Source organism: Pleurodeles waltl, chromosome 12 (genome assembly GCF_031143425.1).
Source record: "Pleurodeles waltl isolate 20211129_DDA chromosome 12, aPleWal1.hap1.20221129, whole genome shotgun sequence".
Lineage (NCBI taxonomy): Eukaryota > Metazoa > Chordata > Amphibia > Caudata > Salamandridae > Pleurodeles > Pleurodeles waltl.
In genome coordinates, this window is record NC_090451.1 from 418,015,728 (window position 1) to 418,087,816 (window position 72,089).

Below are 72,089 nucleotides of genomic sequence, written 5' to 3' on the forward strand. Positions count from 1 at the left end.
CGGGGTACACTACTCAGTACTACTGACTAGGACAACAGGCCAAGAGACGTCAAACGCGCACATGGGAGATGCTGGACCTTCAATGGCTGTACTTGTCACCCTACCGAGGTGGGGGCCGGGGGCACAGGGCCATGCCTAAGGGAGAGGACTACACTACAGAAAGCGCCCTGGCCTAATGTCACCCACAGCCCTCCTCCCCCACCCAGACGCCTCCACTGCGCAGAAAGATAGGAGAATGTGCTGATACTCACCCCCTTGTGTCTGCTGTGATGTCTTAAAGCGCCCATCCAATTCTGGGTAAGCCACCGCCAGGATCCGGGACATCAGGGGGGTCATGGTGCGACTGGCACCCCTCCTAGGTTGGGAGGCCATCCCCAGCAGTGTTTCTGCAGTCTTCCTTGTTCCGCGGCGGATGTCCTCCCACCTCTTGCGGCAGTGGGTGCCCCGTCTGTTGTGGACCCCCAAGTTCCGGACTTCCTTGGCGATGGCACGCCAAATCTCGAACTTCTGATGGGCGCTGACCTATTTGACATGTACAGGGTGGAAAGGAGGAATTCATCAATGACCTGCATGTTAGATGTGATTGGCCCCCCCCACCAACTTTGCCATATGGCACATGCTCTCATGTGTCGGGCGTTGCACTCCTCATTCGCCCCCCACCCCACCAACTTACATCCACCCCAATCCACACAGGCATAGCCCATCCCATGTGCACCCGGTGTACTCACTTGTTGGTCTGGAGGACCGTAGAGTACCGCATACTGGGGGAGGACCCCATCCACGAGCTTCTCCAACTCTTCAGACGTGAAGGCAGGGGCCCTTTCCCCAGTCGCAGCAGCCATTGTATCTTCCAGACCGAGGTCACAGCAGCACTTGCAGTATAGGTCCTCTCCTGTGGATGATCAGGTCTCGAGTGATTAAGCAGATAGAAAATGGCGGTCACGCCCGCGGCGGTGCGTACCGCGGCGGTGCGTACCGCGACCGCCGGCGCACTTCGTCATTGGCTCCTGAAACCCATAGGCTTCAATGTTAACCAATGCGGCTTTGCGCCGCGGTCTTCGACCGCCTACCGCCACGGTGTGCCCCGCCAGCGCATTGACCTCACATCCCATTGTCCCACTTCACAGGTCAGGCAGCCGCCATTTCAAGGGCCTACATGGCTTAATTTTGAATGCGACACACAGGCCTAGGCCTTGCATTGCCACACATACACGCCTTTCAACCCATTGCCATTCTTTAACTGTGCAAGCTGTCTGTACGTACCTGTGGTTTGGCTGACTCTGTGCTCCATGTTGTCCTTCCTAGGCACCGTCCGCTGGGACTTGCGATGAGAAGGAGGAATCCTCGCGTGTACCGACCGCTGGTGGACCTGTCGACAATGGAAGAACGCCACATCATACTACGATACCGACTTGACCGAGCCACTATCCATGAACTGTGTGCCCAGCTGGAGCCAGCCCTGATGTCCCCCATCCGCCAACCCACAGGGATTCCCCCTCTGGTGCAGGTTTTGTCAGTCCTCCATTTTTTGGCAAGTGGGTCATTCCAGACCACAGTGGCCATGTCATCTGGAATGTCTCAGCCTATGTTTTCAAAGATTTTGAGTAGAGTGTTGTCTGCCCTGATGAAACTCATGCGGAGCTACATCATTTTCCCAGAGGAGGGTGACTTGCCTACAGTGAAGGGTGATTTCTATGCCCTTGGACATATCCCCAACATCATTGGTGCCATTGATGGGACCCATGTGGCTTTGGTACCCCCAAAAGACGATGAGCAGGTGTACCGAAACAGAAAAAGTTATCATTCGATGAATGTCCAGGTGGTCTGTTTGGCTGACCAGTACATCTCCCATGTAAATGCCAAGTTCCCAGGGTCAGTGCATGACGCGTATGTGATGCGAAATAGCAGCATCCCCTATGTGATGGAGCAGCTACAGAGACAACGTGTGTGGCTAATAGGTGACTCTGGTTACCCCAACCTGCCTTGGCTACTGACCCCAGTAAGGAATCCCCGGACCAGGGCAGAGGAACGGTACAATGAGGCCCATGGGCGAACTAGGAGGATCATCGAAAGGACCTTTGGCCTCCTGAAGGCCAGGTTTAGGTGCCTGCATATGACTGGGGGATCCCTGATGTACTCACCAAAGAAGGTGTGCCACATCATCGTGGCCTGCTGTATGCTTCACAATCTGGCATTGCGACATCAGGTCCCTTTCCTGCAGAAGGATGGTGCAGATGGTGGTGTTGAAGTAGCTGTGGAGCCTGCGGAGAGTGAAGAGGAGGAAGACTCAGAGGACGACACAGACAACAGGGACAGAGTAATAGCACAGTATTTCCAGTAGCACACAGGTAATGATCACCCATGCCATTTTACATTTCCTGAAAGCCTCCTGCATCTCAACTTTGTCGGTTTCCCCCCAGACCTATGGACATGATGTTTGAATTTCCCTTCCCTTTTCTGTGCTGTATGAGCCACTGCGTGACCTCGGCTTGGTTGGCCCATGGACTAATGCTAAGTTACCTCGGTATGTGTAATTCACAATGTTCACAATACGTAATTGATATGTAATGTGTCATACATTTGTAAATAAGACAGCCAGAGTCCTGATTGATTTCAGTGCAATGTGTGATTTATTATTAGTGCATAGATATTGGTACATGATGGTGAAACAGTGATGGGTGGGGGTGGAGTAATGTCCATGGCGGAGTCCAGTTCTCAGTCTCACAGGTGCATTGTCCATACGCCTGTGGCAGGATGGAGCAGGGGCAGTTCAAGGTTTGACAGGGTGGCCATGTGGGACAGTGGGAGGACTTGACATCCTACTCTGTCGTTTTTTTTTATCTCAGGCTCCTTTTGCGGGGCGGTTGTTGTTCAGCAGGAGGTGGGGTTCTGGGGGGCTGTCGTTGTGGTGGGGCCTCCTGTCCACTAGCGCCGGCGGAGCTGGTAGGCTGTTCCTGTTCCTGGGTAGTGACAGGGGCCCGGTGTGATGCCACATGGTCCCGAAACGTGTCCTCTGTGCGGTTCAGGGCCTGGACTATGCTCCCCATAGCGGTTGAGATGTTGGTTAGTTGGTCGCTGAACCCCATGTAGCGTTGCTCCTGCTGTGCCTGGATCTCCTGGAACCTGGCCAGTACCGTCGCCATCGTCTCTTGTGAGTGGTGGTAGGCAGCCATGATGGTGGTGAGGGCCTCTTGGAGAGTGGGTTCCCTGGGCCTCTCCTTCCCCCCCCTGTCGCACAGCAGCCCTCCCAGTTGCCCTGTTTCCCTGGGCCTCTGTCCCCTGGACGGTGTGCCCACTCCCACTGCCCCCAGGTCCCTGTTGTTGTTGGGTTGGTGGGTTACCCTGGGGGCCCTTTAGTGGTAGACACACCGCTGCTTGACCTGTCCTAGAGACAGAGGCATGGGCCCGCTGGGTGGGAGCTGTGCAGTTGTTCCCAGAGGGGGTTGGGTCTGCAGTGGCCTGTGTCTGGGTGAGGGGAACCGACTGCCCAGAGGTCCCCGATGGTCCGGGCTGGTCGTCAGGTTCCAGGTCGACAGAGCTGCTGTCATCACTAGTGGCCTGTTCCGGGGGTGGGATGGACATTTCTGGTCCCTCCTGACCGGTGTGTTGTCGTTCGGGTCCTGCATGGGGTAAGAGGGTATGGTTATTGTTTCTGTGTGTGCATTAGCTTGCGTTTTATAGGTGCCCTTGTCCCCCAGTGCTGGCATTCCCTTGGGGGAGGTGTTGTGAGGGTGTTTTGTGGGGGGGGGTGATGGGTATGTGCAGTGGTCATGCTTAGGTGATGGGTGTCCATAGTTTGGGGGTGGCATGCAGGGGTTGGTGTTGGGTGGGTTGTGCTGGAGAGACATTCTCAGGGAGGATGTGTGCTGGGGGGTTGGGGGTGAGGGTGGGGGTTAGCATGCTGGGGGTGGGGTGAAGTGGTTGGCCTTGTACTTACCAGAGTCCATTCCTCCGTGTACTCCAGCGAGGCCATCAGGATGCAGGATGTTGAGTACCTCCTGCTCCCATGTTGTGAATTCGGGTGGAGTGGGTGGGGGTCCCCCGCCAGTCTTCTGCACTGCGATGTTGTGTTGCGAGTCCATCGAGCGCACCTTCCCCCGTAGGTCGTTCCATCGTTTGCGGATGTCCTCTCTATTTCTGGGATGCTGTCCCACCGCGTTGACCCTGTCCATGATCCGCTGCCAGAGCTCTGCCTTCCTCGCTATGGTGGTGTGCTGGACCTGTGAGCCGAAGAGCTGGGGTTCCACTCTTATGATCTCCTCCACCATGACCCGGAGTTCTTGGTCCGAAAAGCGTGGGTGCCTTTGTGGTGCCATGGGGTGGGGTGTATGAGGTGTGGGGTGGTGTATGTGATGATGTGTGTGTTGGTGTGTGGTGCTTTGTGCTTCTATGTGGTGTGTGTGATGTTGCGGTGTGCCTCTGTGTGTCTGGCTATCTATTCTCTGATGTGTGTCTCTCTCTCCTTCGTCTCTGGTTTTTGTTGGTAGGGGTTTGTGGGTGATGTGGGTGTGTGTTTTATATGGTATTGGATGTGTGGGAGTGGTGTGTGTATGGGTTTCAGGTGTGTGCCTTTCAAATTGTCCAATGTGGTAGGGGTTTGTAAAGGTGTGTGTATTTTGACCGCGGCGGGGTCTACCGCCAATGGAATACCGCGGTTGAATGACCGCTGCGTGGATTTGCGGGTCATAATGGGATGGGCGTATTTCTGTTGGCGTGGCGGTGGAGGTTTGGTCTTCTCCAGTTTACCGCTGGCCGCTGATGTGGCGGACTGCAGTGGAGGGCGGATTTTCGGAGGTTTTGCAGTTGTGGGTCAGAATGTCCGTGGCGGCTGACCGCGGCCGCGGCGGTATTGTGGCGGCCTTCTGACCGGCGGTAAGCGGCTTTTACCGCCGAGGTCAGAATGACCCCCAATGTCTTTATTAAATTCCTGCTTAAGGCTGTCATGTAGCTATCCCTGCAGGTGGGCGGGCATATCGCATAACCCTTCCAGCAGTGGCAAAAATCTGCCAGTCTGAGTTAGTTTAGGACAGCTGATGTAAAAATATATGTCATTTAGGGGGTGATTATAACCTTGGCGGACGGCGGAGGCCGTCCGCCAAGGTACCGCCGCCAAATGACCGCACCGCGGTCAAAAGACCGCGGCGGCCATTCAAACATTTCCTCTGGGCCGGCGAGCGCTCTCCAAAAGAGCGCCCGCCTGCCCAGAGGAAATGCCCCTGCAACGAGGATGCCGGCTCAGAATTGAGCCGGCGTAGTTGCAGGGGTGCGACGGGTGCGACGGGTGCAGTTTGCACCCGTCGCGTATTTTTGTGTCTGCATTGCAGACACTGAAATACACAGTGGGGCCCTCTTACGGGGGCCCCTGCAGTGCCCATGCCATTGGCATGGGCACTGCAGGGGCACCCAGGGGCCCCGCGGCACCCCCTACCGCCATCCTGTTCCTGGCGGGAGACCCGCCAGGAACAGGATGGCGGTAGGGGGTGTCAGAATGGAGGATTCCCCCGAGCAGCGGGAAGTCGGCGGGAGACCGCCGACTTTCCGCTTCTGACCGCGGCTGAACCGCCGCAGTCAGAATGCTTGTGGGAGCACCGCCAGCCTGTTGGCGGTGCTCCCGTGGTCGGTGGTGGCCGCCAGGGTCAGAATGACCCCCTTAATCTCTTTGCTTTTTCTTATACCATTTTTCAGGAAAATTGCCCTTATATAGACTCGCCTCTGAAGGAGCAATGCTGGGCAGCAACATATAATGTGCACTTCCAATTCCAAGGAGTATTTGCACAACCTGCACTGCCTGTAACCTGGGGAGATGTTCTTCTATTGGGACCTGTATTCCCGTATGGGCAGTGTTAGGAGCCTGGTCAGCAAAATGTTCTTTAGAGGTTGTCTTCCCAAGGCTGCTTTCAGATATGGCTGGCAAGAGGTGACTTCATGTGATATGTTGAGCTCAATTGCTCCCGGGATGCTTCTGATTTAATTAATGTTCTCTTCCCTTGATATGTACTTGCTCTGCACTTTTAGGGTACTCTTTAAGTGCTCTGTTCTTACGAGTGGGTCAGTTAAACACTCTGAGGTTGAGTTCAGTGAGTCTCTAGTGCTGCCAAGATAATATATTTGTTTATTTGCATGATTAATTAAAATCTTAGCAAAAAAAAAGAACTGTAATATAGTAAGAAAATTTTAAAAAATACCATTTAAAAACATTAATAAAGCAATTAATAAAATAACTAAAGTAAAAAAACTCTTCGATCTTGTCAATAAAATATTCGTCCCAGATAGCAAATTTACCCTTCTAGGGCCATATTTCTACTTTTTGACGCACAACTGCGCCAACGCAGTTGTGCGTCAAAAATGTTACCGCCGGCTAACGCCATGCCAACGCGCCATGCGGGCGCCTTATTTATGGAATGACGTTAGCCGGTGCCGCGGACTGGTATGCGTAAAAAAAAATGACTCACACCAGGCAGCGCCGGCGTATGGGAAAATGGGGGTTGTGCGTCAAAAAATGGTGCAAGTCAGGTCTGAGGCAAAAATCAGGCCTCACACCGGATTTGAGCCATTTTTTTAACGCAAAATCTCCATTGACATGACTCCTGTCATAGCAAAGGCAGGAGTCATGCCCCCTTGCCCAATGGCCATGCCCAGGGTACTTATGTCCCCTGGGCATGGTCATTGGGCATAGTGGAATGTATCAGGCCCCCCTATGCCACTTAAAAAATATATATATATTTACCAGAACTGACCTTTTCTTCCCTGGGATGAGTCCCTCCATCCTTGGGTGTCCTCCTGGGGTGGGCAAGGGTGGCAGGGGGTGTCCCTGGGGGCAGGGGAGGACACTTCTGGGCTCCTTCCGAGCCCACAGGTCCCTTAACGCCTGCCCTGACCCAGGCGTTAAAAACAGCACCCATCAGGCTGTGTGCCGTTTTTTAAGGCCCACCCCCTCCTGTGCGTCAAAATGACACCAGAGTATAAATAAGGCGCACAGGCCTTAAAGTAATTTTTTGGAAGGGAACGCCTACCTTGCATATAATTAACGCAAGGCAGGTTCCCCCTTCAAAATTTTTGACGCACATTCAGCGCAAGCAGAGTATAAATATGCCCCGTAGTATGCGCAGTCAAAAATTTGACGAGCCTGCAGATTGTCTAGGGATTGGTTGAGTCAAACATTTACATCACTGCTGGCCAACAAGAACGAATCCCATTCCTCTTAAAAACTGTTTTTATCAGTTGTTGAGAAGCTTCTTTTAAGGCCGGGCAAATACAGATCAGGTGGACCATATCCTCCTTGGCACCATCGCATAATCTACAAGACGTCTCACCTCCATTCTTTCACAACGGTTGATCTGCTCTAGATGATAAAGCACCTAAACGAGGCGCTAGCAGGCGATGTTTGATGTGAACTGCAAAAGTTAAGGTCAGGTATTAAGATGGTGCCAGGGTAGTATAAGTGTGCATAAGAAACCAGGCGTGCAAGCTTTGTGCAAATTTAGATTTATCATCTAAAAAGGATTGCAGCCCTATTTATTTTTCTAACACACGGCACAAGAGGGGATATGAGATAATAGAGTCCCATAGGTGCATCATTTGTGTCTCTTATAGGAACTTTTGCAGATACCCATTATATACTGACTTTGGGTTATTACTCACTGAATTCCATAATGCCATAATTAGAGGGCTAGCCGTGTTTCTGCTTATTTTATACCAGGCCTTTATTGTATGAGCTTACCTGTCCAGCTGCTGTTGTTTGAGGCCAAATTCTAACCTGACCTGTGCAGGGGAAGCAGTACGAGGAAGATTAAAGACTTGCTTGTAAGTTTTTATTTGTTGCTGATCCAGAAGCAAGGCGTCTTTCCCGTATAGGGCTGCGCTTCCATTTGTAATAGCTGGAAGGAATTTGGCCAACATAACAGACAGTAATGGTTTGTATGAAGGCCCTTTTTGTCTTTTGGCTAGAGCGCAAAAGGCGAACGCCAGGGCTTTACACTTCTGTGCAATGTATTGCTTTTGCGGCATGAGGTTGGCCTTGTTGTCTATAGTAAAACCCAAGTATCTGTAGCAGCGAGTCATTTGAAGAGTAATGCCGCTCAACTTTATTTTATTTGCAAGATTAAAAGGGCATCCTATAGATATAGTTTTAGTCTTTGTGGTGTTGATTTCTAGTTTATTTGTCTTTGCAAAGTCGCCCAGGGTACTGACCAGTCGCTGCAGCCCTATGTTCATGTGGCTCAATAAAACAATATCATCAGCATACGAAAGATGCAATATAGACAAACTTCCCATCCTTGGAGAGTGTGAGTTGGTCTTGTCCAGCTTTGGGGAGAGATCCGCCATGAAGAGGTTGAAGAGGCGCGGGGCCAGAACGCGGCCTTGTTTTAAACCTATATTTGTTGGTATCCTCCTTGAAATTTTCAAGCCATCTGCCACCTTGACCTGCACCCAAGCTTTGTCATATAGCATTTCGACACTCCTAAGGATCCGTTCTTGCAAGCCCCAACTTCGCAATTAGCTCCAAAGAATTGCTCTGTCCGCCCGATCTAATGCACTTTTGAAGTCCACGAAGCATAGATGGAGCTTTTTCTTTAAGCATTTTGCTTGGTTGGCGATGTCACATAACATGAGGATATTAATCACTGTGCCATAACCCTTCTGGAATCCTTTTTGATTCAGTGGAACAAGGTTATTTGAGTTAGACCAATTGAGCAGGTCGTCCAGAATTAAGGTGGCAAAATATTTGGCCTCACTGTCGATTAGCACTATCAGTCTATAGTTGGCTGGGTTTGTTCTATTACCCTCTTTCTATATTGGATTGATGATGGATCCTCTCCAACTGTCTGGGATGGTTCTATTACACTCGACTTCAGTGCATAAAGTTGACAGTGTGGTTGACCAGTACTCAGAATCGGCCTTGAATATAGCTTGTGGAAGACCATTGGGGCTAGGGGGTCCATCCCTGCAGCTCCTCCTGAAAGCTAGGGAGGCTACCTTGGCACTGAATCCAGCATCACTCTGACAGACGACTTTATGTTTTACAGAGTCCTTCAGATGCAGATTTACTTCAGATGAAGGCGGTTTGAAAAAGATATCGGCCAGGTAGTCAACCCATTTGTCCTCAGAAATTGATGAACAGTTTATTGTTCTTGCCTGCCAGCCGATACCATTGACTATTGCCCAAAAGGCCCTTGGATTGGCCTTACCTGAGCTGTGAAGTAATTTAAGCCAGAAGTTATCCTCCTTTTTGGTGTGTTCTTTCCATAGCTGATTTTTATAATTTTTTCGAAGAGCCTTTATTTGGGCACATGAAGAACCTGTGACAGGTCTATCTTTTATTAATCTAAGCTTCTGCCTCAGTTCCTTTCTAAATGTTAAGATTTTTACTGATAGGCTTGATGACTTCATCCGATTATGATTTGGAGATTGATGCCTGGCGGAGTCAAGTGAGGATAATGAAAGTAGAAAGACTGCCCATACTTCCACAGCTGACAGGTCCTGGCAAAATGCCGATCGAAGCAGAGTTTTTATATTTTCACACAACCGTGGTAGTGAGGACTCCAACCAAAACAGGCAGTTTAAGTTAATGGATGTAGTTGTTCCTAGTTCAATGGCAGCTGGGAGAAGCCATGGGGCATTCAAGTACAGTTCTATATGTTGATATGAGTGGTCACTGTGGAGAGTGGGTTTAATTTTGAACTTGCTTACATGAGCTAACAAGGAAAGGGACACGGCCGTATAATCTATTATGGTCGCAGACTTGCGCTGTGATGAGTGAAACTTGGCAGCACGTCATCTTTGGTCCTGCGATTTAGAAGACTCATACTCAAATGCTGTAGTGCCTCTACCAGTTGTTTACCCATTATATCCAGTCTCTTCCGAACTAGTGGAAGTTGCGGCAGCACTGACCATATAGCATTTTCAGCTGCCAGTTGCTCATCCGGTTCTGGAGTGTGTATTAAGTTGCCATTAAAATCACCCATCACTAATATGTCCCATGTTGGGTGAGCGCATCTTATCTCTTCTACCTTGTTCAATAGTTTCTCAAAAAGGAGGGTTTTCCGATGTTTCTGCGGGTGAGCATAAAAATTAAAAATTACTAACTAACTGATTATTGCTAAAATTGATTTTAATGGCCTGCAAGTCACTTTTTGAGAATGCCAGCTGCTCCGTTGTGGCATAAATTGCCGTGGAGATATACATGGCTAGACCACCGCTTGGCCTGCCCGATTTGTTCAATTTTTCGGCACTAATGTGATGTAATGAGTAGCCTCTAAATTGGATCGGGTCTACTAGCCATGTTTCTTGCAGTATGATTATAGAATAATTGCAACTGGTCATTGCTGAGAACCCATCTGTAATGATAGTTTTTGCTCCGGCGATGTTCCAAGACATGATGGTGACTGCCAACCTGTCATCTGCATTTTCTGCATTGCAAATGCTAGGTCAATTACTCCTTCTCATATTTGAAGTTTGAGCCATCCACCTCCGTTCTTCCTGAACTCCTTTCCGTGCAGTTGGAAAGTCGATGGAAGTTTTTGAATTAGGTTCCCCCCGATTAAATTGCCACTGTTAAAATTCCCGGGAATTCGGGCCCTATACGAATTCATGGGACTTTGGCTCCAATTTGTGATATAATTTTTCTCTAGGGCTTGACAGCAGGGGGAAAGGATAACGTAATCTGGGTGGTTCTGACAACTGTAGGCCCCAAATTTCAAATTGCTTTTTTACTGCCATAATTGATGTAGCGATTTCCCTTGTTCTCCAAGTTGTTGATGTTTCCTCTAGTCCATTTTGAGAGCTACTGGAGAGGAATTTCACTGACATTAGGTCCGCGGATGCGATCTTCTGAGTTGATGTTAACTCAGCCAGGAGCCTCAGGATGTTGCCCCTATTCAAGCTATCTTGTTGACCCGTGATATATATTGTGGGGTAAAAAGGATCTGCCTTGATTCCCAGTCGTTCTCGGTAGGATGAGTGTATTGTGATTGATGGGGGTAATCAGTAATCCTGTATAAGGTTGGCCTACTCGGCTGATCGCCCTCCCACTGGCTACTATTCGGGACCATTTCTGACGTGGGCGTTTATTTAATTGAAGAAGTCTTATTTTGGAAGTTGGTTGCAAAAGTTTGTGCATTTTGAAACTTAACTTTTGTCGTTGTTAACCCTTGATCGTTAGTGATTGTGACCACCCTAGAAGGATGGTTATAGCTTGGGTTTATTACCGAGGTCATTTCCCTGCTAGTAATATTAATGCCAGACTGTGTGGCATATGCTGAGGGGGGTAGTTTATGACACTGGCTAATAGGCTGTGCTTGAACCTCATCACTATTGTTCCGTGACTGTAATTTAAGGCTCAACGAGTTGCCCGATGTGGTGTCTGGGCAAGTTGCTGTAAATTTCAAGGTGCCAACTTGGGTGGATGATCTTTGGAGCACCAATTACTTCTTATTCCTACCGGACAAATTGGTACCCAATGCCACTACCTGTGGAATATCTTTTGGTCTTAGTGTTCCTACTACTGCCGTCCCTGGAGGGACCTTCACAGGTGATTGAGCACCTGATTGGATCGCAGATTTTTATCTGCCAAGACACTTTGACCAGCTGCAATTTTTATCCTGTAATATCACACACAAGGCACCTCTCATTGAGTATCGATTTGCTCTGGCCACGTGATGATGATCGCTGATTATGTCCTTTTTGCATTTGATATCCATTTTCATTAGGCCTAACTCTAGGTGGATCAACAAAAGGATAACCTTCAAGCTCCTCACCCACGCACACAAGGCGCTCCACAACACCGGCACAGCGTACCTCAACAGACGACTCAACTTCTACACCCCGTCCCGCCAACTCCGCTCAGCCGACCTCGCCCTTGCCACCGTCCCCCGCATCCGAAGAGCGACTACCGGAGGCAGATCATTCTCCCACCTCGCCGCCAAGACCTGGAACAACCTTCCCCTGCCCCTATGACAGACCGAAAACCTGCTGACTTTCAGAAAGCGGCTCAAGACCTGGCTATTGAGCAGTAGCATCACCCCCCCCCCCAAGTGCCTTGGGACCCTCGCAGGTGGTAGCACGCTTTACAAATACACTGATTGATTGATTGATATATGTACACCGGATTGTTTTGGGGATGTTGAATATCTTTCTGTATACATCTGTATGACAGGGTTCTAAAAGCTTGGTAAGCACAGAGGGGAGAGCAAAGTTTTCACAGCTTAAGGTGGGTAATAATTTCGCATTCATTACTCTTTGGATCTACTCCGCCAAATGGCTTTGTAGATAGTGATGTAATTTAGTTAATGCACATGTGGTTTTGGCTGCTTTCTATAACAGTGCCTTGGCATGCAAGAAGGATTTGCCAGTATCTAACAACCAAATGCCGAGTTAGTTATATTTGCAGGTCATGCCTATCTTAAAGGGGCCCAACTGCCATTCCAGATGCTGTTCCTTGGTTCTTTGGCCGAAGACCATGACTTGGGTTTTTGCAGCATTTGCACGTAGACTGTTCTTTGTATTGTACTTGTGAAGAATGCCCAGGACCCCTCCTTTATCCTGATTCGTGTTTAATCCAATAGGAGCAGGTCGTTTACATACTGTATGATTGGTAGTTTGATGTGGCCTAACTTAGGTGGGAAGATATTTAATTTCAGCAGCTCTGCACCTAAGTCAGCTGTGTATAAATTGAACGACATGGGAACAATGACGCATCTCTGCTTCAGACCTTTGTTTGCATATGTTTTTGCCGTAGAATGGATTTGAGTTATCTTAGTCTGGACCCAGGTGTTGGTGTATTAGTCTGTTATTGCTGCCAGTTGTTGCCTTGGTTTTCCCCACTCTGCAGGTTTGGTCCAGAGGATGTTCTGATCGATTCCATCAAACGCAGCACTGTAGTCAACAAAACAGGCATAAAGCAGGGGAGGAGTTGTTTCAGTGGCCTTGGCCTCCCAGGTACAGAGGACATTCACATTGCCCATAGTAGAGGAATTCAGCCTTAACCTCATCTCATAGTGTTGAATAATGTTGTCCTCATTGATCCAGACTTCCAGCTCATGTAGAAACACCTTTGCAAAGGACTTGACATCTACATGTAGTAGGGCTATTAGCCTGTAGTTTTCAGATGAGTTGTTGGCTCCTTTTTTATGTATTGGATGCAAGATGGAGCCTTTCACTGATACCAGAATGGCAGAAAGTAGGATGCATTAGTTAAGCAATCTGTGCATGTAAAGTGCTCCCCAGTAAACCGTTTGGGCCAGGAGCTCCATCTTTGCAGATGCTCTGCAAGATGCTTAATGTCTCCTTTTCGGAGAATACCATTGTGCTCTCCTCCAAGCCCTATAGGGCATTAGCAAGTGAGTTCTTGATGGCGGCCCTTTTTTTAGAAATATCTTTTTAAAACACATCATAGAGGGAAACAGTGCAAATACAGAACATATATGTGATTAATAATAATAATAATAATTATAAAAAATATATATTGTGACCAACAAAACAGTATGTTATCAATACCGTTCTTACTCTTTGGAATCTTTTGAATGGGGCTGTACTGGACTATATATGTCCCTTTTTGCCCAATTGTAGATTTGGACAGTTAGCAAACGTTTGGCCTTCATACCTTAGCAAGCAGTTCAACTATGGAGTTATTTAAAAATGTTATATCTTCATAAATATATGCTCCAACAAAACCACAACCAAGGAATGTTGTTGAGAAAGAAATTGAAACCACAAAATGGGGATGTATGCAAATATTTTTATATCAGGTGAAAAAAAGACATGAACGAAGTTGTTCTCGATGTGAGAGATTTTTCCCAACATTTCTGCAACATTAAATTAAGCATATTGATCGTTTTCTTTCATAGCAGTGATGTCAACTGACTGGCGTGTAACATAGTGCAGTTTTTTCAATGCTCTAAGAACTGGAATGAGCAGGTGAAATGAATCCCCTATTGTATCCCATTCAACATATTGGCAAAATCTCTCTTCCAAGTCAAAACATGTGAATTAAATGTGAACTAAATATCAATATGGATTGCACAATCAAGAGCTCTATGTAAATTTAACACCTTCAATATGGCAATATTTAATTTATCTGTGTCACTATAATCACATCAAATCAACAAAGCAGACAAATTAAGGAGTATATACAGCTATAACAGAACACAGGTAGAAGTGACAAGAACACCTAGTTCATGCACTGGGAATTGAGGCAGACATTTCACACGAAAAAACATAGGCTTGGTTACCTCCTTATCCGTCCTCATCCCAGACCTTACATGGTGAGGTTTGCCTTGTTACAGAGTGAGGATTTACATAACTACCAAAGCCCTAAATAAACCTCATAAACATACTTATGCCCAGTCCCTCACGCGGAAGTCATAAAGAGAGACTCCACCTGTCATATCCATTGAAACACTACGCCTCTCAAGGATCCCATGATTAAAACTAAGTGGGCAGGAAGAGTAAATATATTGTGTTGTGAAGAGGAAGAGTGGGACGTGGAGCAATTAAGATTATCAGTGAAGTTTGAGAAGAAAGAGGATTGACTTTGGAGCGGGGTGAAGTATGTTTCAAAATGGAATTTGTGGTTGGCCCTTTCAAAAGAGAACTTATAGATGTGGTAAGGGTTTACATGAAATCTCAAGTTATAATTACACGTGCCTGATATTTTGCGTTGCCTTAATAATCCACGTGTGAAGGATGCAGAAAGTCTAGGAACTGAAATAGCATATGCCTATTCTATGATTTGGTTTGGTAGTGTTTAAATGCCATTACGCAAAATCTCTCTAAAGAAAGGTATTACTATAATCTTAAAGCCCGCTCAGCGGGCCATGTTAGCAGTAGCGGCTCGAGGGCCGAGGAAGGGGTTGGGCGGGGAGGTGCGGGAGGAGGGAGGGAGGGAATAAACATTTAATTTAATGAAACAAAAATCACTTACCTCCTCCGCCGATCCTCTGTCCCTCGACGCTCCTCGCTGCAGGCACAGGCTCCCATCCTGCCCTGATCCAAACCTGACGCTGCTCAGAGCAGTGTCAGGATTGGCTGGGTGTGCCCAGCCAGGGTGCTCCCAGACAGACTGGGAGCCTGTGCAGGCTCTCTCAAAGTTGCTGGGCTGGAGAGAGCCTACAGCGCATGTGTGTTTGGCCGGCCCGAGACGGCTGGCCAAACACACATTCGCTGTGAAGGGGGAGTGCTGAGCATTCCCCCTCAACGCATGTCACCCCGTGGCCCTGCTCCTTTCAAAGAAAATGATAATAAACATGGTTTATTAACATTTTCTTTAATAGGTTTTTCAGCTGCCACTGCTGGCGGGGGACAACACTCCTCAGCCTAAACAGATGAACCTCCACTGCATATTAGCCATAATAGGCCCACTCCAGTGTTAAAGGCCTGAGGGGAAGACACCGAAGCATTTGTTTCACAGCTCTTGATGTGAGTGGTCAACAGTTAGCAGTCAAGGGCCACACCTGATAACTGTTGAGCATACACAGCAACAGCATTGCAAGAAGCTGAAGTCAGCCCCTGGTTCTCCCTGCACGCAGCTAAACTTATTTCCATGTTGAACCGAGTCAGGGAGACACAGGAGCTAAGGAGAGTCCCTCCTTCTAAGACTCCAGTGACACTGTGAGCTACGGTAGGAGGGAAGGGAAAGGCTGCTGTGTGCCCTGTTGCACAGGGTCTGTCTTTCTCCTTCCTCTGTAGGGGGAAGAGAGAGGGAGAGGCTGTGAATTAGATATTGTAATTTTGAGAGCAGGTGGCCTATACCAGCATGTAGAAGCTGCTGCTGCTCAATTGTCTACAATGGAGTTTTCAACATTCCAATGTTCTAATATAGCCATAGAACCCGCCGTAGTGGGCTCTACCGGCTATGAAAGGCCCGCTCGCGAGGGCCTTTAACAGCTGGTAGAGCCCTCTGCGGCGGGTTCTAAGGCTATTAGAACATTCTGCCATTAGAGGGCCGAATGTTCTCCTAAATAAAACAAAGGCTTCACGGAACCGGAGGGGATTACAATCCCCTCAGGCTCCTTGAGGCTTTGTTCACAGCTGCTGCTGTGAACAAAGAAGATTGGAATGTTGGCGCTGCTAGCATTTACCGGCCAGTAAAAGACCGGAGCACTCCATTGTTTTCATTTGAATGTTGGGAGCTCCACTGGGACAATGGAGTGCTCTGGGCTTTTACTGGGTGGTAAAAGCCCAAAGTGCCAACATTCTGTGAACAGCTGTGAACAAATGCCTCACTGAGCCCAAGGGGATTAAAGTCCTGAGGACTTTGTTTTATTTATTAGAACATTCTGCACTGTAGTGGCAGAATGTTCCAATAGCCTTATAGCCCTTTGTAGCAGGGTTATACCTGCAATTAAAGTCCCGCTCCCTTGTTAAATGGCTGTTGCAGGCCTTTAATGGGCGGTATAGCTGCTACAGCGGGCTCCAAGGCTATATTAGAATTGGGATCCTTCCAATGTACTCACGTATTGTAGGAGGGTTTACATTGCATAGAGTGAATGGTAAAGCATCCATCTGGTGAAGTGGAAACCTTTGGCCCCCTCCCTGTATGTGCAAAGGGCTACTTTGCCATCTTGTAATGATAGCTAGGCTTTGCTTAACACACTTACTAAACCTTACTAAAGGTGTGGTTATTCATGGCTGAAAAGTCATGGCGTGTGACATTTACTGACTCTATTGATTATTGATTGGACTAATGATTATTGATTACTGTGTATTGATTATTGATTCTGTTCTGAAACTATGGTAAAAACATCCTGAACGAGTCAAAAGGTTCATCGACCTATACACGTCCCCTTGTAAGTTTACTTATTAAGGACCGACACGCTAATACCCCCCCATCCTCATAATAATAATGAACATACCAAACACCAACAACTGTCTTTCTGACTCTGTGATTAATAGGCTGTATTTTTCTTCTGAATATTTCTAAAAGGGTGACAGAACACTCTGCTGTTCCCCTCTTAAAGCGCTTCCTAATTAGCAGTAGGTACCTGTTTGTGCATCAGTTCCCTTCTTCAGAGTACTGATGCTGCCCAACACAACGGAACCAAATCTCAAAGGAAAAACCCAATTAAGAGACAAGAGTGTGTTTTCACAAAAATCAATTAGTCTCATGTGTGTGATATTCATACTGACCCTCTCAGGAAAAGAGATGAAAGGAACCCTTGTCTACCTTAGCGCTAACTGTTTTCTTAATCTGCAAGGGATCAACAATCAAGGAAAAATTAGAGAGAAGGCTTTTATCCACAGTCATCTCACACCCTTACTTAACGCATACATTAGATAGTGCACAGGTAAACTACTTCTGAATTACTTTTCAAGGTACTCATTAAAGGCAGACACCAAGCTCTCCTGTGAGCAACACTGCCTAAAGCATACTTGGCCTTTAAGTAGGCAGTCAGACTACAAACGTGTTGAGGCTCACCAAAACCCCAAAAATATATAGTTTGATGCTGCTGAACTGGGTGTAGAGAAACATACATCAGGAAGTACAAAGGAATCCGGACTTACTAGAACAAGTGGCAGTTCCCCAAGCCGCCAACTAGAAATACATTCAATCCCACCTTGCTGCAGAAGCACCCTCTTCTGATATGCACTTCTGACCTGGAAGGGGATAGGCTCACATGAGCATAGCACAACTTTCCCCAGCCTCTTTCATCCAGTGAACTCTAAATGGTGCGCTAGCGTCAGCCCCGTGAATGTGTTGCTGGAGCTCATTTATGTTTTCCAGGTAGACAGATTTAGCTTGTTCTGCTCTTTCAAAACCATTGCCTTACTATTAAAACACACTTGTTTTATACCGTGGGACGCATATGTTTTCTTTCATGCTGTATTCTTGTACAATATTTTTGATACGGACTCTCTAGCTTGGGGACCTCATCATATATAAGTTTTTGTTTCTGAGAGGCCGAACAAAAAAAGCTGTGGGGTGGGATGTTCATTGGAAGAAGTTGTCTGTTGTACTTCACACAATGATGCATTTGACATAGTTTGTGACAGTGCGGTTTTTAGATGCAGCTGGACCAACTACAGAGGTTCTCTTGGTTCCCATCTTCTCTTACCTTCTCTACCGACACTCTAGCTGTCTCTTTCTATCCTCCCTCCTGGTCAGGGTGCTTGTCACCCATTTCCCAGATCGACTGCCTGTGTGCTTTGTTCTCGGAGAGATCACCTACCTCAGTACCACATATAAGTGACACATTAAACTGAGTACTTATGTAGTACCACCCCTGGTGTTCAAGCATGCAGTTGTGCAGAGGGATTCTGCTTAGCACTTTCCTTTACTGCTGCACCATACCACCTATTTGAGTCTCCTATGACAGCACTGTAGCAGAAGAGGACATGTGCAGGAAAGCAATAGAGCTCTTTGTTCCCTATTTCATATGCTCTTACTCAACCATTCCAGATGGACTCTTCTGCTGCTGATGTGTTGGAATTATGCACCACTGAATATTTCTTATTCAGGTAACACCCTCTAAGCTCTCTGTCTTCTTTTTTATGTGCATTTCTCTACTATGAACATTCTACTTTTCGTTGCCCCCATACCAGTGTCTGGGGATCATTTAATCCTGGCCAGAACCTTCCATTATGCCCCACGAAGGAACATTTACATGTTTTTCTTTGCTCGTGGAGGCACCAACCTTGGCACATCAGTCACCAATGTTTCACCAATGTTTGGGGGGCATGCAGAAGGTGTAGCAGCCCCCCCAAAATGTTTTACATAGAGTAACACTGAGACTCTAAGGATGTTAAAACCATGACCCCATGAGAGGTTCCCACTAATATCAAGACTTGTATGTTGTTTGGAATACAGATGTTGTATTGACAATATGGATGTGAACACAGAGTGTTTGTATTAGAAATTGAGTTTCTGGTTGGCTAGGGTATGCACCTAAGTCAGGCAGAACCCACCCACTCTAGTCAGAGAAAGGGAGTTACACGTCCAATATAACCCCTGCTCATCCCCTTGGTAGCTTAGCACAAGCAGTCAGGCCTAACCCAGAGGCGATGTGTAAAGCGTTTGCACAACACACACAACACATGTGATGCACTATCCCCACCACAAATGAAACACAACACCAAGCTATATGAAAATATACTGTATTGTACAAACACAATTATTAGACCAAACACTACATGTCAGTAATATCCTGCTACCCAAGCAGTTGTCAGAACGTTACACATTAGTTACTCTGCAGAACCAGAAGTAGTCACATATAACACACAGGTTACTTACTATTCTTCAACATAAGTAGTTAGGAATCACATTATTACACTGATGCACTTGTTATAGAAATATCATAAATGCCCATATCAGGAACATTAGAAAACATACGTCAAACATATTAGCATGTTATGCCCATAAAAGGAACATTAGCAAACATATATGAAACACCTCATAAAAATAGGCAGGCTAACATATAGACCATGAATGTCCATATAAGGAACATATGAAATATGTATGTTCTTTAAAAGTACCTGTGGTTATGATGAAAGGCACTCCCAGTGCCAAGAAGACAAAATGGAACCCCGGCGCTCCGTGCACTCACTTTGGGGGCCACTCTGATGATTGGGAGAGGAGGGGGGTGACACGCACCCCCTCTGGGTTTATAACGGTCCCTCCTGGGGCCCGTGATCTCTGTGGGCCCCTCGGGCCTCCACTGGCCCTCCAACCAGGAAGGGGACACAACAATGCCCCAATCGAACAAGGGCTGACGGAGGGGCACCCGCCTCTCGCAGGGGCCCACAACGAAACTGGAGGACTGTGCCAGGTGGGGAGCCTCCGATGACGCTTCTACCCCACCTGCATCCTCTTTAAACTCTTTGGAGGCTCCAGTGGGGCAGGAAAGGCTCCAATCAGGTTTCCTTCCCCCTGCCTGTCGTCAGGGCTTCAGCGAGGGATTCTGGTGGGACGTGGAGCCTCCGATGAAGCTTTTCTTCCCCACTCAGAACTACATATCTCATGGGTGATGATCAGGGCCATAATCAAGATATTTATGGATGCACTTGAGCTATAGAGAAACAGTCATTGATAGTGAGATCCCAGAGAACTCACACTCATCCACTCAGATACTTAGGTTGGTAAATTCACCCTCCATACATGTCCCACACAATGTGGTAGTGAATCACTCAAGTTAAGGGAGGCTGGGCAAACCATTAATGCAAAATAAGACAGTAGGCATTTGTCCCTAAATTATATAGATTAAAATGATTTTACCTTTACTATTTATCACATTGAAACATGAACCAGTGTCATAAAGACTGGGTAGAGAGAAATGTAGCCTTGTTCTAAACATTTTTCCTCCTCTGATAAGCTGAGTGAAAAATGATGGAACCTTTTGGGAACCTAGATTTGCTAACTTATTGTCATTAAAACGTTATGTAAGTTAATGTGGAATATTATTTTTCAGAGATAAGATAAATCCTGTTTCAAAATATTCTGTGCTTAAGGACAAAATCCAGTGATTGTTTTTGTTCAAACATCACAGCCAAATGGCATACATCAGTCAAGAGTAGGCACAACTGTATTCAAGATAACATCTGTAGTTCCATATATTCAAACACTACAGCATTGTGAGCAGTGGAGAACAAAGCAAAAAATTATAAAGAAAAAATATTCTATTTTGCAGCAATGAAATCAAGAAACAGACTCATTCAGGACTTTGTGCCCCACCCATCTGAAGAGGAGCTAATAATGTATCCAAATATAACCATTAATAAACCTATAGAAACCTCTGGTTGAAATACATTAGGGCAGCATGTATCGGGAGAAAAACCATTGTAGGATCACTGTTATTTGTATGTTATGGTCATCCAGGTGTGCAGGGAGAGGAGGGAGAGAGAGGAGAGTGGTGGGTGGACTGTGCAATAATGTGTAAGGGTGATAGTACCTCAGTGCAACTCTACCACGATCCCTCTGTGTCCACTATCTGCTCAACCACTTACACTACCCCGTCCAGTGGAGAGGTCTACAAGGTAGGTGGGTATAATTTGTTGAATAATTTAAGCTCATAAGTGTCCCAAAGTGTGGCAGTTCCATTGCCTCCATGCTGCTGCTGGTCAGATGCCATGGCATCCGCCTCAGCTAGGGCCCATTTATGCATTGCTTGAAGCAAACCATTAATTGTGGGTGGTTGTGTGGCCTTCCATATCACAGCTATCAGGTGTTTGAACAAGGCCAATGCGAGCTCTACCATTTTTACGTAGGACTTGGAGCACTTATTGTATTTTGTTATTCCCAGGAGACACAAAAGTGGATCTGGAGACAGGCGGATGTCGACCACTGCAGGTATATGGGACACCACCTGGGTCCAGACATGTGCCAATGTTGAGCACTCCCAAACCATGTGGAGGAATGTGGCATCCCCATGCCCACATCTAGGGCATTCAAGCAAAACCATCACCAGGAGCCTATGTGGTGTGATGTATATCTGATGGACATAATTAAACTGAGTGAACCCCAGGTGAGCAATCCACAACTTGCACTCCACATGCTCTACTGCTATTCCTCATTGTTTGGCAGTGAGTACAGTACCTAGACAATCATCCCAGCACAGCTTACTAAAAAGTGTTGATTCTGCAACTCCCCCCAGCAGCGCCACATAGAGAATCAATATCACCCTGCTCCCCAGTCGATGTGTAAGTAAGCATTGCAATCCCTGATGCACCCTCAGCTCATCTCTACTCATTGCCCATGTGTACCTGAGGGCCAGCGTAAGAGAGTGGTAGATAAGGAAGGAGCCTGCTCCTAGCCCATAAAGGTCATGAAGGTCTTGAAATGAATGCAGTGCATCATCACTGTATAAGTCACACATATGGGTAATCTCCGCATCCCGCCAGGGTGCCCGATAATGGTTTTCTAACAGTGCTCTTTGTGGCGGGTGCCACCCATATTGGACGTTGTGCTGCGTACAGGACCTAGGTCTGCTGGGATTGTATATATCTATTCCAGACTTGTTCGGCAACCCGTATGAGTTTCCCCAGGTCTTTTGATGGGCTTCCAGGTGTAAACAGCCATTCCAGTGAGCCTATGTCATACAGTTATGTGAGCACCAATCTAACCTCCCTCGTTTTGTCTCCCACTACCCACCTCATGGGCTCCTGTAGTTGTGCTGCTGCAAAATATAATGTGAGGTCCGGTACCCCCAGGCTGCCCTCTATCATCAGACGTTGGAGCAACTAAACCGAGACCCGTTTTCGGTCTGGTCCCCACATCAAGTCAGACATCAGCCTTCTCAATGCCTTGAAGAAGGATCTGGCGGGTCTGAAAGGTAGAGCCACAAATAAGTATAATAGTCAAGGTAGTACTTGCATTTTGGCAATTGGTGTGCACCCCATGAGCAATAAGGGCAGGCGCGTCCAGAAGGTCGAGGACTGTCATTTGGAAGTCAGGGCTTGTCCGTGACTGCCATCAAGGAGGTCTTTGTCTTTGTGATAAACCTTCACCCCAAGTAGCGGAAGGTCTTAAAGCTCCAAGGGAGTCTCCCAGGGTCCAGAGTGTCTCAGTCACCATAATTCAGCTACCACTGGGGTAACATACAAAATTTGCCCAAATTCACTCTGTGGCCAAAGAAGTCATCCAATAGGGCATTAAGGGCATGGAGTGCATGTGCATGATATTGCAGATATACCAGTACATCATTGTTATACAGTAAGACAGTGTGCCAGTCTGTACCAACTCAAATGCCCCAAGTAGGGCCCCTGGCATGCAGCAGTGCAGCCATGGTTTCCATGCCCAGCACAAAGATTATAAGTGAAAGGGAGGAGTCCTGGCAGGTACCCCTCCCTATGGCAAACTGGTGCGAGATCTGTCACCCGTGAGAACCCTGGCTCACAGTTCTGTGTACAGAAGTTAATCCAATTAAGGAATAGGGGGCCCATCCCATGGCCTCCAGCACTTACGCAAGTACAACCACCCAAGAGTATCAAAGGCTTTTTCTCAAAGTCTAAAGAGACTGCCACTGGGAGATCAGCCATCTCCTCCATAGTAGTGTCCATGTTGTGACATAGGTGCCTCTTATTATAATATCTTACCCATTGTAGAATACATCTGTACTGATCGGAGTGGACCAAGGAATGAAGCATCAGGAGCAATCAATTGGCTAGTACCTTGCTTAATATTTTGTAATCGATATTGAGCATTGACAACTGGCTATAAGAGCCCACAATAGGGGATCTTAACCAAGTTTTGGTAGCACCACGATGAGGGCCTCACTAAAGGAGTCAGGAGGAATGCTGCTGTGGTGGGACTCTTGGTAAACCTCTAGCATCTTACTAGCAAGGGTGGTTTGAAAGATTGCATAATATTCCATGGGGAACCCATCCGTACCCAAGGACTTACCCCATGCCATCTGGTGAATCACCAGTTGAATGTCATCCACTACAAGGAGTGTTCCAGTTCTGATGGTTGCAGTGGAGACATGGGAGGGAGTGTTGCTTCATGTAGTAAAACCCTGATATAATTTGGAGGTTTCTGGAGGAGGAGAGTTCAGGTCCTCATAAAACCAAACAATCACCTTGTTAATGTCAGCATGTGTATTGACTATGTGCCCTGCCGTGCCGCATATCGTGCCAATCAATGTTCTGGGGATCTCTGAGCACAGCAACCAAGCCAGTGTGCACCTGGTTTCTGCCCATCCACGTGCTGCCTGGTTAGACAGGTCTTATACTCAAAGTTTCCCAATCACTTTACATCCTAGCTGCAGTGACATCGGAAGTCCGCCAAGCGCAGTCTTCTGTTGGGTGCAGTCACTGTTTCAATTTCCACACCCGTATGCATGATTCTAGGCCCACCACAGAGTGGAAAAGCAAAGACCTCTTCCCCACGACGTGTGTATACAATGTCCCCTCATAACCACCTTTTTGGTGTCCCATTCCAGTTCCCGCGAGCCTACTGAACTTACAAGCTTGGTAAAGTATTGTGTAAGGTGTGTGTCAATGGCATCTCTGTATGCCACATCACGCAGTGCCTCTGTCTGCAGCCTCCATCGCAGTATGGCAGTCCAAGCTCTACCTCATTTAAATGAAAAACCCAAGGGGGCAGTGATCGGATAAGGTTCTGCCTAAATGAGAGGCCAAAAATCTGTTACAAGAGATATAGTCGAGCCTGGTGTGGACCTGGTGGCCCAGTGCGTGGTAGAAGCGTTCAACTTTCCCATGGTGCCCCATGCACCAGATATCATAGATGTGTAGAGCTTGGATCCAATTTTGAAAATATTTAGTGACCGTGGGTACATGTGAGTGGAGGAATAGATCGATCAAGGCCTGTGTCTTGTGCACAATTTGAATCTCCACCTCACACCCTAGAGCCTGGGGATTCAGTAATACTGTTGACGACAGTGTGTGAAAAGACTCACCTTGGTGAATGTTAGTTGCATATAAAGATACCAATGAAATGGGTCACCCGCCTAAGGATCCTTCTAGGATCATGTATCATTCTTCTGTGTCAATTACCTCTCTTTGTTTCACAAAATGCACTTTGGGAGCAACCCATATCAACATGCTTTGGGCATGTGTAGAATACCCTGTGCCATTTATCTGCCCACTGCAACACCTGCAGGTATTCTCTCATTCTCTCTTAGTGAGATGTGTCTCTTGGAGACAGGCGAAGTGTACTTTCCTGCATCTTAGGTATGCACAAATTATAAGTCGTCTCACAGGAGTTGCCATGCCTCGGATGTCCCAAGTACATATAGTAAAGGAGGAAGCCATGTTCATTGAAGAGTGTCCAAACGCTCTAATTACCTCGGCCCCCTCCACTCAACTAATTTGCATACCCATCTCCCTCCTGCCACCCTCCTCTCCATTCAGCACAAAAACGTACAACTGAAACTTAAGAAAAGCTCCCCTATCCCAGGATTGGACGGAAGCAGGCATCATGCCAAAACGTCCCACACAGGAAAAACTCAATATGTAAGGTGTGCCTTTAGCAATGATAGGTCTGTGTGGAAGTCTCTGATGGGGGCAGGCCAGGTTCAGTGAACAACAAGACTATGGGCCTGATTTACACTTGGCAGTGTTACTGCCAAGCCACATCAACGGCAGACCAAAGAAGACTGTCAAGTAGGTGGTGTTCCACCCGCTGTATCTAGCTCTGTTACAGCTCTGCAAGCGAAGGACTGGCGACGGATTGCTGATGGAGGATATGGCAGTGGGACCCAATGGACCTCGGACAACAGCAGGGATATGTTCTAGAGGTAACTAACATACACACTGTCCCTTTGCAAATGTGTCCCCCTGTACTACACACTACACAACACTCCACACAAACACCATCATCCATTGCAATTTCAACACAACACAACCCGTAAATGCTGAAACACACATTTACATACACACCATTGACATTGCACACACAACACAACGACAACAACCAACATAACTGCACACATCTGCCACAACAACACTCACCTGAATGTGTCACATGGCAGCACAACACACACAACAACATCAGTCTCACATGCAAGTGACACACATACAGACACAACCACATTACCCACTCTAGCTCCCTCCGCCTCAACCGGCCAATCCACACACACACATTTAACACGTATTGATTCGCATACCCAACAGATAGCACAAACCTATCAATACAAGTCCACTTGCAAAGCACACACATGGACACCATTGTCCAGTATGGGTGTACCATCATTGTGGTGCCAGTATTCATTTTGCAGTAAATGATGATACCACAATGACAGTTGTGTATGTGTGCGATATGCGTGTGCGATAAGCTTGTTGTGCCAGTGTGTCCCCAGTCATGTGTGACACCATTGTGTACCCCACATGTGCATGTCACAAAATTTTAAAAACTATGGTCCTGATTTCCTGTGCAGTGCCCACCCAACATACACTGGGAATGCAGCATCCCTACCTTCGAGTCCGGCGATGGGAGGGTTGTGTTTTCTCCATGGGTCAGTTGCAGCAGTGATGGCAGGTGTTGTCTAGTCATGTCCAGACAAAGATGGGGGTGGGATGGGGAAAAATTGTGTGTTTATACCCCTTTTCCTCCAACCTAGCACTCAAACATGAGGTAAGACTGCCACTTTTATCTTGTTGGTAAGGCACATTCAAATCTGCACTACGGAAAGTGTGGCTGGGGTCCCACCGGCATATACTTTGTTGGCTTGACCCAGGTGAACTTGGAGCCTCAGCGTCAAGCATCCATTTATGGCACTATCACACCCCCAGTAAAATTCACTAATGTATGAAATGTTTGTTTCTCAATATGCGATTCATAAAGGGTTACTGATTGACCTACCTCATGAATATTAGGTGGGTTGCACTTTAGGACCCATTAGGAATCACATTCATCACAGGGATGTTGGCCTGCTGAGGGCAGCAGACCACCATGTCTGTGATTGCTTTTTAATAAAGCAATCTTCTTTTTTAATGCAGCCCGTTTTCCTTAAAGGGGAACAGATGAGTTTAAAGAGAAAAAAAAATAAGTGTAGAAGTTTCATTTTTTAAGAGTAAGCAGTGGTCTGTGGGACCATTGGCTGCTCTTAACCCCTTGTGTGCTGAGGATGGCTTAAAGCCACCCCCATGGGGTAACACTGGGGCTCCCCTTTTGGTTGCCCCTCTAAAAGTTGCCTCCAGGGATTGCAGTGGAAGTGCTTCCACTGCCACCCCGAAACCCCATTGGTGATCTAATGTGCGCACTGATGTCATCAAAAGCAGCTGACGATGCAGTGGAAGCCATTTGCTTCCAGCGTGTCAGGAGAGAGGACCTCCCGCAGGTGATTCCTTCTCTGGCAAGGAGTTTGTTTTTTGAAAACAGACACTGGGGAAAGGAAAGAGTATTCCTTTCTCCCCCATGCCTGTTTGGAGTGGATTCCTGCTTCACGATCATGGTGAGGCCTGTGATCGTGGAGCAGGAATCCTCCCACTAGACCACCGGGGATTTCTTTTGTGTTGGGGGAGCGACCCCTTGGGCAAAGTCACTTCTCCTGGGTCAAAGCACTTATCCATTTATCCATGTGTTAGCCCCCCTGGTAGCTAGCTCAGACATTTTTTTCAGATGATTTCTCTCCAGTGGGCTGAAACCCACTAGTTTACCAGTGATTTTATTTTTTGGCATTGATTACGGGGAGCGACCCCTTGGGCACCTAACAGGCATGGGGGAGAATATTATTTTGGAATTCAACTGCCCCCTAGAGTGCAGATTTGCCATTTTTAGTCTGATCTGCCCCCTGGGGGGGGGGGAGGTTGGAAGCCCATTAGACCACCAAGGCTTGTTTTGTTTTTGGGGGAGCGACCCCACAGGCAAGGGTTGCTCCCCTTGGGGGGGCATTTTTTTGTATTCTGTCCCCTAATAAGAGTAGACCAGCTGTTTTTTAGGCTGGACTGCCCTCTGTGGGGCGGCACTAGACATCAGGGATTATATGCAATTAGCGCAACTCAGGGAGCGACCCCGCAGGCAGGTGTTGCTCCCCTTTATTTTGGACACATATTTTGGCAATTTCCGCCCCCATCAGCAGTATTTTTAGGCCCTGGCAGAAAACCACTAGACATCAGGGAAAGTTTTGTGTGTGTGTGAACTGAAGTTCAACTGACTGTCTGCGTATACTAGCATTTCACTGGCTGTATGCGTACTGGCATTTGGCTGGCAGTGTGTGTGGACTTGAGATTGGTGAGGGGTGTGTGTGGACTAGTGCTTGACTGGCAGTGTGTGTAGACTGGCACTTGCCTGGTGGTATGTGTAGACTGGCGCTTGCCTTGTGGTATGCGCGGAATGGCAATTAGATGGCAGTTTGTGTGGACTGGCGTTTGGCTGGCAGTGTGTTTGAACTGGGGATTTTGCTGGCGGAATTGTCTCAACTGGCTTCTAGTGTGTGTTGACTGTCTTCTGCCTGGCGATGTGTGTGGCTGGCATTTGGATGCTGATGGGCAGACTTCATAGTATTTTATAACGTTAACTGTTTTATTTCTTGTCATCATGTGCACTTATGAATGTAATGTTCTGTTTCTCCTTTTTATTCCAGTGCAAAGCTTTTGACTTCCTTTGCTGTGACTCCTGCTTGCAGTTTTGCCACTGGTAGATCTGCAGTTTGTATAGTTGCATGCGTTTGATAAGCAAAACATTTGCTTACTGTTTACTTCAAACTAGTACGATTGTCCTGCAAGAGTGTGTTTTTTGTAAACGGTGTAACAATGGCAGGATATTTACCTTCTGTTTTATTGTGTGTGAAATTCTCCTTGGATTTGTGAAGGAAGTATATTGTGTGTAATTTGCTTTTGTTTTCCCTTTTTAGTGGGATATTGTTGGTGCTTACTATGTCTGTGCAGACTAGATGCAGGTGATCATGAGTCTGTCTCTGGCAAGTACCATTTTTTGAATATGTAGGTCTTTGTTTGCTTTGTTTTGATTGACTTTTCCTTCCAGATTAGCAAATAGTGTTGCTTTCTGTTTGATAAAGCCACCCTTCCTTTATTACTTATTTAGCACAGTGTTGATTATTGACGACTTATTTGTTGTGTTAATTTTATTAGAAAATATTATGGTGAGCCTAAGGATTAGCACTCAGCAGGTTGTTAGTTTGCTTATGCAATATTCCTGTGACCATCGTTCTGTGACTGACTCTGCATCCGAGGCAGAGGAAGAAGTCCAAGATTCTGGCAGTGAATTGTCTGTCCGAGAGGAATCATCTAATGATGAAGCCACTCTCAGTGCGGAGGAAGTGCCTTTTTTAAAGGAGGATACCAGTATGCTGATAGTGCAGCAAGAGACATCTGGATTGCAGCCTGGGGCTTAAAGGCTTCCCATTGGAAGAGCTTAAATCTAGGTTTCCTCAAATATGGTGCAGCCTGTGTTGCCTGCTGTTACAGGTGTTGGAGGGCATATAGTAAATACTGACATCTTTTTCACTATATGTTTCTTTCAGTAGTATATGGATAATGTATTTTTTAATGAGATTGTTGACTAGACTAATTTATATACTGGACAATATTTGAGGGAAATAAGTGCCAGACTTCAGCTCCACTCCACAGCTAACTGGTGACTCCCGCAAATATGGATTAATTGAAGAAGAACCTGGGTTTAACTTTTTTGATGGCTTGTGTAAGGAAATGCCTCCTTGGCATGGTTAACTACTGACTTTTTGCCTTTGCTGATGCCAAGTTATGTTTTGAAAGTGTGCTGAGGCCTGCTAACCAGGCCCCAGCACCAGTGTTCTTTCACTAAAACTGTACCTTTGTCTCCACAATTGGCACACCCTGGCATCCAGGTAAGTCCCTTGTAACTGGTACCCCTGGTACCAAGGGCCCTGATGCCAGGGAAGGTCTCTAAGGGCTGCAGCATGTCTTATGCCACCCTGGGGACCCCTCACTCAGCACAGACACACTGCTTGCCAGCTTGTGTGTGCTGGTGGGAAGAAAATGACTAAGTTGACATGGCACTCCCCTCAGGGTGCCATGCCAACCTCACACTGCCCATGGCATAGGTAAATCACCCCTCTAGCAGGCCTTACAGCCCTAAGGCAGGGTGCACTATACCATAGGTGAGGGCATAGGTGCATGAGCACTATGCCCCTACAGTGTCTAAGCAAAACCTTAGACATTGTAAGTGCAGGGTAGCCATAAGAGTATATGGTCTGGGAGTCTGTCATACAAGAACTCCACAGCAACATAATGGCTACACTGAAAACTGGGAAGTTTGGTATCAAACTTCTCAGCACAATAAATGCACACTGATGCCAGTGTACATTTTATTGTGAAATACACCCAGAGGGCATCCCCCTGAAAACATACCCAACCTCCAGTGTGGGCTGACTAGTTTTACCAGCCTGCCACACACCAGACATGTTGCTGGCCACATGGGGAGAGTGTCTTTGTCACTCTGTGGCTAGGAACAAAGCCTGTACTGGGTGGAGGTGCTTCTCACCTCCCCCTGCAGGAGCTGTAACACCTGGCGGTGAGCTTCAAAGGCTTGCCCCTTTGTTACAGCGCCACAGGGCATCCCAGCTAGTGGAGATGCCTGGCCCCTACGGCCACGGCCCCACTTTTGGCGGCAAGGCCGGAGGAGATAATGAGAAAAACAAAGAGGAGTCACTGGCCAGTCAGGACAACCCATCAGGTTGCAGATGGAAGATTCCCCCAATAGGATTAGGGATGTGCCCCCCTCCCCTTAGGGAGGAGGCACAAAGAGCCATTGGCTACTAACCCCCCAGACCTAAACACAACCCTAAATTGAGTATTTAGGGGCCCCCAGAACCTAGGAAAATACATTCCTGCAACCTGATGATGAAGAAGGACTGCTGACCTGAAAGACCTGCAGCGAAGACACCAACCGCTTTGGCCCCAGCCCTACCGGCCTGTCTCCCCACTTCGAGAAAAACTGCAACAGCGACACGTCCCCCAGGGTCCAGCGACCTTTGAAGCCTCAGAGGACTACCCTACATCTAAAAGGACCAAGAGCTCCCGAGGACAGTGGCCCTGTTCCACAAAGACTGCAACTTTGCATCAAAGAAACAACTTTTAAAGGACTGCACGTTTCCCGCCGGAAGCGTGAGACTTTCCACTCTGCACCCGACGCACCCGGCTCAACCTGCGGAGAAACAACACTACAGGGAGGACTCCCCGGTGACTGCGAGCCCGTGAGTAGCCAGAGTTGACCCCCCTGAGCCCCCACAGCGACGCCTGCAGAGGGAATCCAGAGGCTCCCCCTGACCGCGACTGCCTGCTTCAAAGAACCCGACGCCTGGTAAAGACACTGCACCCGCAGCCCCCAGGACCTGAAGGATCCGACCTCCAGTGCAGAAGCGACCCCCAGGTGGCCCTGTCCCTTGCCCAGGTGATGGCTACCCCGAAGAGCCCCCCCTTACCCGCCTGCTTCGCTGAAGAGACCCCTGGGTCTCCCATTGAAACCAATTGCAAACCTGACGCCTGTTTGCACTCTGCTCCCGGCAGCCCCTGTGCCACTGAGGGTGTACTTTTTGTGCTGACTTGTGTCCCCCCCGGTGCCCTACAAAACCCCCCTGGTCTGTCCTCCGAAGTCGCGGGTACTTACCTGCTGGCAGACTGGAACTGGGGCACCCCCTTCTCCATTGAAGCCTATGCGTTTTGGGCACCACTTTGACCTCTGCACCTGACCGGCCCTGAGCTGCTATTGTGGTAACTTTGGGGTTGCCCTGAACCCTCAACGGTGGGCTACCATGGACCCAACTTTGAACCCTGTAGGTGGTTTACTTACCTGCAAAACTAACCAATACTTACCTCCCAGAGGAGCTGTTGAAAATTACACTGTCTAGTTTTAAAATAGCTTATTGCCATTTTTGTCAAAACTGTACATGATATTGTGTTGATTCAAAGTTCCTAAGATACCTGAGTGAAATACCTTTCATTTGAAGTATTACTTGTAAATCTTGAACCTGTGGTTCTTAAAATAAACGAAGAAAAGATATGTGTCTATATAAAAACCTATTGGCCTGGAATTGTCTTTGAGTGTGGGTGTTCCTCATTTATTCCCTGTGTGTGTACAACAAATGCTTAACACTACCCTCTGATAAGCCTACTGCTCGACCACACTACCACAAAATAGAGCATTAGAATTATCTCTTTTTGCCACTATCTTACCTCTAAGGGGAACCCTTGGACTCTGTGCATGCTATTTCTTACTTTGAAATAGTACATACAGAGCCAACTTCCTACAGCTTGATAAGGAAGATGTTGCTGTCTTCATATTGGTCTACTAGTCCCTTGATGGCAATGGCTATATTTACCAAAACCATGAGTCATGATTGATATCCGCTTCTGCTTTAGGTGCTGCATTTTGTTGATAATGCATCAGCATTGCCATGAGATCACCCTAATTGTGACGGTCTCTACAAGATTTGGCCTTTTCTTGATCATCTTATAGATTGATTTTCAGGGATCTACGCTCCAGGGAAAGAAATAATGTGGGTGAGTCTTTGGTCTTGTTCATTGGTCATTTGGTTTTTAGGCAGTGCATTTCTAGCAACAGGGCACATTCTGGAATTAAGCTCTATATGCTGTCTGAGAGTAGGAATGGATATGTCTATAATTCCAGGGTGTATACTGGTAGGGATTGTTCTTTTGGTCCCCTCCTTGCCCCTTCGCTTTTGGAGTCAATGAGTAAATTGTGTGGGAACTTGGTAGACATCGATAAATTCTACACTGGCATGGAATTGTTCAAAGTGGACACTGTTGCTCGTGGCATAACCAGCTCTAACTGTAAAGATTATCCTAAAGTGCTTGTATGTAAAAAGCTTCAGAGGGGAGAGTGCAGTGCCTTGCATAGTGATGAACCTTCTAGCTGTGAAGTTTTTAGACAGGAGAGATGTTCACATGCTGACAACCAATCATGATGAAAGTACTTCACCTGTGACTGTTTAGGGTCAATTTGCTGAATTGTGCAAACCTGTGTGCATTTTAGACTACAATAAGCACATGGGTGGTGTAGATAGAGTAGATCAGAGGTTGGAGCCTTACACTGCTGTTTGTAAGGCTTACATTTGGTATAAGAAGTTGGCTATCCATTTGTTTCATTTAGCAACCTTCAATGCTTTTGTTGTATTCAAGGATTGTTCTCCAGATTCAAAGATGACTTTTGCTTAGTTTCAGCAGTAAGTGATAGACACCCTTGTTGTAGTAGAGCAGGAGAGTCTTCATAGAGGTTGAGTGGTGGACGATGTGGCTAGATTGAAAGATTACCACTTCCCTCATTACATTCCTTCCATGCCCCAAAAAAACTTTCTGTGTAGGACTCTGTGTCCAAAACAGTGTGCAGAAGCAGAGTCATATGTACTTCCCCTAATGTCCTTCTAATCCTAGCCTATGTGTGCCCGCATGTTTTAAATTATTCCACATGCAACAGAATTATTTTTTGTTTGGTTGCACACTTGGCAGTAGTTTGATGTATTTAGTTAGACCTGTTGTGTTTGTAATCATAGTTGCTTTTTCTTCTTGTTCAAATTTGTTTGTGTCTTTTTTTATTTATTATAATTGATGTGTGCATGGGCTAGCTCTTGGATGGCAGTGTGCGTGCACTGGTGCTTGGCTGGCAGTGGGGGATGGCAGTGTGCGTGCACTGGCGCATGGCTGGTGGTGTGCATGGAAGTCACTTGGCTGGTGGTGTGCGTGGATAGCCCTTGGCTGGAGATATGCATGGACTAGTGCTTGGCTGGCAGCGTGCGCAGACTGGTGCTTGGTTGGTGTGTGTTTGAGCTGGCATTTGGCTGGTTGTGTGTATATTGACTTGCTGCTGGTCACTACACACGTTGCCAGCCTAATGACAGTCCACACACTCCATCAGCCAGCATGATTACTATGTCAGTCATGTGGATAAAAGTGATAGGTCCTTGAATGGCGCTGTCTGTTGATGTGAGTTTTGTAATATGCTGGGCCTGCAGCTGCGGTGTGGATGGTTTTGTGTGTGTCATGAATTGAAGGTGTGCGAGTAGCCTGTAAAGTGGTTTGTGCCTTATCGTGGCTTTACAGCAGACAAGCTGAGAGTCATTGGTTCTTTTTTCTGAAATCTCAGTTATTAACAGAGTATTTCATTTTTCTGAAATTTTTCTGAAAGTTTTTTGAAACTTTCACTCACCCTCCAAATCCAACCAGAATGTGTGTGTATTGAGAATGGTTGCAATATTCGTCTTTTCTGTATTTCTCTGCCATGGCTTACATTGTCTTTGGAGAAAATCTACAAACTCCAGACATTTTTGTAAACTAGACACCCAGAGGAGCACAGGGTGGTGTGTCTCTCATGGATGCTATCAAGTTTACCTAACCACAGTGCACTGTAATCCTCAAAATATGACTTAAGTCACACATTTATTTAGCATTTCTTTGCCATATTCTTCCAGAATCAGACAGAAGCCACAAAATTCCTACCACACAGCATTTCCCCATATTATGCCTGGCACCCTTAGGAAGGTCTTACCCCAGACGTTTTGCCTTTCACCTCCTGTTTTGTTGCTGTGTCTTTCTGTTGACCTTAGGACACTGAGCATGTTACCACTGCTAACCAGTGCTAAAGTGCATGTGTTCTCTCCTAAACATGGTAACATTAGTGTCTCCACAATTGGCATATTTAATTTACTTGTAGGTCCCTTGTAAAGTGGTATACTATATACTCAGGGCCTATAAATTAAATGCTTCTCTTGGGCCTGAAGCACTCCTTGCGCTACCCACTTCAGTAGCCCTTAAACAAACATGTTTCAGGCCTGCCATTGCAGAGCCTGTGTGTGCAGTTTCCCTACCATTTCGCCATGGCATTTGAAACCTCTTGCCAAGCTTCAAACTCCCCCTTTCTTACATATAAATCATGTTTGCTCTAGGCTGGATGACAGCTATATTTGTGCATTCCCCACAGATACCCACAACACAGAACACTCAACAGTATCTGCAGTCAACTGCATACTGAGGAGTCTTCTTGGGCTGGAAGGATGGATGGAAGCTCACACCTCATACTCCAAGAGGGAAGTTTCTGCCACCAAATAAAGGACTGATTAACCCCTACTGATAGTCTGGAGCCAAGGCAGGGTTGAACGAGGAACCTGTGCACTTCAGAGAGATCTTATGAAGTCATCCCCCCAGGCACTTTTGGGTATAAGTACTGGGGATTGACCCCCTGATTCAATACTCTTCTGGACTTGAAAGAAACTCTGCTGGAGTAAAGGCTGCTGTACTGAAAGGATTGCCACCTTGCTGTGCCTGACTGTTCCCAGGAGCTGCTGCCCTGCTTTGCTGAGCTGCCCTGATGCCTGCTGACCTCTGCCCTGTCAAAAGGAACTAAGGACTAAATCAAGAGTGGACTCCAAGAGCTTGCTGTCTTGCCCCTGTTTTTCAGCAAGGTGTCAGGGACATCAAAGACCTCATGAGCTGGTCAAGTCTAGTTTGCCACACCATTAGTCAAGCACCAGCACCACACTTTGTGGGAGAATTCCTGAATGTTGGCTAGAACCTGAGTGCAGCGCTTATTTGCAACTACTGCCCCACTTTGTGAGAAGTGGACTGTCCCTTTGGGGTCTCCCTGGCGAGTGCGGCGCTCGGATTCAGTCCATGCCACTCTACCAAAAGAAAGCCTTCCTTTCTGATTCCCCAGTTTTTGTGACAGTGCTGGGTATGCCTTCACCAAGCTTTTCGGGTGCCGCTGACGGAGGTGCCCCGCCTGGTTGCTGAGACAACTGCGATACGCTGAATACTCCTGCATCAGCCTCTACGAAACCATGCTGCGGAGCACCCCGCCTACCCTCTGAGACACACTGGAGCACAACTCCTCTCTTTGCAGCAATATCTTCAACCGATCAGGTACTTTGTTGCCCAGCCCCGTGGCTTTGGTAGTGTATTTAAAAGCCTTATCTGGGTCTGATCGGTCCAGCCATTGTTGTACAGCGCTCCTCACTGTTAGGAAATGCACACCTTGTAAATACCTACAACACAGACCCCCTAGAACCCTATTTGCCTATGACAGTCTCATAGGCTTCCAGGACAGCAAAGTTTAATGCTGTAGGAAAAAGGATATCCCTACTTTTTGCCTGGTTTATTGTGTTTTGACGGTTGTGCACTGGGATCCTGCTAACCAGGATGCTAGTTTCAGTGGTCTCTCTCCTAAATTTAGTTGCCACATAACTTTTACACTCCAGAATTGGCATACAGGTGTATCCCTGAAAGTCCCTAGTATATGGTCCTTAAGTACCCAAGGCATTGGATACAACAAGGTTGCCCCATGGGCTGCAGCATGTATTATGCCACCTATGGGAGCCCAAGCAAACTGTGACTACAGGCCTGCCATTGCAGCCTGTGTGAAATGGTGCATCCACCTATCACCCCAAATATAAGGTTCACCTTATATCATGGTCACTGAACTCTGATCACATAGTGAGGTGCCCAGAGCTCTGCCAGGTGCCCACTCAAGTCTGCCATTTGGAAACAAGATGAGCAGAGGCCTCTTCCTGGGATACTTAAGGGGTCCACTGAGAGTGGGGCCCTAGATTCATCTGCAAGACTCTTCTCGAAGACACTTCTGTGATCTGAACACTGGAACCACTGCTTTCAGTTGCGTTGCAGATGGCTACTCTGGGAGCCGGTGTGCTGTGTAAATGCCTGGGAGTCCGCATGCCCTGAAGAAGTCCGTTTGGACGAAACGCATTGGCTACGAATGCTCAATTTTCCACATGAGGTTATGAATGTTCGACTTCTAATATGAATTAATAAAAAACAATAATTTTAATGAGATCTGAATAATGTTATCTATGACTTATATTACAAGCATGGGAAGATAAAGCTTTTGACTACTTTCAAATATAACTGAGTGTTGGGTCCTCTATCTCAATGTTTAAATCAGTCTATCTATTTTTTTGAGGCCTAGGGTGTTGGTCCTTTAGACCCGAGTACCAACTTACATCAGTATTTACATATGTAATTAACACAAGAGTGCGGCACAAATCGCCTTGACCCCCATTTTATGTTTAAAGAGCTGGAAGCACTGCTGTACTTAACCGGGAACCCAGACAAGATTGCAACTAGATGAAGGGCTCCTACTGCAAATTTGCCTCCATGCATAGCAAGGACTCTGCATCTCCCATGGCTGTTCTTCCTCCAGAGTCACAAGGACTCTGCCTCCACTTAGGACAGCATGGAGGAATCTCCCTTGGGGAGAATGAGTCACTTCCCTGCATCCAGAGGCATCTCAACCTCGATGACCGGTTTGTGGATCCTGCTGTCCCATAGACTGTTCAAGGATCTACAACACAGGTGGTAGTTTTGTGGCTCTCCAGAGGACTGACCTGTCTTCTTTGCATATGAGAAGTCGATGGTCCCACTTTGGAGCTGCTTAACTGGAAAACATATGCACACATTTGTTTGCCATTGCCAAGCTGCTGTCTCTTCAGTCTGAAGACCTCCTAGCTCGAAGAAGCCCCAGCCTCCAGCATCACACAGTTCTAAGAATGATATCCTCCCAGCAACCCCTACAAGTTGAGCATCCATCTTATTTGTGCTGCTGAGGCCTCCCTGCAACTCAGTGTGCCTGATGTCAGAGGGTCCTCCTGGGGTCTCTAACAATTGCTTCTTGCTTTCATGCTTGCAGAGGGCTGGCCCGGACTTACCAACAAAGGTGAGGCCCTAGGACCTTGCTGGTCCCCAAATCCTGCAACACTCCATGCCTCACTTTCTTGCATTTGCCAAGGCTTGTTGGTAGTCCTGCTGACCACTGACCCTCCCTGTGATTTGATGACCAACGTATGACAGCTTGTGGACAATCTTGCTGCATCACCTTGACCCTACAGCTGCAGTTCCATGACAACCGTCCCTCAGGAAAGCATCTTCAAGAAGAGTGGGCATCCACTCTTTCCTTCGGTCCCCTTCATCCAGAATCCATACCTGGGTTCTACTGATCAGGTCCACAGGTTGTGACATCAGCTGGATAACTGAGATTTCCTTCGACTTCAACTGGAGTTTCCGACACAACTTAACCCCCATGCACCTGGGCTCCCTGGTGTAGGTGCTCCACCTTTCTGGGTATCCACAGGTGGGGGCATTCTTGAATCTTCCTTGTCCCAACGGGTTTCCTCAGGGTCCTCTGGGAACGGTCCTGGAATATGAAAAATCTTCCCCAGTCCTGAAAGTCCTTGGGTGGTAGTCTTGGTTAGTTGTGACTTTCACATCCCATTTTTTCAGTATATGGTTTGCCCCCACCACCATTGAGACCCGTATTATTTTATGCCTTTACTTGCCTGTTTCAAAGGGTATTTTTGTGTGTAGATATCTCTAGTTAGAAGATATACCAAAGTTAGTTTAGTACCTATGTTGTAATAAATAATACATTATTTTTAAAACACTGGTGTGGTTCTTTCTTGTGTGTACATCACTGACTGACCTGTGTGGTATTTGCAATTGCTTTACACTGTCCCCGATATGCTTTAGCTGCTCTCCACAGCTACCCTTTGAGAGCTCTGGTTATCTGGAACCACTGACACTATCACTTTTAGTTGCCTGGACTCAGTACAGGGTGCCTCACCTATAGGTGTACACCATATACTGAGCCAGCCTCCCACAAATGCATTCTTCAAATTACCATAAACAATCTAAAATAAGTCTTATATAAAGCACCGCAATTGATATGTAAAAAAGTGAATAAATCTTGTTTTACTATTTGTTTTTCGTCATTTTGGTCTTATTGTACTCAAATAAATATTCTCTATTTTTTTAAACCTGTGTGGAGTCTTTTTGTGGTGTTCTCATTGTGTTGCTGTGTGTGTGTTGCACAAATACTTTACACATTTCCTCTTAAGTTACGCCTGACTGCTCTGTGCCAAGCTACAAGAGGGTGAGCAGAGGTTACTTTAGGATGTGTATCTGACATACCCTGACTAAAATTGTAGTCCGTGCTTGGACAGGATGCATACCTCTGCCAACTAGAAGAGAGAGAGAGAGAGATTTTCACTGCAATGTTCTCTCAATAATGACTTCAAAGAGTAAGACCAGAAAGAAGTTTTGTACAAATGGTATAGTTACCTTTTGATGCAGAGTGAAACAGAGTCACTGCTGGCCTAATGGTCAAGTTCTTGTACTGTCCCTCAGTAGGCTGAAGGTTCAAATCCTAATATCGCTTAGCTGTGTGTTTCTTTATTTACTAGTGTTTTGACTGCTAAACCTTCCTAGAAATGGGACAATCACATTTCTTTCCTCTGTCATGTGTGGGTTGCATGCCGTAGGAAAGAGTCCATCAAGGAGTCACCTGTGGCCTAATGATTAAGGTCACAGACCGACACACTGACAGCTGAGGCTTCTACTCAAGGTGTGTCTGTGATCATTTCCCTCCTTTAATTTGTTTTAAACTTCAAAAGGTTAAGGTTCATACTGAAAGGTGATCTCACTTTTTAATTGACAAATACATTTTTCATTTTAATTCGTCCAGAAATATCTCAATCTAAGTATATCATCTGTCAAAGCCTAAAAAAACTCTCTATGCCTATTTCTCTCCCTCTCAATCTGTTTCTCTCTCACTCTCTCTCTTTCAATCATTTTTCCATTTACACACCCACTCAGACCCTTATGCACCCACTCACAGACCATTCAGACACTCACACACCCACTCAGATCCTTCTGCACCGGCTCACAACCCCACTCAGGCCCTTACACACCCACTCACAAACCCACTCAGACACTCATGAATCCACTCACAGATCTACTCAGACTCTTACACACCCACTCACAGACCCACTAATACCCTCCTGTACCCACTCAAAGACCTGCACACACAGAGTGAAGCAACCACAAAGACTCTGATGCACTCACTGTCACATCCAGAGACTCACACAGCTACTCTCACCCCTAGATATACCCTCTCCCACATATGCTCACATCCAAAGAGACAGGCTGCAGCCAATCCCCATTGTGCATGGCCAAAGGGCAGTGCACAGTGTAGGGTTGGGTGGTTAGGGGGTGTTGGCTGCAGGGTCTGGCTCCACCCCAGGCGTTGTGGGCAACCCCTGCCACGCACGAGTGAAGGCTGTGCACGGTGCAAAGTTGGGAGCATATAGGAGGTTGGCCTCAGGTGTGGCCAACTGCCACCGTGCATGGTCAAAAGCGGTTGTTGGATTAACTTGTAGTAATGAAAATTACTATATTTTGAGGGGGACTTTATAGTTAGGCTCACATTTTAAATGCACAAAACCATAGAAATCTACCTGTTATAGTTAAAGTTATCTCAATTAACTATAACTCGTGCCCTAAGGTAACCCCTTGCCATGCACTGCTATTTACCCCACAAATCTATATAGGCATATAGTATATTTACAGTAAATATCACCCCTTTAGTGTCCAGCACCTTCCCCTAAATTGGTTTAGATTGATGTGGGAATAGTAAATGTCACCCCTTTAGTGGCATTTTGCTGTATGTTGATGTAATATCCATTGATGAGAGTATGGTGGGAGATTGTGTTGAATGCAGCAGAGAGGACGAGGAGGATCAGGGCCACAGTTTCTCTGCAGTGGAGGAGAGATCTGATGTAGTTTGTGACAGTGATCACCATGGTCTCAGTGCTGTGGTTGGCATGAAACCCTGATTATAAGAAATCAAGTAGGTGGTTTTGTTCCAAGTGTTTGGTGAGTTGTTGATTGATGGCTTTATTGAGTACTTTGGCCGGGTAGGGAAGCAGGGCAATCGGTCGATAATTTTTGAGATCCCTGAGGTCGACGGAGGGTTTCTTTAGACGGGGTCTGACCTCTGCCTTTTTCCATCTGTCCAGGAAGGCTGCCATGGAGATGGAGGTGTTTTAGATGCTGGTGAGCTCGGTGCTTATTGGGATGGTTTTGAGGTTGAAGGGTTGATGGGGGCAGGCTTTGGTGAGCAGAAGACATGATGGTTGTGGCATCTGAGTGGTTAGTAGAGTCCAAGTGGTGATAATTCGGCTGGTGTGCGATGGTTGGTTGAGGTAGCTGAGGTTGGGAGATGTGGGTTGGGTGTCGAAATTGTTGTAGATGTAGGTGATCTTGGTGAGGAAGTATTCTGAGAGGGAGTCACAAAGTTCTTGGGAAGGGTGGATGGTGTTCTCTGTTGCTATTGGGTTTGAGAATTCCTTTGCTATTTTGAAGAGCTACTTCACATGGGTAGCTACTGTGTTGATGTGGGCTGTGTTGGTTGCTTTCCTGGCCTCCTTGATGTGTAGGTGGTAGTTGCTGAGTGTTGCTTTATGAGGACCTCTGTTGGAGGGGTGTCTTGTGGCGCACCATTCTTTCTCCAGTCAGTAGCAGTTGCAATTCATGGCTTGGAGATCTGGGGTGTACCAGCTGATGTGTTTTGAGGTTTTGCTGGTTTTTGCTGATTTTAACGAGGCAACTTTGTTGGCACATTTGGTGATCCATGCGGAGAAGTTCTGTGTGGCTTGGTCAAGGGCTGATGATGCTTTTGGGTTGGGTGGTGCTGAGGGTCTGTGTCCACTGTGTCTCAGTTACCTTGCTCAAGCTGCTGTGGGAGGAGCTATGATGATTGGAGATGGCACACTGTACGTCAGAGATCATTAAGTGGACGATAACGTGGTCGGTCCAGGTAAGTTCTGTGACTTGTCTGAATTTTATTCTGTTACTGACGCTGAATATGTAGTCAGTTTTGTGACCAGCTTTGTGTCTGAGTTCCATGACCAGTTGAGTGAGGTCAATGTTGTTCAGGTTCTCAAGTTGGCGTTGTTGACATCGTCAATGTGGAAATTGAGTTTGCCGAGTAGGGCGTAGTCATGGGAGTCAATGGCTAGTGGTGTGATGAGGTTAGAAATGGTGTTGCAGAAAGCTGGTTGTGGCCCCAGTGGTCTGTATACGAGGTAACTTCTTATTGTGTTCTTGGTGTCGGTCTGTAGTTGAATGTTGAGGTGTTCCATGAGAGGCATGGGGTCATCATCGGTTGTGGTGCATCGGATGGTTTCTCTGAAGAGTATTGCAATTCCCCTGCCTAATTTGTAAGGAGGTCTTGGTGTATCATGTTGAAGCCATCAGGGTTCCTGTGGAAATGTCTGGGTTCAAGGAAGGGTGAATCCATGTTTCAGTGATGACGGCCACATCAAGGTAGAGGGTGGTGATGGTGTCCCATATACCCGTGGCATGCTTGCAGAGGGATTGGGCACTGATCAGGATGCATTGGAGTGATTCTGGGTTATCAGTGGTTTTATAGGCAGAAGTAGCGCGGGATCCAGTGCTGGCTGGTAGACCTGTGTTGCATGAGTAGAGGCAGTGGCAGCAAATGGGTCATTTGGTTGATTGCAGGGAGGATGAACGGCAGCAGTTGTTCTGGGGACCGAGATCCAGGGCCAGGAGCTCCTTGGTGGTCTAGAGGCAGATGATGGCAGGGCTGGGGTCCTGTGATGGGCACAGTCAAGGCATGGTTGGGCACAGGCAGGCTTGCCATTGGCATGTCAGTGGCATGCAGCACGCGCCTCCTGCATGGCCGTGCTGTAGCTTCCATTAAGGAGGTCCTGGGCAAGGATGTGGTGCTGGGTGGTGGGAGGTGGGAAACGTCGGGAGAAGGGAAACAACAGGAAGAGAGGAGAAGGAGCAGGGAAGGCAAGCTAGGGGCAACAAATAAGTAGAAGAGAGAGAAAAGGAGCAGAAAAGTGAGGAGAAGAGAGAGAAAAAGGAGCAGAAAAACAAGCAAAAACGAAGCAGCAGAAGCACAAACCAAAGCAGCAGATGGTAGCAGTGGGCAAGTTGGACAGGAGACTGTCACGGGGTTTTTACATGAGGATCTGCTCAATAGGGTTGTGCTGCGGCCTACATCAAATAGGTCCTTGGGGGAGAAGGTGGTGCTTGGTGGCAGGAGGCGGGAGACCAATAAATGGTATTTGTGATATGTTTATCCATGATTGGCATATTTGATTTACTAGTAAGTCCCTAGTCTTGTGCACCCTGTGTGCCCAGGGCCTGTAAATCAAATGCTATGAGTGGCTGTGCAGCACTGATTGTGCCGCCCACATGAGTAGCCCTGTAAACATGTCTCAGACCTGCCAGCTGCAGTGTCTGCGTGGGCAGATGTAAACTGCCAGTTTGACCTGGCAAGTGCACCCACCTGCCAGGCCCAAACCTTCCCTTTTACTACATGTAAGTCACCCCTATGTTCTCCCCAAGGCAACCCCATGGGCGGGCTGCAGTGTATTTAAAAGGTGGGATATGTACTGGTGTGTTTTAAATGTCCTGATAATGAAATACTGCTAAATTAATTTTTCACTATTGCATGGACTATCCTTTATTTAGAGCAACATAGAGATTGCCTTGAAATAACTTTTAAGTGTATTTTCCCATTGGGAGCAGATAGAGATATGGAGTTTGGGTCTCTTATCTCACAATTTAAAAATACATATTTTGGTGAAGTTGGTTTTTAAATTGTAAGTTTGAAAATGCCACTTTTAGAAAGTTGGCATTTTCTTGCTTAACAATTCTTTGCGAATATGTGAATTCACTCTAAACAGTCACAAAAAGGGTGCTGAAGTATGCACTGCATATCCCGATGGGTCTTCCTGGGCTAGAGTGGTGGGAGAAGCTGACACTTGCACCTGAATAGGGCTGAGCCTGTCTTTACACAAAGCAGTCTCCGACCCCCCAGGAATGTGCATGGGGCCAGGGCAGGAAATGAAGGGTCTTGTTCACTGCAAAAACTCTTCTTTGAAGTTTGTATACTTCTAAGGCAAGAATGGGTAGAAGTACTGGACCTCTGACCCCACAAAGTTAGAATCCTTCTGGACTGAGGACATTCTGGCAGGAGAAGATCTGGATGATGTAAGAGGGACTGTCACTATGCCTGTTGCTTTGCTGTGCTGGCCTTCTGCCTGCTGCTTCTGTCCTGGAAGTGAAAGGACTGGACTTTGATTTTTGCATCCTGCTTCCAAAGGTTCTCCAAGGGCTTAAGCTGAGCTTGCCTCCTGTTAAGACATCTCAGGGACATCAAAAGCTTCATCTGCCAGCACCTGGGCTCTCTTGCTGAGAGTGCTGACTTGCCAAGTGGAGCCAAATCTAGTTCCTGGGCCCTTGGAAGTGAGTTCTGGTGCAACCAAGAAGAAACCAAGCACATTGACTTCAGAGTGACTTTGGAACAGGCACTGCGGTCTGAATGCGTTCTGTTGCTACACCAGAGCCATGGTCCCCGCTGAGTGCAACAACTGACGCCACAGGCCTGTTGCTGCTGCAGTGCCTCCAAAGTCCTGCCACAGCATGAGTCCAGAGCTCTGTGTCACAGACATCTGTGGCACCCAGCTCTGATTCTGCACATCACCTATTGTGTTGTGGAGTGATCACGACACCACAAAGTTGATGCCTCATGTCTTGACCTGCTAGATTCATCGACCCTGCTGGATCGTAAGGAACCAACGACATGGCATCACCTACCCTGCAACCATAAGGAACCGACACCTCACCTCCCTGCCTAGCAGTAAGCAACCAATATCTCACCTCGCTGGTAGCAGTAAGGAACTGATGCCACACCTGCTCCAGTGACTGGTCACCTTCCTGACTCCTTGCAATGTCTTTGTTTCCTCATTTACCAAGGTCTTGTGGTCCATGGAACTCCATGACAATCCCGCATTCCCTCACGAGGGACGACGGACTGTTGGGACCAAGTCTGTCAAGATGTTGTGATGGCCTCAGTTGGAGCTATTGTGTTTTTTAGTGCTTTACTAAGATTTAATCTTTGAAAAGTTTTATCTTGGCTTGTGCATGTTGAATTTTTATCATTTTGGTCTTCTTTTCTCAGATAAATATTGGCTATTTTTCTAAACTGGTGTGGAGTACTTTTGAGATGTTTTCACTGTGTTACTGTGTGAGTGTGTGTGTACAAATAATTTACACATTGCCTCTGAAACAAGTCTGATTGTTCGTGCCAAGCTACCAAGGCGGCAGGAAGGGGTTATCTAAGCTGTGTGACTTCCTTACCCTGACTAGAATGAGGGTCCCTACTGATAACGTGTCCCGTCTTGGATAATTTAATTAGTCTGGGACTCGTTTTAGGCCAATGAATCTTTTGACCCTGATTGGAGACACCTTAGAACGTGGCAATTAATCAGCATGTCAATCAATAAATCAATAACCTCATCAATATTCGCAATAGCAAATTAATCTCCTTAATCAATGACATCGACAAGAACTGAAACACACCATGATCCTTCAGTCATGAATAACCAGACAGAATTTAGTGGACTTTATGATATTCATTCCCTGTTGATTACCAATCTACCAAGAAGTTTATTAGTCTCAATACCAGGAAACACATCAGCAATGTCACAATATGGCAACTAGAATAAGATTTCATCAAAGCAAAGATCATGAACATTAGAACAAAGCACAACGTCAACATGGATTAACTTTAGCAGAGTATCATTAGCACCTTATTCAACAAAGCATAGATTCAGTCATTTGTCTATTTGCGTCTGTTCAATGAACTCCTTAACTAGCCGCGAATTGGCATTAGCATGTTGGGATTCATGCAAAACAATTTAGCAACACAAATTTAGAAAACATCTAACTATGGTCTCTATCAAAAGAAGCAGTTGGTACCTAGAAAGGAAAGGCAAACAGACAATTACAATTTTATCATTATATAGTTACCCTCTGTAATGGGACAGCATACAGAGTCATTCTTCATCCTCAGGACATCAGTTGATTCGCCATCAGCCAGGAAACTCAGCAAAGTTCAGCAAGACAGGGCAATAAGGGACACTTCCCTCATAAGGAGGAAAAGTATAGAATGGGCTAAGCAAAGTAGGGTAAGGATGGTTCAAAGAATCGAACAGCAAAGTCTTTAAGACAGAGTGACAAAGGGTCTAGGTAATAGCAACGGCACGCAATGGCTATATCAAAAGGCAGCATGGAACGGCAAGGATAACGGCAAGGAATGGCATCTAATGGCTGATTTCTCCTGGTGTCTTATGATTATATCAAACTTGTTGTACAGTCCCCTAATTTCCAATTTGACAAGTTTTGGTGCATCATTATCTCCATCCAATAGTCCACTTGTCGCCTCATTAAGATTGTCACCCCATAACAGTTCTCACATAGTTTATTGGCTTCAGTGATTGACGTCCCCAACGGGTAGAATGTCAGGTACAATTTCATGTTCTCGCGGTCTTCTCACAGACCCAGTCAGTAGTTCCATTGTCTATACCAGTTCAGGCGACCTTGTACCTGTTGCAAGTTTACACTGTTGCATTCGGCAAGAATGTCTCCTTGAGCAAGTCGAGTCTCATGAGAAAGAATTTACTACAGTTACACACATCTTCTAGCTTCTGGAAAAGTACGGCTACATGTCCTTCAGCAAGTCAACACATTTCACGTTAGAAAAACACATTCAATATGAAACCGGGCAGCTAGGCCCGACTCATGCTAACTAAGGCCTAGTGATTAATTAGCAAAACCTTAACATATAACTCTTAATACTAATAAAAAATCATACATTAATATTTCATTATTAGTCAGTTTCGTTTATCATCGTATACATTGGTGGCCACTCCCCGTGGGCATATTTCGAACACACGTTTAGTAAAAGCACATTAATACATTTTCTATGCAGCATCATTACACATTAATTCGCAAACATTTCATGTTAATTTTGATTATAAAAGCTACACTCAAACAATCCCTCCTCTGATGACACTTGTCATCACACAAATTCATTCTCTGACATTTTCTTTCATTTGTTTATTTCCCTCATCTCAATCTCCTCCTTTCGTTTCGCCTTTTCATATCTTGCCCTTAACTTTTTCTCCCTTTTCTTGTCTTCCCTCCTCTCTTTATATTTTGCTCATTTGCCTTTACTTCTTTCACAAATTTTGTTCAATAACCATAGTCCGAATAAACAAGCCAATGCAATTACTATACCCTGTATTAATTTTCCCAAGAACCCATGCCAAAGACCACTAAACCAACTTCCCACATGCTCAAATCCCTCTCCAACCTTTTCCCAAACTCCTGGTTCCTTCAGTTCCTTCAAATCTGCACTATCTCTTGTTAAGTTAGTAAGCATACTTCTAATTTCATTACTATTATCTGGAATATAAGCACAACAGTGGCGCTCATTAAGCATCTTACAGACTCCGCCACTTTTCACTAAAAGAATATCTAAAGCAAGCCTGTTTTGAAGAGTCATAGCCCTTTCCGCAGCAAGTTCAGTATCCATCAGGAGTATAGCCCCTGTGAAGTTTGTCAGCATGTTATCCACAATAGTAGACAATTTTCGAATCTTTATGGAGTTTAAGATAACTCCCACTAGAGGAATTATTGCTCCAAATATATCACCCACGACAGCAGCAGCTGTCTCTCTTTTCTGTCTAGTATGATGTAATTCAGACACTTTAGGGAACTTCCTTAAGTCATCAAATTGGTAAATCTTTGGAAAAACTATTCCCATATAACATGTCCCATACCATCCCTTTGGAAGACGGTAATAAGCATTAAGTCTACATATGTAGTAGATCCCTTGGATTGCTGGATCCTCTCCATTTAACAGGAACGTCCACTTACTCTGAAACAAAAACACATGTCTGCACTCACTCGTTCCCACAAATAAAGTGTCATGGTAAGATTTTGGCCTATATATACAAAGCTTTCCTACGTGTAATGCATCTAAAGCTAATTTGCCTTGTGTCTTTACTGCACTATAAGCATAATCATTTGAAAACGTTTGTTTCTCTAATCCCTTTTCTAGCTTTTCTTTTAATGCTTTTCTTTACTCATCAGTGTGATCTAAAAAGCTCTTCTCTACAGGCGTTAGTAAGCAGGTTAGATTATTGAGATGCGCATAAGCTGTACCAAATGTCAGTGTGGGCTCAAAGAAACACCTAACTATTTTCATACTATGATCTTTAGCTACCTTACTCAAATATTCACTTATAGGCACAAAAGAAAACACTACATCTAGATTAGAATAGAAGTACTGAATATATTCTTGATCATAAAACCTTGTTAATAACAAACTAAGACTTATCCCGTATGTTAACGGCAAACTATGATAGGTAACCCCTTCTTGTACTGACAAAGGAATTTTTGTGCACACATAACAATTCTTCGCATCCATTGTTTCAACATACTCATTCAACCAGCGATAGAAAACATTAGTAGATAGTTCCCATCTTGTGTTAGTTCCCTCATGCAAATATTTTGTATCCTGCTCAAATCTCTCCCATGGTGTTAGTGTAGCAGTCTCAGGAATTGTAGCATTGTTAGTCTCACTCTTATCCACCAATGGCATTCCCACAATCACAGCTATGATTATTATCGCACACACAACACCCAGAATAATACCCAACCATCTACAAATCCTACTCCCCTTATTATTATCTCTAGTGTTAATCATGATCTGTAAAGAATCAGTAAGCAGAACAATATAAAGGCAAAAATCAACTGAGGAAGGTCTATAGCTCTTTTTTTTTTTTTCTCAAGCAAGGCTTTTCTTTAGCAAGTATTTACAGCATCTTTCTCACTCCCAGGATCCTTGTTAAATCAGGTTAGCAGCTTGTCAAAATCGTTTTTTTTTTTTTTAAAGTCAATTCACGTTAACAGTGTCACATCCGGTAATTTATCAGTCTCTTTTTTTCTCTCAGCTTTTCAGTTTTGCCTCAAATTTAACACAATCTCTCCTCTCTGTGGTCAAGTTCAGGTGCCTTAGTATTGACCTGGAACCTCTCGATCAAAACAGAATTCCAAGAATTCTTGTTGCCATTCAGCTGACGTTGCGTAAGCCCATTCAAGACCTGTGTACCTTCTGTTGGCTATCCTCTTTCTTTTCAGCTTTCGCTTGCCCTGCAATTCTCCATCACTAAGATCTTCTTTCCTGGTCGTATCGACTTCCACTTCTATACTTTTGTTAACAATCACTTTTCCTTTGGTTACTCGCAATTCGGGCCACTTGTCTCCTTTCAGTACCTTTTCGACCTTTTGTCTTTCTTGTGGCTGTCCTCCGCCCTCCTCTGATTCTATGGTGTCTTCTCTTGATGGACCTGCAATTTGCTCTGGAGGAGTCTGAACACTCTGATTTCCTTCTGCCTCAACTCCTTCGCCCTCTGGGTCAGTCAGGGGTTCAACTTCAAACCCGTATCCATCTGCTTCTGGGAGAACCTCTCTTTGGGTCGGTTCCCCTGGTGCCTCAGTTCAGATAGGCTCACTGTCACCCTTCTGGGTCTCGTTTGCTATTTGAGTGACCAAGCCGTCCTCAACGGGGTCTCCTCCAGTCTCAGTTCCCCTTTGATTACTCTCCGGCCCTGAGACTTCCTTTTCTGTAGTTGTTATTTTCGACAACTCAAGTTCCTCATCAGTTGGACACGTCACCTTCTTTGTGTTACTGGCATGTATCCAGTTTGGAATTCCGGCACATTTCACAGCAGTAGTAGTTGTCAGTATCACTTAATACGGCCCCTTCCACAGTGGCTCCAAACACGACTCCCTCACGTGTTTCTTGACAACAACCCAGTCACCAGCTTTCAGATTGTGACATGGATCATTTATCGGTGGCAGTGTGGTTGCCTCCACCTGGTGAGAGAAAGAGCGGACCACGTAAGCTAGACCCTTACAGTAGTCCAACACCATATCATCCGTGATATTCACAAGAACATTTGCAGGCACTCCGGGCAGTCTCATAGCTCGGCCCATAAGAATTTCATGCGGAGACAGTCTTGTTTTCTTGTTGGGCGTATTTCTCATTGACATTAGCACTAAGGGCAATGCATCTGGCCATTTCAAATTGGTAGCTGCGCACATTTTCGCCATTCTTGACTTCAAGGTGCCATTTATCTGTTCTACCAGTCCTGAGGCCTCGGGACGGTAGCTACAATGCAACTTCTGTTCAGTATTCAGTGCGGCACACAAGACCTTAACCACCTCATTGTTGAAGTGACTTCCTCTATCTTATTCTAAAGAGATCGGAAACCCAAAACTTGGTATTAACTCCCTAAGCAGCAACTTCGCTACTGTGAGACTGTCATTCCTACGTGTAGGTTAAGCTTCAATCCAGTGACTAAAGATGCACACAATCACCAACACGTATCTCAGACCTCCACACACAGGCATCTCAATAAAATCCATCTGCATTCTTCTAAATGGACCTCCTGCTCTCCCAATGTGGCTCAAATTCACCACAGTCCCTTTCCCCGCATTCATCTGCTGACAGATGATGCATCTGTGACAGATTATTTCTGCGGCTTGTCTGAACTTTGGGTTAAACCAATCGATTTTGAATAACCTGATCATGGCGTCTCTCCCAATATGCGCTTGACCATGGTAGAACCTTGAAAACTTTGACAAGACACTGTTTGGCAAAACCATTTTCCCCTCATCTGAAACCCATAGATCATCAGGTCTTTGGACACATTGCATTTTAAGCCAAGAACGTTTCTCTTCTCTGCTGGCACGTCCCTGCAACAATTTTAGTTCTTCCATTGTGTCAACCACCCTCAATGCATAACCTGCGCATTTCTCATTTTCAGTTTCCGGTAACAATTCCCACTGATCCTTGAACGATATACAGTTCAATGCACAAAACCTTGCGACTTGATCTGCTTATCCATTCCCCATTGACACAAAGGGGGTGATTCCAACTCTGGCGGGTGGCGGCTGGGCCGGCGGGCGCTAACCAAGTTAGTGCCCGCCGGCCCAGCGGGAATGAGGCCGCAACACAGGAGCCGGCTCCGAATGGAGCCGGCGGTGTTGCGGCGGTGCAACGGGTGCAGTTGCACCCGTCGCGCTTTTCACTGTCTGCCATGCAGACAGTGAAAAGCAGCCGGGGCCCTGTTAGGGGGGCCCCTGCACTGCCCATGCCAGTGGCATGGGCAGTGCAGGGGCCCCCAGGGGCCCCAGGACACCCGTTACCACCAGCCTCTTCCTGGCGGTGAAAACCGCCAGAAACAGGCTGGCGGTACGGGGGTCAGAATCCCCAGGGCAGCACTGCTTGCAGCGCTGCCCTAGCGCATTCTCCCAGCCGGGGCAAAAACGGCGAATGACCGCCGGCCCCGGCAATGCGACCATGGCTTTACCGCCGCGGTCGGAATGGGGATTGAAGCACCGCCAGCCTGTTTGCGGTCCTTCCGTCATTCGTGGCCCTGGCGGTCCAAGACCGCCAGGGTCAGAATGACCCCCAAAGTCTTGTGACTTCACATGAGCATTGCATTTCACCACGGCAATTTCAAGAGGTTACTGAATCGTGTGCAACAACTTCTTAATTCTTTCACCATTTTTCACCGGAGAACCAGAAGAGGTCATGAAACCCCTCTGTGACCATAGTTGGCCAAAATCATGGACAATTCCAAATCCGTATCTGCTGTCAGTATAGATAGTGACTTTCAATTTGTTAGCGGCATGGCATGCTCTAGTAAGAGCGATCAATTCAGCCACTTGAGCAGAGTACACTCTTTCGAGCCAAGATGCTTCTAGGATACCAGTGATTGTACACACAGCATATCCGGCCCTCAGTACTCCTACTGAGTCTCTCAGACATGAGCCATCAACAAAGATAATGTAATAATTTTCTCTAATTGAGTATCTTTAATGTCAGGTCTCGGTTTGGTGCACAGTTCTGTTACCTCAAGACAATCATGTTCAACTTCCTCAGCATCATCAACATCTGTATTCTCATTAGGAAGCAAAGTTGCCGGGTTCAATACAGTACATCGTTTCAAAGACATATTAGGAGACCCCAAGATAATCGTCTCGTATTTTGCCAGACGGGCATTTGTCATGTGCTGCGTCTTGCTTCAGGTGAGTAGTATTTCAACTGAGTGTGGGACCATTACTGTTAAGGGATGTCCCATCACTATGCCTTCACACTGTGTGAGGCTTTGACCAACTGCTGCAACTGCACGCAGACAACCCAGTAAGGCTGCTGCAACTGGGTCCAAAGTAGCTGAAAAATATGCTACTGGGCGGTTTGCACCTCCATGTACCTGTGTCATGAAAGACAAAGAACAAGCATCACATTCATGACAAAACAGTACAAAAGGCTTTGTGTAGTCAGGCATACCTAAAGCTGGAGCCCTGCACATACACTCCCTCAGATCAATGAATGCCCTTATCTCTTTCTCGGACATAGTTAGGGTATCCGGACCATCCTTAACCTCCTTAAAGGTCAACCTCACCAAAGGCTTAGAGATAATTGAGAAGTTCGGAATCCACTGGCGACAGTAGCCCACCATTCCCAAGAACATCCTAACGTCTCTCTTGGATGTCGGGGGATTCATCTGCAATATGGCTGTCACTCTCTCTTTTGAGATTCTCCTCGACCCTTTCTCAATTAGATGACCTATGTACTTCACCTCTTTCTCACAGTACTGTAGCTTCTTTGGGGACACTTTATGTTCGTTCTTTCCTAAGTGATTCAGTAAGGCAATCGTATCATACCTGCAGTCATCTTTCGTTTTGGACGCAATCAACAAGTCATCAATGTACTGTACTAGAGTCGAATTAAAAGGCAGTTCCAATGATTCCAAATCCTTCTTCAATGTCTGATTGAAGATGGAAGGTGATTCTGAAAACCCTTGAGGAATTCAACAACAACTGTAAACCTTGTCCAGGAATTAGAAACTGAAAAGAAATTGGCTATCTTCATGAAGAGGCACCGAAAAGAACGCTTGAGACAAGTCCACAACTGTGAACCAGTCTGCATCACAAGGAACCTGAAACATGATCACGGCTGGATTGGGCACTATAGGGCAACACTTCACCACTATCTCATTGATCTCTCTCAGATCCAGGACAATTCGGACTTTCCCACAAGGCTTTCTCAGACCCATTATTGGTGAATTACATGGGCTGCTCATCACTTCTTTTAGGACCCCTTGCTTCACGAAATCTGCAATTATCTGCGTCACCTGTATGAGGACATCTTGTGCCATGTGGTACTGCGGTACCTGGGGAAACACGGCATTTGGCTTCAAATCTACTTTGACTGGTTCTACTCCTTTTATCAGTCCCACTTCCTTTCCTGTCAAGTGTGACACTTTTTCTGTCACTGTCCCCTGCAATTCGTTTGGCAAATAAGTCACTGTGAACATCGGGAAGAAGCTTATCAAAGGGTACTCCTCATCTGTGGTCTCCATTTCTGGCTCTGAGATCTGACCATCGTCCCCTTCATCATCACTGTTTGTCTGCACCTCAATTCCCTCTTTGGAACAAGTGATTGAACACCTCGTCTTACACAGCAAGTCTCTCCCCAGTAGGGACACGGGACTTGAGTCACAGACTACAAACCTGTGCAATCCCTGAAAGGTACCAATCTCAACCTGAACCAGATCTGTAATTGGATTCGTCAGAAGCTGATTTGCTACTCCTACCACCCTTATAGTACGCCCTGAAAGCGGCAATTTCGGAACTTCTGCACTTCTAACTGTAGAGCGTGTAGCTCCTGTGTCAACCAGGAATGAAACCTTTTGACCCATCACCTTTCCCTGCACATAAGGGCCTCTCTGATCTACTTCTAGGGATGCTGCAAGCCTGCACTCCTCTCTATCTGAGCAATCATCCGACCATTCATCGTTTATTCCATTCTCACCACGCAATGGGAACTGTTGTACTGCATTATTTTGACTCATTTTGTGGCCTGTGACCTGTTTAGGAAGCACCACTTGTTGCTGTCCCATCGGAGCTAAAGGCAACTGCATTTGCTGTCTAGGTACCAAGGGAATCTGCTGCTGTACTTGCTGCACCTCCCCTGGTTGGACACATGGTATTTGCATCTGTTGCATGGGCTGGAGACCCTGCATCTGAACCATGTTATTCTGGAAGTTTGGATTTGGACCCCTCATTCTTGGACCCCTCACATTTTGAAATGTACTGATATCATTGCTTTGTTGAACAACACCATCCTGCACCATCATCGGACATTCCTGCTTCCAGTGTCCCACGCCCCCGCACGCATGGCGACATCTTTTTCTTCCCTTGCACGTCATTTTGAATCACAACCGTATTCAAATCTGGACCACGGTTCACAAATCCTCCTCGACCTCGGCCTCTCGGTTGCGTCTGAAACATCCTGTTCCCTTGCGGTTGCTGTACCATCTGTTGCACTCCGTTTCCCTGCATCCCCGCTTGTGCTGCCTTGATTTGCATCACCATCACCTTCTCTCCTAACTTTCTCTGTTTCGACTCAATCTCGTCACTACAGTATTTCGCACACTGTAAAACCTCGTCAATCAGGTTCGCTTGCCAACAAATCAAATGATTTGTAATCATCTGGCAAATTTCTGGCCTCAATCCTTCAACAAACCTAAACACAAGGTGATTCATGTCTTTCGGTTCTATGACCTCTGTGCCACTGTAATGTTTGAACGCCTTCAACAACCTCTCATAGTAAGCATGTATCGACTCCTCGCCTTCTTGTGCCGTTCGATCAATTTTCTGCCAATCAATATTTTGCGACGACACCTTCTGCTTCAGAAACTCAATCACCTTATAGTAGTACTTCATCACCTCAGGAGACAGTGCTCCCGTAGCCCTGTCCCTTGCCGGTTCTACTGTCAGCCAATCCACACTCCTCTTGCATTCAAGCCACAAATCAGCTGGAACTATAATCTCAAACAGTGTATTCAAGTCTTCCCAGAGACACATCGCAAGCTTCACAAACCTATCTGTCTGCTGGTACCATTCTATCAGCTTTTCCCTCAACCTGGGATAGTCATTCGTAAATGACAAAATGTCTCCTCTAGACCATGGTAGATGAACTATGACCCCTCCAGCTGTCTCTCTCATTGGTAACATCTTTATTGTCCCCGTGTCTGGCACAGCTTTCGCCTGCTGCGGCTCCAGGCAGTCACTCTTCCTCTTATCTCTCTTCTTCGCTCATCTGCCTTCCCACTTCTCTAATGCTCCCCAAACTTGAGCACTTTGTAGTATCTCCTTAAGGTGTGCCTTCATTCCAGTAGACCTCATGTGATCAAAATCTTTAGGCTCGAAGTCTAACCTATAACTCCTCTTCAGGTGCTTAGTATTGTCTAAGTCTATGCCGTGTTTGTCTGCCACGTTCGCTAACCTCTGGTGCACCTTACTTACTTCTTTGGTTATTTTCGGGCACAGATATCTTAATTCTGCTTCAGTGTATGATTCTAATCTGTTCACTCCCATGCTTCCTTCAACTAACTCCGCTGCCTCCACACCCAACCTAACAAAATTCAGGTATTCCTCTCTCTCCAACCGCTCTGCTGTTGTAGGAGTAGTCTGTGGAGTGTTAAGCTTGTCTAACCATTCATTCTGCTGTTGCGCCGCAAAACCTTGCAACAAGATATTTGCAGCTTGCACCGTCGGCGGTTGTGACGTATTTGCACCCAATACCTGCAGAATCAATAGACCCAAACCTGCTTGTCTCATGGTCTCTAAAGGAACCCAGATCGGACTGAAGTCCAACAAGGATCTAGACCTCTCAGCTATTTGTTCTCCCGGTGTCATCCCTTGAGAGGTTCCCGTGAACCCTCCTCTTATCACCTCTTGAGTCATTACTCCTTGGTCGCATACATTAGGCTTCGCCTGCGCATATAACGGTACTGGCGGACCAACAGTAATCGGCAGAGATATAGCAGCTGGTGTCTGTCCGTTTCCCAATGCTGGTGGAGCATTAACTCCCATAGCTTGATTCATCATAGGTGCTGTAACTGACTGCGGTCCTGTGACCGAAGTGTAATTCAGAACCATCTGTTGCTGCGGCTGAGGCAGCAATTGTGGAGTTGGCTCAATCTGCATCAATTTTTATCTCGTATATACTGGATCGGGCGGCACCATCAAATTCGGAGTCGTCTCTAATACTGGGACATCAGGGTAGAGCTTCTGTATCTGCAACTGTATCTGCATCTCGGGTGCAGTGGATACACTGGCACCATTCTGTATCGGAGCTGATGTAGTAACATTATTTACCTGTGCTGCGCTTGTGGTTCCCTGATTCTGTGTCGAATTTACAGGACCTGCACTAGTACTTGGTCTATTGTCATTTATGGCATATGGTGGCGGTCGATCATGTAAAAACTGATTAAGGAACTCATCATCATCTGAACCATCTGCATCTGCATCTGCCCAGGACTTCTGAGTCTCTTTCTGCTTACTAGAGCCCTTGTCCGTTTTACAAGTGGCCTTTTTTCCCTGTGTCTCGGCTTCTTGAGTTATTGCCGGAAACATCCTAACTCTGTCTATTATTTCCCTTCTCCACATCCTAGTCTCACTATCCCATCTAGCTTCTGCTAGAGTCTTTTCAGATTTCCTCATTCTCCTCTCAAATTTCTGTTGCTGTTTCTGAATTGCCACCAGTTCCCAAATTGCTAACGCCTCAAACTGAGCTGGTCTCGGAGGCAGCTTCTGCTCATTTAACACCCTCCGCAAATTTTCTAAAATCCTTATATTGAACGTTCCATGCTCCGGAAATGCCAAACATCCTTCTTTTTCTGTCATTTTGCACCATTGCTTTAGCCAAAGGCATGGTGCTACTCCCTTTTCCTCCATTATGGCATAAACCGGAGTATCCTCTGGCGGTGTAGGTTCCCCCACACTCGCTGTAATGTACGCATCTCCCCTCAAAGCACTCTTTAAAGCCTTGAAAAACATCATTTTTGCGTCTTTTATTTTGTTCAGAATCTAATAAGGAAGTGACTTTAATTCCCAGAACACTCTTCACCTACCTTCCCAACCAATTGCCTCTCACGGACGGCTGCCAATCCGTGCGCGACCCTTCTTACTAACTGACCTATCCCAGTGCAGCTCCAATGACATCACACTGACACACACTGCGACTGACAAAGTCTTGCGGCTTATCTTCCTCACTCTAGATCCACACACAACTAATGCAATATATTGCGAGCACCTTGACAACAAAACCCAGATTTGCCGGTTTACTATAGGAAAGGCAACACAATCGCTTTAGAACTTTACAGAGATTTCACTTGAAGCCTCTGCCGCTACTCTCTCCTTCTCAGATCCTGCACCTTCAAGCAAAATTTGACCCGCAAATTCTAATCTCGACTTGTCAATGGTTCATCCTAGTGCACTTTAGAACTTGCCAAATCTCCATCGAAGGTTTCACTCACACACTTTGACTCAAACTCGACTCATCAACAATGCCCGATTAACCTATTAAACCGTACAAATTACAACATAAACCAAGAGTCTCATACACTTATCAATATACTCCGGAGTCTTAGACCACGCCGGGTCTGTACATCACCAACAACCACGTGGACAATTTTTTAGCACAAAGCGCCACACTCACATGAAGTTCGCTGACTTCCCTACTCTCATACTGCGGAGTATGCCCACTCCTACTAAAACATCACCTGGCCTAAATTCTCACAAACCTCACAATTCACCTGCGATATGCATAAGCGGAGAAAGCGCAAATTCTATGTCACACATACTATCACTAGAACGCCTAGAACATGCCCAACTCAATTCGGCAAGCTCAGAGATTCCAGAAAAAGTAATTGGGGACTTAGGAGCACATCATACCTCCACTTTGCATTATTTCAAAAATACTTCTAAAACAATGGTCCCTCGTCCTGGGGCCCCAAAAGGCCTAAACCGTCCTCTGCTACCAGAACTGATAACTCATCCTGTCTTGGATAATTTAATTAGTCTGGGACTCGTTTTATGCCAATTAATCTTTTGACCCTGATTGGAGACACCTTAGAATGAGGCAATTAATCAGCATGTCAATCAATAAATCAATAGCCTCATCAATATTCGCAATAGCAAATTAATCTCCTTAATCAATGACATCGACAAGAACTGAAACACACCATGATCCTTCAGTCATCAATAACCACACAGAATTTAGTAGACTTTATGATATTTATTCCCTATTGATTACAATTCTACCAAGAAGTTTATTAGTCTCAATACCAGGAAACACATCAGCAATGTCACAATATGGCAACTAGAATAAGATTTCATCAAAGAAAAGATCATGAACATTAGAACAAAGCACAACGTCAACATGGATTAACTTTAGCACAGTATCATTAGCATATTATTCAACAAAGCATAGATTCAGTCATTTGTCTATTTGCATCCGTTCAATGAACTCCTTAACTAGCCGCGAATCGGCATTAGCATGCTGGGCTTCATGCAAAACAATTTAGCAACACAAATTTAGAAAACATCTAACTATGGTCTCTATCAAAAGAAGCAGTTGGTACCTAGAACGGAAAGGCAAACAGACAATTACAATGTTATCATTATATAGTTACCCTTCGTAATGGGTCAGCATACAGAGTCAGTCTTCATCCTCAGGACATCAGTTGATTCGCCATCAGCCAGGAAACTCAGCAAAGTTCAGCAAGACGGGGCAATAAGGGACACTTCCCTCATAAGGAGGAAATGTATAGAACGGGCTAAGCAAAGTAGGGTAAGGATGGTTCGAAGAATCGAACAGCAAAGTCTTTAAGACAGAGTGACAAAGGGTCTAGGTAATAGCAACGGCACGCAATGGCTATATCAAAAGGCAGCATGGATAACCGCAAGGAATGGCATCTAATGGCTGATTTCCCCTCGTATCTTATGATTATATCAAACTTGTACAGTCCCCTAATGTCCAATTGGACAAGTTTTGGTGCATCATTATCTCCATCCTATAGTCCACTTGTTGCCTCATTAAGATTGTTACCCCATAACAGTTCTCATGTAGTTTATTGGATTCAGTGATTGACGTCCCCAATGAGTAGAAATGTCAAGTACAATTTCATGTTCTTGCGGTCTTCTCACAGACCCAGTCAGTAGTTCCATTGTCTATACCAGTTCAGGTGACCTTGTACCTGTTGCAAGTTTACACTGTTGCATTCGGCAAGAATGTCTCTTTGAGCAAGTCGAGTCTCATGAGAAAGAATTTACTACAGTTACACACATCTTCTAGCTTCTGGAAAAGTACGGCTACATGTCCTTCAGCAAGTCAGCACATTGCACGTTAGAAAAACACATTCAATATGAAACCGGGCAGCCAGGCCCAGACTCATGCTAACTAAGGCCTAGTGATTAATTTGCAAAACCTTAACATATAACTCTTAATACTAATACAAAATCATACATTAGTACATTAATATTTCATTATTAGTCAGTTTAATTTATCATCATATATATTGGTGGCCACTCCCCGTGGGCACATTTCGAACACACGTTTAGTAAAAGCACATTAATACATTTTCTATGCAGCATCATTACACATTAATTTGCAAACATTTCATGTTAATTTTGATTATAAAAGCTACACTCCAACACTACTTGGACAGGGTGAAACCACTGCCAAATAGATACTCATTTCTTATAGGAGATAAAAAGAGGTAGAAGAAAATGAGCAGGAGAGAGAAAAAGGGGCAGAAAAATTAGCAGAATAGAGAGAAAAAGGAACTGAAGAGAAAGAACAGAAGAGAGTGTAAAAGGGAGTAGAAAAACAAGCAGAAGAGAGAGAAAAAGGAGCAAGAGCAAAGAGGCACAAACCAAGGCAGCAGAGGGTAGCTGCAGGCAAGCTGGGCAGGATACTGTTGTAGGGGGAGCTGGCACGAGGACCTGCTCCTCAGTAGAATCAGTAGGAGAGGCATGCAGCAAGAATCTGCATAGTCTTTGAAACCCAAAACTGACCATGAAAGCTCACTTGCGCATGCTGTGGTAAAGCTGTATTTCTTGTACCATAGACAACTACTCACAAATATTGCTACATTAGGTATCACATCTTTTATTAATTTCATTCCTAAGTACTGAGAACATGGCTGCCAGACATTTTTAAAAACATAGTAGCTTTGACTGTGTTTTGCTGGACTACACTTGATTCTCTGGTTACAGGTACATGTCTTAGCAAACCCTGGAAGGGTGCGTTGTTAGAAATCTGGCGTCTAGTTGGCAGCAGTATGCACCCTGGCCAAGTAGGGACCACAATCCTAGTCAGGGTGAGTCAAATACATGACCTACATGACCTCACCCTCTGGTAGCTTCGCCCAAAGCAGGCAGGCTTAACTTAGAAGGACATGTGTAAAGTATTGAATGACTCCACATGGTATTAAGAAAATAGAAAATATTTAAGAAATAAGGCCAGCACGTTGAGTCCAATCAATAAAATATGAGGTATTACTTAAATTAATAAATACAGAAGCAGTGCTGTAGGAATCAACTGCACGCTTATTAGAGGTAATACAGTAAGGTTCCACCCAATCCAATTCCGAGAAGCCCTGGAAGGAAGCATTGGGACCGCTTGGGTCCAGTCCGAGTAAACAAGCAAGGTGAAATTGTACTTCACTTCGCGGAGCAGAGGGAAGCAGTGTTGGGATAATTTGGGTACGATCAGAGGAAACTCGCAAAGTGAGATTGTAATTTACTGCCGGGAGTGCAGGGAAGAAGTGTTGGAACCACCCGGGTCTGATCTGGGCTGCTCAGTGATGTGTTGGTTTACCCCCTCTAGTATTGGAACGCGTGCGTTGATGGAATACTTACCCCACGCTATGCTTGCCAGGGAACATATCCATTTGTGAATGGGTACGTCGAAAGGCCCTCACGTATGCCCCATGTATCAACATACTCGTGATGCAAATAACGTATTTTCAAAGTTAGTAGGAGCCGGTAGACATAACAGCCTTGGGTTAAGGTTTTTCTAATAACTCCACAACTTAGGGTTTGTGGGAGTAGGTGATTCACACTAGGCGAACATAGAAATGCTCACATCAGCGCTTATAGATTGGTTTAGTTTAAGTTTTAGAGTTATTTGAAAAGTGATACAACAAATGTGGTCATGGTCTGACAGGGTGAATAAGGAGAGATAGAGGCGAACAGGGTGCGGACCAACCCTTGTATTGTCACAAATGGACTGATAATTGGAGAGATACGTATATATGTGTGTTTTTTATGTTTAGATATCGTATGTCCTCCTATGTCCTGATAAGGTCTATAAGGATTTGGGACTGAAACGCATCGACCAAGGATCTGAGGAGTATCAGAAATTCATGAACTCAAGTGGAGGAAATTTCTGGATAACACAATTAAATCACAACAATAGAATTACTAATAAATTGTAATATTCATCATACTACCTCAAAGGTGGACTGCTTTTTTTAATATGGACTGGCAGCCCATTTTGGCACAATTATGAAGCAGGAAGTGTTCGATTTGTGGGACACAGTAACTGATTTGAAAAATGAGTTGAATTATTTGTTTTTTTTTATGTTCATGTTGTTTGCTGTATGTATAGATGTTATTTATTGTTATGTATAGTGTTTTTAAGAGTGTGTGTAGCACAATTTGATGTATCAATATGACACAACAAGGGGCTAACTTATGAATGACAGAAACAGATGAATAAAATAAAATAATTAGTGTTAAAATAATACATATATCTCCCAGTGATCAATTAAGGTGTTCACTTCGGGCACAGTAGACATATAGGGCCTGATTCCAACCCTGGCGGGCGGCGGTAGCCATCCGCCAGACGGGAACCGGCATTTGCCCGCCATGCGGCCAAAATACCGCTTCCCTCATTCTGACATTCCCGCTGGGCCGGCAGGCGCTAACCAAGTTAGCGCCGGCCGGCCCAGCGGGAATGGGGGCCGCAACACAGGAGCTGGCTCCGAATGGAGCCGGCGGTGTTGCGGCGGTGCGACGGGTGCAGTTGCACCCGTCGCGCTTTTCACTGTCTGCTAGGCAGACAGTGAAAAGCTTCATGGGGCCCTGTTAGGGGGCCCCTTCACTGCCCATGCCAGTGGCATGGGCAGTGCAGGGGCCCCCAGGGGCCCCAGGACACCCCTTACCGCCAGCCTCTTCCTGGCGGTGAAAACCGCCAGAAACAGGCTAGCGGTAAGGGGGTCAGAATCCCCAGGGCAGCGCTGCTTGCAGCGCTGCCCTGGCGGATTCACCCAGCCGGGGTAAAAACGTCGGGAAACCGCCGGCCCCAGTTTTCTGACCGCGGCTTTACCGCCGCTGTCAGAATGGGCTTGGAAGCACCACCAGCCTGTTGGCAGTGCTTCCGTCATTCGTTGCCCTGTCAGAATGACCCCCATATTTGTTCCTACTATATAATTCAAGCACGTTCATGCCTCAGCAGTGGAGGCAGGGCTGGGACCCAAAACTGGTGATGTCTGCAGTTCTTGCACATGGGTCCCACATCATGGTAGGGTGAGTTGCAGTTAGAGGTGGGCAGTAAGCTCAGCTCTGCTGGCAAAGCTAACAGAGTTTTTGGCACTCCGTGCTCTGCTTAGAGCTTGGAGTTCACCCAAAAACTCTGCTAGCCCCACCAGCGGAGCGGAGCTCGCTGCATGCGCGCTGCATCCCTGTTATGGGATGCACAGCACAAGTGCAGACTGACTGCACTTGCACTGTACAGCCCATACCTGGACTGCAGTGTGCATTCTCTGCCTGACGATGGCACTGCAGCATGGAACTGCTGGCGGCAGAAGCTCCAGACTGGATCTTTCAGACCTCCCTCTGATAGCAGCCCAGGCTAGGCCTGGGAGCAGGCGGAAGAGGGAGGCAGAGCACCAAGCCCAGCAACAAGGACCCAGGTGAGTCTTTGTTTTTTTGTTTTTTTTGTATGTGCACACTAGTGCAGCAGAGGCCTGGAACAGCCCTGGCCTGAATTCAGGCCAGGGCTGTAGGCAGCAAAAGAAAGCTGCTTTTTCAGGCCTCTTGTGCACTGGCCTGTCCCATATGCAGTACACACAGGACAGGCCAGTGCACAAGAGGCCTGAAATGGCAGCTTTCACTGTCCACGGCCCTTTCCTGAATGCACCCAATCTCATAAGCCCTAAGCAGGGTTGGGCCTGGCTAACCAGACCCGAACCTGCTTAGCGCTTCCGAGATCGGGTACATTCAGGAGACGGGGCCACCCTGTGGCACACAGAACTTCACGGAATTCCACAGAGTTTTTTATCAACTCTGTGGAATTCTGCGAAGTAGAACTCCGTCAACTCCGCCCAGGCCTAGTCGCAGTGCTTTTTGGCCTGAGAAGCTTTGACGAGGGCGCGCCCAGTGCTCAGGGCTTGTCTGGGCAACGGAGGGGGTCTACTCCACCCACAGCAGGAAGCTCTGCTCTTGGTGCTCTAGGAAATGGGAGCACTATCCTGCGAGGCAGATGGGCAAAAACCACAGATGAGCCATGGTAATCTTATAGTAATAGGGGATAGGATGGGAGGACCGTGCTTGATTCTGTAGCGCACCTGAAATGCTCTTGCAACTTGAAGTGCTAATCCTAGTTGCAGGGTTTATGGTTGGAAACACAAGATCTTTTATGTTCCTGAGACCTTGGGGGAGGACAGGAGGCAAGTCAGCAAGCCCTTGAGAGGCACTCTGGGGGTAGTTCTTTGCTCTTTGCCTGTAGGGCAGAGATCAGCAGGCAGCAAGCCAGCACCACAAGGCAGAGCCTGGCAGAGTGACGATCCTGGCAACACAGCAGTTCTTTACTTGAGTTCTATTGAGTCCAAAAGTACACTATTTGTAGGGGATCAGAGTCCCAGTAAATATACCAAAAGGTGCCTTTGATGTAGGGGGTGACTACAAAAGGTTTCTCTGAAGTGCACAGGTCCCACTTTCAGTCCAGCCCCAGCTCCAGATTATCAGTGGAAGAACATCAAACCCTTTGCGTGAACTCTGCTCACTTTCTTTTGAAGTGCAAGTGTGAGCCCTTCCCAACCTCTTCTTCGGGAAGACCCATCAATATGCAGATGAAAGCAGATGCCTTTGAGTATCCTGTGTTGTGGTTGTCCGCAGGGAATGCACAAGTGTAGCTGTCACCTAGCCAAAGCAGATGTTTATTGGAGACAGGCTGTAGACACACAGGACAGTGAGGGCAGAGAAATTCCTACTTTCTAAAAATGTGCCATTTCTAAAAATAGTAATAATAAATCTGGCTTTACCATTAAATAGGATGTATCATTACATTTCAAATGATACTAAACATGATGCAGCTACTACTCACAGATCAGGAATGGTTTACCACTTCACAAGGAACATACATGTAAATTAAATATGCTAATTGTGGATACAGCAAAGTTACCATGTTCAAGGGAGAAGCACATGCACTTTAGCTCTGGTTAGCAGTGGTAAAGTGTTCACAGTCCTAAGGCCAACAAAAAGTTACAGCAACAGAACAGGAGGTAAAGGTAAAAGAACTGGGGTAAGACCACACTAAAGATGCCATGTCTAACATCCATGCAGGCACTTATAGGTTTGGCAGCCATCTTGCAATGATTTTTCGTAAAGCAAAAAGAAAATGATTCCAAGCTGAGTGCCACGTACATGCATGCATGCATGTCATTTTGTAATGATTTTTCTTCAGCAAAGGAAAAAACTTTCAAAGATGGTCACCAGGTGTGCGAGTTTCAAATTTTTGGAGCAAAGTTGTTCTCTTCATCCATCTACATAACAAGATTAGCTATACGTAAGGGGGGCAATGAACATCCATGTTTCACCCCTTTCAAGGTGAGAATTCAAGCACTGCACCTTATTTTTTTACTCACTTTTAGCTGGAACTAAGTTGAGGTCTGTTGTTTAATAACTGAAATGAGGGTTTGAATTCCCATTGTTAGAAGACTTGCCTCAGAAAATTCAAATCAATATATCTGTACACAACCTGCAAGCCAAAGTCCAGTGGAGATTGACTTTAGTGCCTCATCAGTAAGTGCCATGCATTTAGCAAGAAATCAAATGGTAGTTGTGATTACATTTTTGATAAAAAGGAATTTGCCTCTGAACATCACCCTATTGTAGTAGACTTAGTAAAATGAACTTGGCAAAAATCTTGCTTGGACAGCTCAGTTTTGCCAATAAAGGTGAGAGTAAAAACTCGTGGCTCCATCTTATGAATGAATACTAGTAAATATCCTCTTTGCGCATCAGGCAAAAGGCCCTTTCAAATTAGTGTTGTGGATAGAAGACCACCAAAGAGGCATCTCTGCAAGATGATCTCAATCAGTCCTTCTGCACCCACAAACTCAATTGTTTTTTAGCAGCATCATTACTTTGGTTTCACTGTTGGATGACATCCTGACCGCTGCCTATGTGGGACATTTGTCATTCTCCTTGACTTATCACTGTTTTTTACATAATGGTTCACACTAGCCTGCTTCATAATCTTGGGTCAGGGGCTAATGGATTGGAAAATGCCCCTAAGTAATTTGGGCCTACCTCATTTGGTGAAGGTAGAGTGCCATTTCAGTCCTCTAAAGTGAGGGTAGAGTGTGGATTATAAGCGGGGTCCCTATGCCCTTCCTTCCATTTACCACCTTCATATACCCAGTGTGCCTGTTCTAGGAGCAAATGAACTTTCATTGTTATGCTCACGACACACAAATGTATCTCTATGTCAAAGGCCCAGAAATATTGTTTTTTTTTTTGCTCTTAAAAGGCCTGAGTGAAATTGCCAGGCAGATGAGCACCAGAAGTTTAAAATTAAAAATAAATGGAGGAAAGCCTGAATCATGTTAATGGGTTCAAGCAAAACATTCCAGTACAATAACACCCTTGCTTGACTTCCTAATCTTTTTGACATCCTCATTTAGGGTTAATATGATATAGTGAACTTAATTTAAAGTCCTGTATTGACTCAGTGCTGCTTACTGTTTTCCACTCTTTACACAAATTAAAGCAGACACTACCTTTGCGTTATTGTTGAATTTCACATTTATTTGAAATTGAATAATGTCAGCATATCATTGGGAGGCCTCCCAAAATGTAAAATCAAATCTTCAACACGTTTAAAACATGCAAGTAAGAGGCATTATAAAGCTATGGAAACTTAATAGCATTACTGGGGGACAGGACCTTCCCCATCGGCTCAGTGTCAAACCATATCACATTCAAAACTGAGTGCATGATATTTACATGTATTGAAGGAGCTGCTGCATTACATTTCTAGAAAAATTATAGAAAATGTACAGATTCCTTATCTGAGTTCTGGGAGCCAATTTCACCTCAAGCCCCAAAAATCTAATCCCTTTTCTAATGGAAAGAGGGCTGGAGGTGTGCAGTGTACTAAGCACCGCAACTTAAATCTACCTGCCATGGGACATTAAAACCAAGAAGTTGGTCAGAATTGCTAATGAATTTCCATTAGTTGACTACAGTAGACTACTTTGTTTAGTAACTCTCCCAAGAGAGGTTTATTCTGTTGTACGTTCCTTACAAATACATAAATAATCATACTTAATGAAATCATGTAGATCAGTGCCATAGGAAAATAATTTTGCTTTACTCAAATATGTGAATTGAGTCTTTTCTTTCAGATAGCTACATAAATTGCCAATGTGGCTTTTTCATACTTCTAGGAGACAGAAAATGCAATAGGGCATATAACACAAGTACCCCACCCTTGGCTATAGTGTTCCAAATTTTCTTGGAATTCTTTTAATCAACTAATTTTATGCCTTCTGTCATTTTAGATTAAAAAAAAAAAAATTCTTGTAAATTATTGCATTCTTAAATGCCCGATTAGTTCTCGCGGAGATACATTCTGAAACACATATTCATCATTTATGACAAACATGTGCTCCTCTCTGGTTGTTCGTAAACTGAAATGTAAAATCCTAATTGGGAATGGGATGTCACTCCTCTTAGTCATTTAAGAAAGTGAAACCCAAGAGGATTAGTAATGGTAAAAGTTGTGTTTCATTTCTAAGAATACTCTCAGGAAACTCACGATGGGCATTGTAATCTACAGTTGATAAATTAATCATAATCTGACCAGCCTTTTTTGCATTACTTTACCCCAGGTATCTTAATGGGGAAATATAAGATGATATGCTCAATACGTGATTCAAAATGGGAAACAATTATCCTGTTCTTTCATATTATGCTGAATATATGTCTAAAACTGCCATGCCCTCACAAGTATCACCCTATATGGATTTGTTTCAAGTGTACCGGTCTAGTTTTATTTGTATCCATAATCTGTGCAACTTGTCAAAAGCAAAAGAGTACCAGACATCACAATTAATACACCTGTAAACAGTAACACCTGCCACCATGCCAAGTCTTCGATAAGAGTGTCTCATCCACCACGTTCAATTTCTTTTGCCATCCTGGAGCATGATTTCATCTTACTCGAAAAGGAATTTCCACTTGTAGTGCTGCTTGAACAGGTTGTCATATATCACTTCACAGGTAGCTACAGTATGAGTCATAAGTTCACACCCACCACATCGAGGGTTACTGTATCGGGAGACCTCTACACCAAAAATTCGAAGGAAAGATGTTATCATTTTTTTTAGATCACTGGAATGTTCTGTGCTCCATTGAAGAAAATACAGCAGCAGTGGCCTATATAAACTGGTATAGGCCCGCTGCTCTGAACATCACAATATCTTAAAACACAGCCTCTGCCTCTCTCTTTCCTCTTGCCTTTCCAAAATATATGGATTGGGTAGGGGGAAGCAAAGGAGAGAGCCTGCACGACAGGGCACACAGGAGCCTTCCCTCCACCTTCTCCATGGCTCACAGTGTAAATTGAGCATCGGAAAGTGGGAGGGGGAAATGCTGTGCAGGTCTTGGGTCTCCCCAGCTCAGCTGAACAAGGAAAAGCAGATTAGTCAAGACTAGGGAGAACTAGATGCTTACTCTAGCCACATTTCACAGCCATTACTGTGAAGGTTTAACAGCTAACAGCTATGGCCCTGCATGACTGTTATCTTTTGAACATTAAAAGCAACAGCTGTGAAACAAAAGCTTCAGAGCCAAGTTGTGTGTGGGGGTGATAACCTCAGTTTCATATATATAAACCAAAGGTTAAAGAGCCGTTGCAGTTAGGTACGGAACTTACTCGCACAAAGCCACAAAAAATGAGCAGTTGTAGTTAGAGTTATTTCAAGTAACTATTTATTGTGCCCTAGCCATGCAGTGCCAATTACACCAATTATTACAGCGCTCGTGACAGCTTTTATGACATCATTAGAAATATTGACAGTCAAATTATTGAAGAAAAAACTGTGCATGGCGAGGGTACCTTCGGGCACAAGTTATAGTTACATGCAATAATTCTATAGATTTAATAAAATGTCTTTTGGCCCTGGTGGGGTCTCTCTAGGACCACCACCACTAGGGCTAAGAGGCAGGGTATTCCACCCTGCCCTCTTCTGTTTATTTTTATTTTTACTTTTTTATTGGGACTCAGCTAAGTCTGAGTCCCAATATGACTGCCACCACTTCCTGGTTGAAGTTGTGGCTGCCAATCAGATCTCATTTTGTGATCTCTGAGATCCGCTGCCCCTCCGCGCCCCTAGATATTCAAATTTATACTTCCTTTAATAGCTCCTAAACAAATTAATGGACTTCACCAAATAAGAAAAAGTATGCTTCCTGGAGCAAGATCTAGCTTTCTGCTAATTTTGATGGAAATCCTTTAAGTGACTAATGCTGTAGTTGTGTCTAAAATCCCTAAGGCAAATTGCAAGGGGAATATGCAGCTAAAAAGAGTGGAGTATTCGTTTTAAAAATTTTGCGAAGATTTGTCAAACAGTGCTAAAGTTTTTGGCAAACCAAAAAAATGCTTTGTCTATGGGAATTAGGTCCTAACTATAACTACCTACAGGCTTTCACCAGCAGGTAATATACACATAGATTAGTGCGGAGTTCCCAAATTCTTCCATCTGGTGTGAAGCAGAGTTGTGTTTTCTGTTTTGCCCGCGCACAATTGCTGTTTTTGGTGCTCGTGGGAGAGACCGCTAACAAGCACAGGCAAGATTTTGCACTCACTCACACAGCTTCCGGCTGAGTTGGTGCCCATAACAGTGCTGCTCGCAAGTTTTAATGCACCTCAAGTAGATTTTCTACTCGAGATGCAGCTAAATATAGTCAAAAATAGTTTTTTCAATTAATTTTCTTCACCAATGCACCCTTCAATTTGTTATTTTAGTCCCAGAAGCCTTTTTCAAACATTTTTTCCAACAGGAAGGAAGAGATCCAGAGATTTCAACTTTCTCTTCCTGTACAGCTGGCTCTTCCCAGTGCTTTGTCAATCTCCTGACCACTATTCACTTGGATTTCGAGGTGGAAGGATCACTCTCTTTGTCACCTGGTTATATGCCTTTGAATTTAAGGACTTTGTTTTTTGTGATAGCACAGAAGTAAGTTAACAAAATATTGTATAAGGTTGTTGTTTGTTTGATACGGCATGCACTAGTATTTGTTTGTACTTTGTCTTTTTATTAGATTTTTACATTTCAATGTGGTTGGTGGCCTGGAGTTTAAGTAGGGGCCTAGGTGTTTTTGCAGTTCATTTATTTTTCATTGTTTGTAAAGAAAAACTGTTGCACAACTTAGTACCTTTTCTCCATGTATGTAACATGTTAAATTTTATTTATTTTACTTTGATACCCAGACTTCCAAAAGGCCGTGTTGCCAGCAGGCCCAGTACTAGTCATCAGTGCTTGAAATAAATATTTCTGTGGTATATGGTTTTAAAACTTCAGTGCACATTGCACCACCCCTATTCACACCGCAGCCCTGGTCTCACTGATGCTGCTGGATGCTGTCACCAAGCCACTTCCTGCACCGTGATCTGTGGGCACTGCATGTCACATCGTCCCGCTTCACACCGCAGCCCCGACACCATCCACACCAGTGCTCCTGTATTCTTCAGCCCGGAGTTTGATCTGCAATGCGACTTCAAGGGCCTGACGACTCCTGCACCAACTCTGGAACCGACCCTGCGATGTCAGTGAAGCCTCTCTCCAGAGCTCACCGCGAGGATCACGACACCCTATAAATCCAAGGTACTATTTGCGGGTCTTCCCGACACCGTAGCTGGCTCGCGATACCGTGGCCGGCCTGAACTGTTGGTTTTGTTGATCACGACGCCGTGATAGCCCCAGGTGGAGCTATTGACTTCAAGGAACTGTATTTTTTAGTAAATCTTGCAGAATTCATATTTTTATTACTGTGTTTTGGATTTTTATCATATTTGATCTGGTTTTAAATAGATAAGTATTGGCTATGTTTCTAATACTGGTGTGGTGTCCTTTTGTAGTGTTTTCACTGTGTTACTGTGTGTTATGTGCAAATGCTTTACACATTGCTTCTAAGTTAAGCCTGACTGCTCGTGCCATGCTACCAAGGGGGTGAGCAGGGGTTATCTGACAGGGTATCTCCCTTATCCTGACTAGAGTGAGGGTACCTACTTGGAGAGGGTGCAAACCGACTGCCAACTAGAGACCCCAATTATAACAATCATTCAGAGAATGTTTGTTCCAGGAGTATCTGAATGACCCTAAAAAAGTGTATGTTGATCTAAAGCCATTGGTGTATTTGTATGGGAAGATGCGCCAATGGCCAGAGCCCAGCAGTCTGGCAATAAAGTATCTGCCTTGGCCTGTAGCCAGTGTGTCTACTGTGTATGTGTTCAGTGCAGCTGGTGCAGTTATTAGAGTGAGCAGGACCAGTCTCTCACCTCAAAATGTGGATAGATTGACCATGATCAAAATGAACCAACATTTCATACCATTTGATCACACCATTCCGAAACACCACAGGAGGAAGAGGATTAGTCAGGATCAAGGCCCGTATTTATACTTTTTTAGCGCCGCATTTGCGCCGCTTTTTGACGCAAAAACGGCGCAAAGTTACAAAATACAATTGTATTTTGTAACTTTGCGCCATTTTTGCGTCAAAAAGCGGCGCAAATGCGGCGCTAAAAAAGTATAAATATGGGCCCAAGTGTGTTAGCTGACAAACTGCTGGGTGAACCACCTGAGTTTGAGGACGAACTCTACTTTCGTAAGTGAGTATACCAGTGGCAACATAGAACTTTTAAATTATTTCTCGTCAGATTTGGTTTTATGTTGCCCCATCATTTTTTGTCATATTTATGGCCAGATTGGAATTGGACCAGTATGTAGTGAAGAAGCCTCCACAAAACCTTCATGGTATTAGATACAATGCCTGCCTCTCTTGCATGCCTTTCCTTTGTCTGCATCACTTAGCAGGACTATCCCGGAAGATGATTTATTCACAAGAGTGCAAATGCCAAGTTACAATTTGTTGCCTGTGCCTAAGATAGAATTGTGTACCTAACTTACCCGTGATTGGATTGGAAGAGGTAACTATGATTAAGTACAACTATTGCAACACTCAGTGAGTGATTGTGAGCAATTATTGATGATTTATGTAGCAACAGACAGTGAGGGAGGATGTTCAAATAATAGTAAACTTTGATCAATCTTTGGTGCCTGATGGGTGATCACTTTTCCTGTAGGTAATTGGTCTTCACAAACTTACTAAGTGAAAATTTGCCTTTACGGTCCACTTCTTTTTTTGGGTTCTTCAGAGACCAGATCATTCACTTTAATTAACAAACACATCTCTACACCTTACAGCAATTCAGTTTACCTAATTGTTCCTCAACAGCAGTGCAGTACACATCTATCTTGCTTGTGTCAGTAGTGGGACAGAGTTACTCAGCATCAGGAGGAGGATGGAAGGACTCAGGGCAGGACTACTTCATCAACAACTGCTAGAAGAAGGGATATTCAACTTGAAATGGAAACTATAACTCTGATACCCAGTACTCAGCTATGTGGAATGGAGAGAGGTGTGTTGATTTGGGAAATGCTGATGAGTATGAGTGCTTTACTGGCGGTCAAAGTGAATCTCTGCGTCCTCTTGTTTTTGCTCGGCCTCTAAGTCCTCTTGGTATACCACTTATAAAGCTTACCTTTCTTCTCTCCTTCTCCATGACTCCACAACATAGTTTCAGTTTTACAATCTGTAGGTCTTCTTCTGTCCTGCACCAATGAAAGGAGAGAGATGAGCTTAACACTCCTGCTTACCTACTGGACCGGTCTTGAGACAGGCACCCAACAGTGATGGACATTTCAAGGAGAATGCAGATGCTCCACCCAATTTGGCAATGCAGTATCATTTTTCTTTTAACAATCACATTTTTTGGAACTGGGATCAACTTACTCCTCTATTTAAAACTCAGAAGACAAAACATTTAGATATCTCTACTTTGGGTCTCTGGGGCAGAAACTGTTTGAAATGCATTTAATTGAACTGTGTTATTCTCATTCCTTCATTTGCTTCCACAACAGATTGATGATGATGATGTGCTGCTCATCTCCCTGAATACTGTTGTTGTGTTATATTTGTCTTTGTCATACCTTTCCTCAAATCTCCTTTCCCATCCATTCATCCAACCCCTAACCTTCATCCCGAGGGGTGAGTGACTTATTGAGGTTTGACTTCAGTTAATTTATACCAAATAGATCCCACACTTGGTGAGGCAGATGTGGTTAAATGAGCAATATCCCAGTACTAGCTCCACTTACCCCACCACATGTAAATAAGAAAGAACATCATTCATCTAATTCATTTAGGTCTTTGTTATACACCATTAACTTAAGCTTGTCTACTACAGAATACAGACTTTGAGTAAAATTTTTATGACTTAAGCATTTCATAACTTTGTTTTTCAAATTCCATGCTCACCATTGCTCAGAATAATTTACTATGGCTAGTTTTTAATATGAAGTATTCTTTAATATGTCATGGTGGTAGCAGTCTGTCCTCCGTCTTTCTAAAACTACAATATAAATGTATATGTATAGCTTACTAAGTCTTGTTTTTTTCTTCAATTTAGTTGTCTGTGTTCCTTTTTTATTAATCCTTCAGTCAGAGAGCACCTAGGCAGGAGCTGTGATGCCTTCCGTGTTAGTCCACTACCACTACCATGAAAAGGCACCTTGGGA